Here is a 72,089-nt window from a genome sequence, read left to right as displayed (position 1 = left end):
AATCTTCTAGCGCTGAACAGGCACCTGAGGTTATCCGGGCTTAATAATGCATTGATCATGGGCAGTAGTAGCAGCATTGGTACTAGTAGTAGTAGTAGCAGTAGTAGTAGTAGTAGTAGCAGTAGTAGTAGCAGTAGTAGTAGTAGTAGTAGTAGTAGCAGTAGTAGTAGTAGTAGTAGTAGTAGTAGTAGTAGCAGTAGTAGTAGTAGTAGTAGTAGTAGTAGTAGTAGTAGTAGCAGTAGTAGTAGTAGCAGTGGTAGTAGTAAGGTAGTTAGAGTAGTAGTAGTAGTAGTGAGTAGTAGCAGTGATGGTAGTGATAGTGGTAGTGGCGGCAGTGGTGGTGTAGTGGTGGTAGTGGTAGTAGTAGTGAGTGAGTGGTAGAGGTGGTGAGTGGTAGGAGTAGTGAGTAGTGGTAGTAGAGTAGTGGTAGTGGTAGAGTAGTAGTGGTAGTGAGTGAGTGAGTGGTAGTGGTAGAGTGGTAGAGTGGTAGTGGTGGTGGTGAGTGGTAGTAGTGGTAGTGGTATGAAGTAGTGGTGGCAATAGTGGTGGCAGTGGTGATGTGGTTCTAGCAGAGTAGTAGTAGCCAGTATTGGTGAGTGAGTGGTAGTGGTAGAGTGAGTAGTGGTAGTGGTGGGGAGTAGTAGAGTGAAGTGAGTTGTAGTGGTGAGTGGTGGTGAGTAGTGGTAGAGTGGTAGTGGTAGAGTGGGAGGTAGAGTAGTGGTAGTGGTAGAGTGGTAGTGGTGGTGAGTGGTAGAGTGAGTGGTGGTGGTTAGTAGTAGTGGTGGTGAGTGGTGGGAGTGGTAAGTAGTGTGGTGGTGGTGGTAGTGGTGAGTGGTAGTGGTAGTGAGTAGTGGTAGTAGTGAGTGTGGTAGAGTAGTATGTAGTAGTGGTGGTGGGAGAGTAGTGGTGAGTGAGTAGTAGTGAAGTGAGAAATTAGTGGTGGTAGTGAGTGGTGGTGAGTAGTGAGTGGTGGTGAAGCAATGGTAGTGGCAGTGATTAGTAGTGAGTGTGAGTGATGGTAGGAGAGTGGTAGTGAGTAGTGGCAGTGAGTAGTAGTGGAGTAGAGTAGTAGTTAGTGGTGAGAGTAGTGAGTAGAAATTAGTGGTAGTGGTGATGAGTAGTAGTGGTGGTAGCAGTGAGTAGTGGTAGTGAAGTAGTAGTGGCAGTAGTAGTGAGTGAGTAGAGTAGTGAGTGGTGTGTAGTAGTGAGTAGCCAGTAATTGGCCTAGTGAGTGTGGTAGTGGTAGTGAGTGATGAAGGTAAGTGTAGTGAAGGAGGGAGTAGTAGTGGTAGTAGTGGTAGTAGAAGTAGTGGTAGTGGTAGTGGTAGTAGAGAGTGAGTAGAAGTAGTGATGTAATTGAGCAGAGTAGTGAGTAGTGAATCAGAGTAGTGAGTGGTAGTGGCAGCAGTAGCAGTAGTGAAAATGGTAGGCTGGCAGTGAGTGATTAGTGGCAGTAGTGAGTAGTAGTGAGTAGAGTGGTAGTGAGTAGTAGGAGTGGTAGAGTGAGTAGTGAAATTGAGAAAGTAGTAGTGTTAGTGGTAGTAGTGAAGTGAGAGTGAAGTGGTGAGTGAGTAGAGTGGTGGAGAGTAGTGGTGGTGAGTGGGAGTAGAGTGAGTGGTAGTGGTGGTAGTTAGTGAGAGTGGTAGTGAGGTAGAGTGAAGTGGTAATTAGTGAGTGTGAGTGAGTGAGTGATGGAAGGTGGAGTGATGGGAGTGGTGAGTGATTAGGAAGTAGTGAGTGGTAGTGGTGAGTGGTAGAGTGAGTAGTGGTAGTGAGTAGGTGAGTAGTGATGAGTAGTGGTGAGTGGTGGGAAGTGGTGAGTGAGTGATGTGTGTGTGTAGTGGTGAGAGTGGAGTGTGGTGGTGGTGGAGTAGTGAGTGGTGGAAGTGGGAGTGAGTGGAAGTGAGTGAGAGTAGTGAGTGAGTGGTGGTGGTGTTAGTGGTGGGAGTGAAATTAGTGGTGGTGGTGGTGGTGGTGGTAGTGAGTGATGGTGGTGGGAGGAGAGCAGGGTGAAGGGTGTCGATAGTGTCAATGTGTTCTACGAGTGAAACTGCCATCCGTTATAGTATAGGCGTATCCCACTGTGTTGACATGCTGTAGCTTGCCACCATAGCAACACTGTACACTTTCTATGTTTCGAATGTACTTTAGGCGCCACAGCAAGCCGATACAACGTGATACAGAAGAAGAAAATAGTTTATTAACGTGTCCCGTGGTATACAATTGACTTGTTAAAATCTCATAAAATTCACAATAAAAACATGTAGACCACCCGGCCCTACGGCCTACGAGACACGATAACTACTTAAAATCTACATGAAAATGTGGAACTTGTTATTACAATACTAAAGCATTAAAATATTAATATACATACTAATAATGATTGTTCCCTCATTAGGATGAGAAAGACACAATAACTCAGTCGCCTAGTGGCAGCAAGAGCTGTATACTCCCCAGGGAGTTGAGATTGATAATACGATTGTGCCGTTGAGATTGACATCCAATGATTGATGGAAAAAATACCAGCGCTTTGAGCATGCACTAGTGCGTTGATATGTCCGCTATATAAATATCCTATAATAATATACTTGAAATATTCCCACACCAAGCCGATACGACGTGATATAACTGAAATATTCCCTCACCAAGCCAAGTATTTTATTAAGAAACACAGTTCGTTCTACCTCCATATATAATATTATAAGGTACACTTTTGCCCTGAGTTACATTATACATGTTGACAGAGCGAACAGTATTTCTATTCCACAGTGTTGACATGCTGTAGCTTGCCACCATAGCAACATAGTACACTTTCTATGTTTCGAATGTACTTTAGGAGCCATGTCATGTAAACCCCGATCATCTCATTCCCATACAGCTATTACATGACATAGATAGTGACAGATAGTGACTATCTTCTCGTCCATCACTATATTATCTGATCTGTTTACATATGACCGTCGCAGGGGCACTGTTAGGCGATGGGGCACAAACAAGGCTGGGGCATGCTACGCTTTTCACGAACACCTGGTGTCATCACTGATTGTCAATAATCCAGTTTTGAAGTTTTCACTGTTTTGTGCAATTTAGCCCCATTGGAATGTACTTCTTAAGAAAAGCTAATGTTGCTGGGGAGGTATTTTAAATTAAAATCCCCATTGAGATTTGTTGTATGTCACGGTCATCGACGAAAATACCAGTGGGATGTCCGGATTGTCAAATACAATTCTAAATCCCTCTTATTGCTATTCTTAGCCGCGGCCTCCAAAACAGCAACTAAAAAATCAGATTATACGTAGTGGTTTAGTATATATTGTCTTTTGAACAAGTTATGTATGCAGTCATCTATCAGGTTGATCTCCCCTGAACTTATCCACATAATTTACACGAGCTCACGCCCTTGGGCATAGACATACTTGTTAAACTCTGACCGATCAACCAACCCCATGTGCACACATTAAACACGTGATACTGTGGGGTTGAAAGTACACCGGTCAGTTTGTTTTCAAATAATGTACTACATTGTCCTTGTTGCCATAGCAATGAAGGGCGACTTCAGAAACAATAACTGATTACCATAGTCATTGTTGCAGGGGGTGACAGCAAGAGTGGGCATGTTTTTAGATATGGTGCATCAGTCTGTATTGTGAGTAGGGAAGACCATGTGAGTGTCGGTGAAATGAGTGAGCTGGGTATCAAAGCCCGGGTGTTTCAGTTATATCACGTCGTATCGGTTTGATAGAAGGGTTCATTGAAATACTCCCACATCAAGCCGACACGAAGTGATATAACTGACATATTCCCACACAAAGCCAATACGAGGTGATATATATGAAATCTTCCTACACAAAGCCGATCCGACGTGATATAAATGAAATATTCCCACACCAAGCCAATATGACGTGATATATATTCCCACACAAAGCCGATACGACATGATATAACTGAAATATTCACTCATCAAGCCAATATGATGTGATATAACTTAAATATTCCCTCATCAAGCCGATACGAGGTGATATAACTGAAATATTCCAACACCAAACCAATACGACGTGATATAACTGAAATATCCCCACGCCAAGCCGATACGACGTGATATAACTGAAATATCCCCACGCCAAGCCGATACGACATGATATAACTGAAATAGTCCCTCATCAAGCCGATACGACGTGATATAACTGACATATTCCCTCATCAAGCTGATACGACGTGACATAAATGAAATATTTCCACACCAAGCCGATACGACGTGATATAACTGAAATATCCCCACACCAAGCCGATACGACGTGATATAACTGAAATATTCCCTCATCAAGCCGATACGCCGTGATATAACTGAAATATTCCCTCATCAAGCTGATACGACGTGATATAAATGGAATATTTCCACACCAAAGCCGATACGACGTGATATAACTGAAATATCCCCACACCAAGCCGATACGACGTGATATAACTGAAATATTCCCTCATCAAGCCGATACGCCGTGATATAACTGAAATATTCCCTCATCAAGCTGATACGACGTGATATAAATGGAATATTTCCACACCAAGCCGATACGACGTGATATAACTGAAATATTCCCTCATCAAGCCGATACGCCGTGATATAACTGAAATATTCCCTCATCAAGCCGATACGCCGTGATATAACTGAAATATTCCCTCATCAAGCTGATACGACGTGATATAAATGGAATATTTCCACACCAAGCCGATACGACGTGATATAACTGAAATATCCCCACACCAAGCCGATACGACGTGATATAACTGAAATATTCCCACATCAAGCCGCTACGCCGTGATATAACTGAAATATTCCCTCATCAAGCTGATACGACGTGATATAAATGGAATATTTCCACACCAAGCCGATGCGACTTGATATAACTGAAATATCCCCACACCAAGCCGATACGACGTGATATAACTGAAATATTCCCACATCAAGCCGCTACGCCGTGATATAACTGAAATATTCCCTCATCAAGCTGATACGACGTGATATAAATGGAATATTTCCACACCAAGCCGATACGACGTGATATAACTAAAATATTCCCACACCAAGCCGATACGACATGATATAACTGAAATATTCCATCATCAAGCCGATACGACGTGATATGTCGGAAATACTGCCACATCAACCACATCTGAGGTGATGTAACTGAAATATTAACTCTCCAAGGTTGCATTTTATTAAGAAATACAGTTCGTTCTACCCCAATATATAATGTTATAAGGTACACTTTTGCCTTGAGTTACATTATACATGTTGATGGAACGAACTGGATTTCTTTTCCACGATGCTAAATTGAAATCTTACCGACGATTAATCTAAGGCAGGAAACGTACAGAAAAATGGACGGTGTGGGTGACCTAACGACTAATTGACGTGCTGTTGTATTGACGTATCTGTCGCCCTTCGCTAAGAAGCACGTTACCAAGAAAACAAATGATAAACGGTTTCAAGACGGTTTACCTTCGGGATAAATATGTTCTCTTTATTATTCTAATTAAATGTGAGATTATCGGAAACCATTACGACTTCCAATATAAGTTTAGATCAGTAAATCCAGATGGAAGTTCAACGTAATGTCTCCACAAGTGATAATATCCGACTGACGCAACTGCAAACCAAGTGACGGGGTGCTACGGAGTTAGCTGAAGCGTAGTCGACTGTACCAGGAAATGACAACTGACATACATCGTGACATCGATACGTTTGATTACGAGGGGCATACTAGAATGGCGTAATGACGTTAAGACATTATGACGTAATGATAAAAAGTGTGCCTTTGATCTTTCAGTGAAGCATCTTAGAAGTTATATTATGTGTCGGCTTGACGTGGGAGTATTTCGGTTATATCACATGGTGTCGGCTTGACAAGGGAGTATTTCGATCATGTCCCATGGTGTCGGCTTGACGAGGGAGTATTTCGGTTATATCACATGGTGTCAGCTTGACGTGGAGTATTTCGGTTATGTCACATGGTGTCGGCTTGACAAGGGAGTATTTCGGTTATATCACATGGTGTCGGCTTGACGAGGATGTATTTCGGTTATATCACATGATGTCGGCTTGACGAGGGAGTATTTCATTTATATCACATGGTGTCGGCTTGACAAGGGAGTATTTCGATCATGTCCCATGGTGTCGGCTTGACGAGGGAGTATTTCGGTTATATCACATGGTGTCAGCTTGACGTGGAGTATTTCATTTATATCACATGGTGTCGGCTTGACGAGGGAGTATTTCGGTTATATCACATGGTGTCAGCTTGACGAAGATGTATTTCGGTTATGTCACATGGTGTCAGCTTGACAAGGGAGTATTTCGGTTATATTACATGGTGTCGGCTTAACGAGGAAGTATTTCGGTTATATCACATGGTGTCGGCTTGACGAGGGAGTATTTCGATCATATCACATGGTGTCGGCTTGACAAGGGAGTATTTCGATCATGTCCCATGGTGTCGGCTTGACGAGGGAGTATTTCGGTTATATCACATGGTGTCAGCTTGACGAGGGGGTATTTCATTTATATCACATGGTGTCGGCTTGACAAGGGAGTATTTCGATCATGTCCCATGGTGTCGGCTTGACGAGGGAGTATTTCGGTTATATCACATGGTGTCAGCTTGACGTGGAGTATTTCATTTATATCACATGGTGTCGGCTTGACGAGGGAGTTTTCGGTTATATCACATGGTGTCAGCTTGACGAAGATGTATTTCGGTTATGTCACATGGCGTCAGCTTGACAAGGGAGTATTTCGGTTATATTACATGGTGTCGGCTTGACGAGGAAGTATTTCGGTTATATCACATGGTGTCGGCTTGACAAGGGAGTATTTCGATCATATCACATGGTGTCGGCTTGACGAGGGAGTATTTCGGTTATATCACATGGTGTCGGCTTGACGAGGGGTATTTCATTTATATCACATGGTGTCGGCTTGACGAGGGTGTATTTCGGTTATATCACATGGTGTCGGCTTGACGAGGGAGTATTTCGTTTACATCACATGGTGTCAGCTTGACGATGATGTATTTCGGTTATATCACATGGTGTCGGCTTGCCGAGGCTTTATGTGGGTGTACTTGTTGTTAACATATATTATTTCAGGAAGCGAAAACGGATTCGTAAACACGCCGCTCTGTCTCCTTTAAATACCTTACCGTTAAAATGTATATGAGTAAATAGTATACATAACAAAACACACGACAGCGAGCAGCTTTTGAGCAATGTAGGAGCTTTTAGAATTTGGGAAATCTTTTTGAAGCAACAATAAAATCATGGACTGAAATAAAAACACTCTTTAAAAAATAAAGGCACAGGCGTTTTCAGCAGTTCATTTTGACATATTTTGACAACAATCGTCATTAAGACAATTCCTATGTTTGAATCCCGTTAATCATGTCGTGGTTGTGTATCGCGTGCAAACGCATCCTAAAATGTGTTTGTGAATGTTTGTCGTAAAAAATGAAAAAGTTACATGGAAAGTTTTCCACGTAATGCACAGGCAATGTGTCGGAAACATGAGTAGAGATCTACACATCAACTATGAAAGGTCAAACCAAAGTCATCATTACTTTACGACATTTACGGCGTAAGCAAAGATTGAATGCAACTGACCTAAATAACGCCATTGGACGTTTGGAAACAGGGGAGTCTTCAACGTCCACAACAGCACTATATCTTGATTATGACATCGATATACCCGCTTCAATTTGACCCAAGATCGTCCCAGAAGTGGAAGACCAAGAATGACCACTCCTGCTCACGACCGATTCATCCGGGTGTTTCACCTACGTCAACGTTTTGCTATAGCAACGGACACTGCAGGACAGGTGCCTGGTCTTCGAAGAATTTCCTACCAAACCATCAGCAATCTTCTGAGAGAAGTGGGAATTCGAGCATATCGACCAAACGTTGGACCTGTCCAGACACGACTACACCAACAACTACGTGTCCAATGGTACAACAGGGTACAGGCATGGAACCTGTGGAACTGGCAACGCGTTTGGTTCAGCGAAGAATCGCGTTTTCTCCTGCATCGACGGGATGGGAGACAACGTGTCTATCGACGTCGACGCGAACGTTTTGCACCAAACTGCGCTCGACAGGTGGACGGATTTGGTGGAAGTAGTGTCATGGTGTGGGGGAACATGTCCTACACGTTTAGATCAGAACTAGTGGTGGTTCAAGGCAGTCTTACAGCAAATCGCTACCACGACCAAATCCTGTGACCTCAATGGCTCCCTCTTTTTAACCGCCAGGGGGAGCTGTTTGAACACGACAAGCGAACGCTTTAATCACTAGACTACCCCCACTATGGTGGTAATTAAAATGTGACACTATATAGGATTTATATAGAAATTCTGACGAGTCTTTATTTAAACCTACGAAGACAATGAATTAAAAGACTTCAATATGGAAATTCCAGCTACAGTCTGTTTGTACATGTAGGATAACGCCTAAATGTTTGTGATAATCAGCTTCAGAAATGTCTGTTCCCTGCATCTTTAAGCAAGGTAACGCACATGGATTCGCTTTGCGAGAAAATAATTCTGCTTCAGTTTTCCTAGGGTTGCAATTAACTTGCCAAACTTCTCCTTATTATTATTACAGGCAGTAACTTCAGGGTTATCTTCAAAGATATTCCCTGAAGTATCGTCTGCAAAAGAATGAATATTGTCATCAATGCCATCTACAAAAAGCATTTGATATAAACCAAAAATAATAATGGCTCCAAAAAAGACCCTTGTGGAACCCAGACTTTAACTTCTTGTAAATGAACTGAAATGCAGCTGTCAATAACTATCATCCAATAATTTAGCATCGTGGAAAAGAAATTCAGTTCGTTCTGTCAACATGTATTATGTAACTCAAGGCAAAAGTGTACCTTATTACATTATAAATAAGGGGGTAGAACGAACTGTATTTCTTAATAAAATTCTCCCTTGGTGAGTTAATATATATAGTTACATCACCTCCGGAGTGCTTGATGTGGCAGTATTTCCAACATATCACCTCGTATCGGCTTGGTGTGGGAATATTCATTTATATCACCTCGTATCGGCTTGGTGTGGGAAAATTTCATTAATATCATCTCGTATCGGCTTGGTGTGAGAGTATTTCAGCTACATCACGTCGTACAAGCTTGGTGTAGGAATATTTCAGTTATATCACCTCGTATCGGCTTGGTGTGAGATTATTTCAGTTATATCACCTCGTATCGGCTGGGTGTGAGATTATTTCAGTTATATCACGTCGTTTCGGCTTGGTGTGAGATTATTTCAGACATATCTCCTCGTATCGGCTTGGTGTGAGAATATTTCAGTTATATCACGTCGTATCGGCTTGGTGTGAGAATATTTCAGTTATATCACGTCGTATCGGCTTGGTGTGAGATTATTTCAGTTACATCACCTCTTATCGGCTTGGTGTGAGATTATTTCAGACATATCACCTCGTATCGGCTTGGTGTGAGATCAGTGTGTATCCGCTATGAAATCCCTCTATTCCATACTTTATCTACGGCTTTGCTCATATCACAGAAAACTACATTCACTTCTTTACATTTATGTCAGGCTTCTAGGATAAAGTTGTACAAGCATGTCATATGATCAGTCTAAGTAAACTTAGGCTCAGTATTATTTGTTACACTGACTATACTGAGTCTAACAAACCCTAGTAGAAGGTCGCGTCAGGTAACCATTTCAATTGACCAATCAGAACACAGCTTACCAAATCGCGAAAGTTGACATTCGCAAGTACCTTTTGAACTTTTACCTCGAAAAAGTTTTGTACCCGAACGATTCCGAATGCTACTTTCCGCACGATCGCTTCCGAGTGATGCACATGGAGCACGCCACAACAGTGAGTAAACAGTCTCTGAAAATAGCGTTTTGTCAGTATTCAAGGTTGTCAGCTTTTGTTCATCATACCTCAACTGGTTAGGTCATTGGAAATATATTTCCAGACGGAATATTGCAAAGTACCTTAAGAGAACATGATAACCATGTCAACAGAAACCCAAAAGCGTATATTCTGCAGGTCATATATCTGTGTTTTATGCTGGTTAAGAGAAAATGCACTTTGTAAGTCCCGCCGAACCCTAAATAGTAGCCGTTGTCTGATTGGTTAAATCCGTTCGGCCGCCTCGCGTTTCATTGGACGGTTATAGGTCGCTCAAAGGTTACCTGACGCGACCTTCCACAAGGTTTTGTTAGACTCAGTATAGCAGTGTAAAGAATAAAACTGAGCCTAAGTTTACTTAGACTCGTCGATTGATAAGGTGAGACCACAGTATTACCCCTTTCCTGTATACACTAGCACTTCCATTTCTGAAATACCAGCACCTTTTTCGCATCCGTTAGTCCTTATCTGTATAAACCAGCTATTTGCTGTTCATACTAGCCCCTTTCTATATTCTAAATCTTTCCTAGATGGAAATTCCGTTAAAGTAATCAGTTTATCATACAGAGCAAAGATCTGGCGCCAAACGAGTTCATCAAGTCTATGTGACCATCACCCGAACCCTCTTCTGAACGTGTCCCATAACACCGTAAAAAGGATTTCATTGTGCAAGTCCCATTAAAGTCTCACATTCAGCTGATGTTTTTAACATCTCATGTGTTTGTGTAACAATATCGCCCGCTAACACATCTTTCGTTAGTTCCAGTAGCATTCTCAACACTGGTTGTTACGGAAACACTTTATGTGCGAGAAAACAAGTAATGGGTAGCCCTGTGGATACATCATTCGCTCATCTCAACTATACCCAGGTTTGATTCCTCACATGATTACAAAGTGTACAGTCCATTTCGCAAATATTTCTGATTTCTTTTGTAAACAATGCAGTGTGGTAGACCAGTGGTAACATCGTGTGTTATTCTCGTCTAGACAAGGTTCGATTCCCTACCTTGGTTTAACGTGAGAACCTCAGAGTCCTCTCACAGTGGAATATAGATTTGCCGTAACGAATGAAAATTTCTCGAAAATAAACATTGACCACGGATGCAACAGTACAACCAGGTTTCGACGGTAAGTTAGTAGAAGGTGCCGTCTTATTCTAACAATACCGACAGTATTTTTTTCAATATGCACCTGCGAACCAATGACAAGCTGATCCGAAAATTCTGTTCTTCAGAATAGCGGATGCACGAGGGTTCCCTGGGAGTTGTACCGTATGGATTAATGGGGTTCCCATGAGAGCTGTACCGTCCGGATTAACCCGAGTTCAAGGTCTTGGTCTGTGCTTGTTGTTGGCAGTCAGAGCGGAAAAGAACAACTCATATGCATAAGGTAACATAATTGGGCCCCTGAGGGATGCCTAATTCTTGCCAATATTTCTTTAGCCGAAGATTGATACAGATGTTTCACATCGTTTTCTTAGTTGTATACTGTGACATTTTCTTTCAAGTTGCTGTGAACCTATGAGGACAGTGGTGTAACAATTTATAAGAAGTAGGTCGCTATGATAAACTAACTGATTTATCATTCGACCTCTGTGACAGTGGATGAATGTTGTTCAATGTCACAGCTAGCAAGATTGAAATGATTAAGTATGGACCAGACAAGACAGCAACCAGAAACATGGCACGCCACCAGGAACCACGATGTTACACGACGTCGCACGTCTACGTTGTATGGAGTGGACATTACGAATCAGAATTAAAACTATTGTTGTACATTCCTGTTGTTTCAGCGTTCCCTTTCAATCGTTTTTTTGCGGGATAACAATATTCAATGCATCAAGGCTTCAAAAGTGTAAAAGTGTGTTGTGGTAGATATGTGGTGGGCATTTTCAAATCTGAAGCATCAGCAAAACAATTAATGTCCGATGTAATTCCTTATTTTGAGCAATTCCTTATTTTTTCTCTTATTAAACAATTGGCTGATGACGATGTCCACCAGTGGGGCAGATTATGCTCGCCTTTTCCACACATCCGGTCAACATAAACGCATGATCTCTGTGTAGGTGGAATTGTTCTAAAGACACTGCTTGTAGTAGACTTTTATAAATACAGAAACAGTTTTGTCGATTTCATTTTTATACGACTAAATCATTGTGTGTGTATTGTGTAATTCATACCACTGACAATCGACATCATGCTGCTCATTTTCATGCTAAACATTTAATCCATGTATCCATACCAAACAGCATGCGTAGTGACGCTTCCATTTAACAAGAATGTCATCTGAATTCCAAAAAGTGGCATCTTAGTGTGCCGGTTTGAAGACATCAGGTCATGCTAATTATATTCAAGATGAGGTGACTTAAATAAGCAGTAGCACAAACAACGTTACGACATAATGAAAGTAAAACATTTAATACATTCATGATTTCATTTCCTCCACAAGACATCATTTGGCCATAACTTATAATGATCTATTGGCAGCGTAGTGGTTCCATCCACCCTGAATGGCGCGAAGCCTAAAGATAACAAATAGTCTCTAAGTCGGAGTCCATATTGGCCAGTTTTCTGCCACATCCATTCCATCAGAATTCCCCGAACGTCTATCTGCCGGAAGAACTTAACACCTGATGTTATCACCTGGAACTCATGTTCCTCAACGTCCATCTTGATAAAGGCTTTTTTAAATGGTATATGAGGCACTAAGTCGTCAAGGCGAACTGTGTCTATAAAATTAGGGTCGTACACATTGGTTGTGCTCACATTGGAGGGTGCAGTCTGTATTCGTGTACCTCCAATGTTTCCTATGTCTCGAACGAAGGACACCTTCTTGTAGCTGTCGGAGATTGCGGTGTAAAATATTGTGATGCTATCTGTGAAGTTATTATCCTGGACAGACTTACAGAACCGAATGACGTTCGCAACAAGGGGGTCCACTGCAACTACCTTCTTTCCCATGAGAGCCGCAACGATGGAGAAGGTGCCGACGTGGGAACCGATGTCGATGAAGCCCATTTTGGGGTCACTGCGGAGGTTGTTAATCATGACCTGGACATCTGGCAGATCCCACAGTCCGTGCAGCTTGAGGGACCCTGAGACCCACTTGTCATCTTTGAGGTCATGGATGTAGATGGCCGCATTACCCACAGGGGACTTCAGCATGGTGCGCTTGAGGTTCAGATTACCGGCACAGAAATGGTGAAGCTGGGTCCATCCACTACCGTTCCACCGGAGAATTTTAGTCTCTGGCCCATTCTGAATGGGCCCTTGTTGACTGACTTGGGGTGAAGTAACAAGGGGAATGTTTTGTTGATCACCCATGTTTGGCTGAGGCACGATAGTCATCTGCACATTCTGTTGACCAGTGGCGGGCATGTTTAGTTGACCAGCCAAAGGAATATATTGTTGACCTGCCACATTGTTAGGAACTTGCACACCTGCCATCTGCACATTCTGTTGCCCAGCGGCGGGCATGTTATGTTGACCAGCCAACGGAATATATTGTTGACCAGCCATGGGCATATTTTGTTGACCAGCCAAAGGCATATATTGTTGACCGACCATATGCATATTTTGGGGAGCCGCCATATTGTTAGGAATTTGCATATCAGGCCCTTGGTTGGGTTGATATCCCCAGCACCAGGCACATTGTTTAGAAAACCCTGCTGCATGTTTCTGGCCTGCATGTATTGGTTGAGGAGTGACATTCGTTGAGCAGGATCGATCTGAGGAGCCGCGGGATAATGCTGGCTGGTTTGCTGTTGATTCATATTGGCTCCCTGATACTGCATCAGCTTCTGAGCCAGAGAGCTGATAGCCTGGACATTCACATTGTTGTTGTTCATATTGACCGGAAGCTGTGGTGAGGGTTGGTTTGGCACATTTGGAACTTGGCTTTGCTGCTGAGACTGTTGAATATTAGCCCCTGGTAAAGGCACAATGGGGTTGTTTGCTATCACTGGCGCAGGGCTGTGTGACTTTTGTTGGGCCATTTCAGCAATATTAATATCCAGTTTGGGCGAACTGTACAGGATTCGTTGAGCAGCAAAGGTCAACAAGCCCACAATGATAATAAGGCACAGAAGGCGGTATATCCGTTTGGATGACATAATGGCTAACACCTTGGCGCACAAGGACTGAATCTTGAATCTTCTCACACCAGCTAACGCTGAAATACCTTCAGTTCACAGAGGCACCTTTTCCTAGGCAGTGTCTATCTCACCATTGTCGCGTGTTGTCGTCAGACAGTGTCCTGAAACAGAATGAACAGATATAATACACAGTCTTAATCTTCACGGTGTTATAAAGTCGTGAAAGAGCAGAGCTTTAGTCACAGCAAATGAAAAGGTGGATAGAATGGGTTAGTTCGGTTTAAGCCTTCTTTGGACAGCATTCCAGGTATACCACGTAGTGTCAGTTTAATGTGGCAGAAAGCCGGAACCCGTCACTCATGTCTCATACGTTCAACACTTTGTTTTGACCATGAGGCGGCTCGGATGAAACAAATCTAGAAACAGTCGAGAAGAACCGGGACTCGAAACCTCAATCATAGGTTCCCGGTTTGCCCAAGGGACGTAACCCTGCACAGCAAATTGCGGCGCCGTAGATGGGCCGACCAACCGTTTCCCCACTAAGGGTAAAAATAAGTGAATTAAATATAGTTACTGTTTTCGGTAACCGTTATAGCCAGTCAGCTTATGAAACATAACTCCGAAGATCCGGGTTCGATTCCCCACATGGGTACAATGTGTGAAGCCCATTTCTGGTGTCCCCCGCCGTGCTATTGCTGGAATATCGCTAAAAGCGGCGTAAAACTAAACTCACTTACTGTAACATAACTACAGTTTGGTCCCTATGTTTCCAAACTTCGAGGCGAAAAACATGGAAATATCAACCCAATGCACACAGCGTCTACTCATATACTGTGGACATATACTGTGGATGATACTGTTCCAAGTTAACAAGCACAGGGCACGCAGGAAAACTCGTCAGGATTTGCGGATTTCCAGCTTATGGCAAAAGAGCGTCAATTCTGGACATAATTGGCCTTGTTCTTTGTTTTCACGAATCAGTACCTTGCAGTTTATAACCATTGCGATGATTTGTTAATTAATATCATTCACGTCCTGAAAACTTCCTAACAATCAAAATCATAATCATCATTAGCAGGAACTAAAAAAGAGTTCTTGACAGTTCTTGAAAGGCATTTACAAAAATAGAATAACAAAAAATCATAGCGGCTAAGAAGTCCTTGAAGTAACTGAACAGTGAGCTTCATGCTGCATTGTCGCGTCCCAGGGGTACCTGCAGACTTTACAGTGCAACAAGAGCGGATTGGTCGCCCCTGCTGTATGTAGGGACGCTTCGTAGAGATTCCGGGGTGGAATAAGATCCGGCCAATATGACCAATATGCGTGTGGTAGGAGAAAACTGCTGAAGGTCAGGTCCGGTGACAGGGTTCATCGCCTGCCATTATCAGACTTATCTACAGGCAGTCGTAACAACGCTTGAATATTGGTAAGTGCAGCGTTTGACAACAGTCAAGAAACACACATGCAGATATCCAGATTGTTCGCATTACTGTTTATCATCCACAACTGTGTTCCACAGGAGATATTGCTTGTGTGAGATCATATGATATCTCCTAGGAGATATCGTTTTTTATTACCCACGTGGTCAACGTATGGCTAGTTGCATACTAATCTCGTACGTCACACGAGTGTCGTATCGCGTTGACCTGTGTCGTAACAACTTGACCTGAGATTCTAACGATTTGATTGGATAACCAATGACCTCTCAATTACGTCACATTCTGACGTAACTATGGTTTTCATTCATAACAAACACGTGAATTCATTCATTCTACAACTTAAATGCATTGTGGGAATGTAAACATCGTGAACGTTGCCGTGTCGCTGTTTAATTGTGAGTCGAACTGAGACATTATATCCGTCGAAAAAACATAAACGCAATGTTTCCACCAGTGATGTTAGTCGAATGAAGCAACTGCAAACCAAGAAACGGGGTGCTGCGGAGTAGTTTACTGTAGGATGTTGTACGAGGCGATGACAACTGACATGCATCGTGACGTCGGTTACCAAGGCAGTGACGTCATTACAGTGTGACGTCATGCAAATATTGTACTACAGTACAAAACTCTTCCGCAACCTCTTTATGAAACCGGTTTCGGTTTGAAACCAAAATATGAACAAAAATACGCTATTTTGTCAATTTAATGCATGTAAGACGTGGGTAATAAATAAAATACCACACTCGGTCTCATTACATACGAATTATACGAAACTCGTGACCTTCCTATGTTATCTGACCTCGCTTTCGCTCGGTCAGATACCATAGGAAGGACACTCGTTTCGTATAATTCGTATGACCTCGTGTAGTATTCTCTATGACAGTAGATTTTGTACAATGCCCTGACAATGTTATGACGTCATGAACTTGATGACGTCACAATGCTATGACATCGCTGCACCGCAAGTCTGACGGCGGTACCGTGTTCAGAGATGTACATTTTTCATTGAAAACTAATGAAGAGTGATTTTGGATGATAAATAGAATCTCACCATTGTGTCTTCTGATATCAAATATATCAACACTCGTTGATAAAAGTATAAATATCCTCGGCAAGCCTCGGATATTTGATATCCAAAGACACTCTGGTGAGATTTTCTATTTATTTCTACACCAAATCGCCTAAAATCAAGATCGGGGCCCCATATCAACGATGTCAGAATAATGTTGCATAGCATCTCTTTAGCAGTTTGGAAATAAATTATGGTAACAAAAAGATTCCAGGCATATTTTGACTTTGTACAATTTATATTATATATTTGTTTATATTTATATTATATATTTGTTGTTGTGTTTTTCATTCACAAGCTCTCACCACGTGACTGATATTCAGCATTCGAAGCACTGTAATATTATCACTTAACCAACTCTTAATGTTACCACGGAAAGATATTACACTGTGCGCTTGTCATTGTATGACGTAATGCATAATACTAACAGTTGTTTAATTTTCATAGGACACACATATTGCCTTCATTTATACAAGCGATCAGTCAGGACTGGTTCAACGTCCTAGAAACAGGTGCACTAACGAGCGGTCTCCGATCTGTTCTCCCGCATGGCGGTACGTCACAGTGTCACAGTTGTGGGTCTCGTGCATTTGTCATGCTTGTTTATCGCTTGTCACGTATCGCTTGTCACGGAGAAGGCATGTAACTCCGTCCATATAGTGAGTCTATGAATCAATTTTAACTAGGTATTTGCAAAATAAGATGAGCGCATCCTGCCCCACGGTACAAATACCTGTTTAAAACGGCAAAAACAACAGGTCACCGTATCGGACGCCATTCCTGTCACTGATGGATTAGATTTAGAAATATTTTCCTCTTGTATTATCAAGAAAGGTAAGATACTTTACGGATGACAACTTCTTAATTATATAAGTTGTCATCCATAAAGTATGTTACCTTCTTATTATTCATCAACTTCTAAAATAAAGGCAAGAATTTTATGGATGTGAACTTTTTTATTGTATCTGATGGACACGAAGTATCGGAGTATCTTCCTACTCCTTCATCGAGTGAAACGTTGTGTCCATCACAATCAAGAAGATCACATCCATAAAATTCTTGCCGTTATGTGTATCACTTCTAAATGTCATTCAAAGACTCAACTTCTAAAATGCTAATCAAACAGTCAGGGCTCCAGATAATTTTTCAACATCAGGAGTACGTACTCCATATTTTTTCACTACAGGAGTACTGGAAAACCTTAAGAGTACATTATTGTTTCGTTCCATATACTCATGCCAATAATGGTTGTCAACCCCCTCCCCACCCCAACCCCACACATCCACACCCCCTCTCCAATAAAAAAAATTGAAGGGGGTGACAACCATTATTGGCATGAGTATATATGCACCACAGCATTGATAGTCTTGTGTAAACAGGTCAATAAACAATAAACCAATATTATTTTTTCAGATAAATACGTCTGTAAATGATTCTAAGACCGTACACTATTGCTGTGGTGCGTACCTGCTACGTTTTCTAAATTATTTGCTACCGTATTGTGCATATTTTGTATCCGTACATACGCCGATACGGCCCTTATCTGGAGCCCTGCAAACAGATCGTGTATTACCACCAAACGTTTTGAATGTTCTGTTGATCCCTTGAAGGTTGTAAGGCTGATCAAACACCATGCATTTGCAAGGCAGGATCTGTATCCGAGGTATTTCAAATTTCAACAACAAGACCATTAGACGCACATAAAGACAAGAAATATACAAGGAAAGAGTACAACTGAGTACTATACATTATATGTAGAATCCTAACATAATGGATAAGAAATGATCACAGCAGTAACTTTGGTGGACAATGTGAGACATTGTAGATCCATTCTCTTATCTAGCTCTGAAAAGTCGTTGTTATCCATAAAGCGTGTCATGAATAGATATGGCACACTTTCAATAAAACCATAAAATATATGATCTAAAGAAAACATCATCTTATCTGAATATTTCTCACGGAAAACCAACATATTGTTAGGGCAACTCACGGCTGAGGGAAGAAGACAGGGTCGATCCGATACAAGACTGTCGCTCCTTATATCCACATGTAGACGATCTGTCAAAACAGTGCGATCCAGCCAATCGCCGCCAGGTCACCCTGAACTGACCGGGGATGTGTTAATTGCCTGGGGGCAAGGCATCCATCAACCGTGATATGCTGTCAGTTAAAACAGCGTGGATGGCGTTTTGTTTTACCTGTATAAAACCCGGTAGGAAGTTAACTGTGTCTGAAACTGTGTGATGTATACCTGCCTCGGGGCTGGAGTCATTTATATCCAGGGCACAGGTATGTATTAACTGCTTCAGGGAATCCCCCAGTGGCAGAACATTACATAACACGCGGTTTTAATTGTACCTGAGATCACTGTTCTTTAATAAGATCGTCATGGTTACCTTGATTAATGGTCATTCAAAGATAAGGTCAGGTTTAACCCAAACATAAACTGTACTTAATGTCGGCATTTGTCTGATATGAAAGTAATTTGCACAAAGCTGATAGTTTAGCTGTTTCAATACGAAGTATCTTTCTTACGGTTTTACTTTCAATTTCTCGATGGGTGCTATAAATGAAACCAAGCTTATATATCTCGACGTGTCAGTGTTCCTAGTTAATGACATTGATCGGAAGGACGGTTAATTATATAATTAATCACACAAGGGATACCATCTTAATTCTTATTAATAATAAACATTAATTTAGCTTCATCTATGTCCCGTGTGTAAACTCTGTGAGGTACTTGGGAGGGTATATTGACGATGCGCGGGACTACGAAGCTGAAAGTGAAATACGTCATACTAAGCACATGGTATGACTTCGTCCCACGCCTTAGTAGCTGTCTATATATTTTTAGGAATCAAGTTCTTATTCTAATGTAGCAAAGCATCTTATGGCTTACAAGTCACAAATGTACACAGATATATTTTTTTCAAAATAATGTATACATTTGCATACCCATGCATACGAATGATCGAAATAATTACTACAGTCGGTTTGGCGCAAAAGCGGATCGATGAATTGTAATCTAACTCGAGTAAACATTGATCAAAATCAAGGCATCAGACCAACTCTGTGTTTTTTTTACAGAATTTATGTCCTAATAATAAATAAAGTTGTTTAACAAACTATCATTAAAATATTTACAAAGTTCACTATTTGTTAAGGGGATGAGTGCAAAGAGAGGAGCAGCCAGGTGTACGAGAAGCACGTGCACAAGTGCCGACAAAGTTATTGATTCATTTACCTGTGCTCTTTACTTTCGCGCACACCTGGCTGTTCCTCTCTTTGCACTCCTCCCTCGTAACAAAAAGTGAACTGGGTAAATATTATCATGACAGTTTGTTAAACAATTTTTTTTATTTTTAGGACTTAAGTTGCAAAAAATTCTATAGAGTTGGTCTGATGTTTTAATTATGATCAGCGTTTCGTTTAATATCATATGTTTGTTAGTCTTCGAGTTAGATTGCAATTCATCGGTCCGTTTTTGAGCCAAACGGACTATAAGTAATAAATGAGATAGTTCTAACAAAGAATATATTCTAACGCAGTGGAACTTAGAATCACTTCGTTCATGCATGATATAGAGATTTTCGTTGAGGGATCGTTAAAAACGACTATGTCACTGTATGACATAACTAACTAATTAGGTCAAGTAGGTTCCAGAGGTAGAAACGGTATGTTCTCATTTCGCCTACATCCCATTTCGCCTACAGTCTTAAAACAACATGTCATGGTCTGTTGACTGTTGATTACGCAATGGTGAACTAGTAGAAACAGGGGTTCGCATTGCAAAATTTTAAAGAAACGATCGTAAATTCATCCGGAGTAAAAAGGAAAGACAAGTAATAAATGATTCTGTGGCGGGGATGAGTAAAAGGGCCAATTTCAAGCGTTAGTGACCAACATACGCGTTTGCTAATATACTACAGTATTACCATACAACCTACATGTTTGTCAGTTTACAGAACGTTTTAATTGTCATTCATTAGGTTTACCTATATCATTCCATAAGCTGTGATCCCACCTTGTACCATCACAGGTTAACAGAAAACCCATAATACAACTAGAACAAGGCGAGGCGTCCGTGAGATCGATGTTAACACATGCAATTTGAACAAGGACACGATTGACCCATGCAATGTTGACAACAGCTGACCAATTGTAAATATGGATTGTAATTAAGCGATTTGTAAAAGCTTATCTTAACCAGAAGCGTATAGTTTCTTCCACAGGTTAATGTCCTGGATGAATCTCATTCCAACAACTGAAGGCGGCTCTGAAGATGTGACTAAATGACAACAAACAGCCGCTATAAAAATATGTTTACGTTATTTATTATTTTAATTGCCTTGATTGTTTATTGTAAACGCCAAAGCAATATTCCAGCTATATGGCGGCGGTCTGCAAATAATTGTGTCTGGACCATACAATCCAGTGATCAACAGCATAAGCAACGATCTACGCAATTGGGATATGATGACATGTGTCAACCAAGTCAGCGAGCGGCTGTGGGGTAGCCTAGTGGTTAAAGCGTCCGCTTGTCACGCTGAAGACGGGGTTCGATTCCCCACATGAGAACAATGTGTGAAGCCCACTTCTGGTGTTCCCCGCCATGATATTGCTGGGATATTGCTAAAAGCAGCGTAGAACTCACTCACTCACCTTACCTGGAAGGAATTAAATACAATTCACGTCATATATTCCGTAATGATGAGTTCGTTTTAACTTTGTCATGTTGTGTGCGTGTGATTATTTCTTTGTTGGTTTCTACATGCCTTCTCAGTGACATGGTCAGGTAAACAACAATCACTAGCCATGCATATATTTTCCCGACCTTACAAAATGGACACATTAAGTTACTGGTTTTTATTATTATTTATTAACGAGTGAGTGAGTATGGTTTTACGCCGTTTTTAGCAATATTCCAGCAATATCACAGCGGGGAACACCAGAAATGAGCTTCACACATTGTATCCATGTGGGGAATCGAACCCGGGTCTTCGGCGTGACTAGCCAACGCTTTAACCACTAGGCTACCCCACCGCCCCTATTTATTAAAGAGGAAATGGGGATAAATATTAAATAAAATATCCTACTGTTGACGCATTTAGTAAATAATTTCAAATCTGATCAACTGAAAGAGTTTTTATCATCACTGTTGTATACATCAACCATCAACCATCAACATGTACGTCCTGATGACGTTGACGTGTGTGTTTGACAGGCTCCTTCATGTACTGTCCAGTAAATCAAACTTTGCTGTAAACAGTATCTAAATAAATGGGTAGAAACAATATTAACATAAACTATATGCTTTAAGCAGAAAGGACTTGTGACACGACGAGTTCGCGAAAAGGTGAGAGTACCGTGCCCCGACAGTAGTACCCGCAGCATTCACATGCAACGCCAAGTCGATCATAAACAAGAGAAAACATGAAAACATATGACACAGGTGAACATACTTGGGAATTCTATTGGATATCATTTGTCAAGGACGCGTCAAGGTTGGACTGACTGACTGAGTTTGGTTTTACGCCGCTTTTAGCAATATTCCAGCAACATCACGGCGGGGGGACACCAGAAATGGGCTTCACACATTGTACCCATGTGGGGATTCGAACCCGGGACTTCGGCGTGACGAGCCAACGCTTTAACCACTAGGCTACCCCGCCGCCCCGTCAAGTTTGGAAATGTTCCCTACTTGCCCAGCTGAAAGGTTTTGAAAGCTGTAACAAGACACGTGCAACATCGGTATTATGTCAGCTTACCTCAAATTCCAATCGCACCACACACACGCACGCACACACACACACACACACGCAGACCACCGGAGAGGGTGTGTGTGCCCAAAATCATACAGATACTTCGGTGCTGCATGCATGTGTTTTATCCTTATTTATGATTTTATCTGTGATAAAAGATGTGTTAGTGTCTAATAGGCCACTGGTCTTTGTGTGTGTACATGTGTGTGTGTGACACTTTTTAGAAGTGTATATATCATGTGACACTTAAATACAATATCTTATATGTAGCACCGAGCTGGGATATCTGCAGGCCTTCTTCGCGACAGCAGTACACACTTCGCAATTATTCTAAGCAAACATGGCCAAGATAGCAATGTTCTCTGCGCTTTACAGTTATAATTACACGAGATAAATAAGCGCGAAACAAACGATTCCGTGGACAATTGGTCAGTTTACGTCTCAAGGTGTTCATCTCGTACGTCGGTAGAACCAGAAATTGTTGTATTCAGCGCTACCGGAACAGTGTTTTAACGTGTATGTTTCGGACCCCAGGTCACCCGCACAATATACTTGATTGATATACCTCGTATAGACAGCCGTGACTCAAATATCTGTCTTCCTGTCTGTCAGGAAGGATTTCGCAAAGCACATACTGTGAATAATGTGGTCAAGTTGTGATCCCTCGCTCGGATGCGAGGTGCTTCTCTTGTCACACTTGAACTTGTTGTATTAAGGTTGGATGGGTGGTCAAAGAAAAAAGCCCTGACCTTTGTAGTCAGGGTAACATGAGCAATGGGAGTGAGACTATTAATACAATGTACAATGAAAGACATGCGCTGCCTGGCAACTGCAACCACTATGAATTTACTCGGTTATTAGATCTTCGTATTGTAGGATAAAGAAGGGTAACGCAGTATAACGATATATTCTTATTAAAAGAGGAGACGCTCTGCAAGCTCTATAACATCAGTTGTGTTGAAGACGAGTGCCACATTCTTCTCGTGTTTATTCTATGCTAAGAAAGAAGTGTCCAAAAGAATGTCCTTTCCAGCCTCTTTATTCACCGATTTGTTAACAGCCCTAACATGTTACTGTTACATCAGTTATCTGTGCTTACTTTACGATGCCATGATATACAGGAGAGATTTCCACACAGAACTCTACACCATGTCATCGACAGAAAAAAGAAAACAAATATTCTCAAATGATCAAAAGGCAACAGTTCACAAAATAAACTGCTACTGGCTTGTTTTGTTCAGGTTTCCACGGACGGACATGCTGATCGTCATATTTCCCCGTTATCAAACTGGATAAAAATGGACTGATGCTTTTATCGCCAGTGTTTATTCAGTACAAACAGGCTAGCGTCTACTTTACTGGCATGTTGGTGCCCGGGGGCTTAAGCTGAGGTAAATTACGCGTGTAAATACAAGGACGATACATCTTATAAATGACTGCATAAACAGCTGCTCTTTTAAATGAAATAAAATCCCAGTTTAAAACCGTCTTTACTTTAAGTGGCTGTTATACTGGCCACTTGTGATAATGGTAGTGAGGGGGATTCAGTAGGTATTGTCCCGGTATTCCATATATTGTCGCCGTGTACAGTAAAACCCCGTTAATATATGGATCCCGTGTATGTTTTGAATGTCTACATAATAGTGTTGGGAATTGGTTGAAATTTCACAATTCATGATTGGTTCAATACCAACGACCAATCATCGAAAAAACATTGGTTAGCGTCATTTTTCAGATTTTCCTATTCAGGTTAGTATAAGTATAAAGAAAAAAAACATTTGGTTCTCTGTTGTTTTTAGAAACTGCACAAATTACATTTGCAGATTTCACATCCAGTGTAAAATGATTCAGTTCCAGTGTAACATTAACTTCCCAGATTCTTGAGGAAATATTCAGTCATGACTTTTCAGAAAGTGAAGTGAGTTTTCTTAGAAATAAACACGTTTTCAGGCCCCGACAACGTCCTAGATATGTTCCATCATCACGTATTTCAAACTCTATTACAGTGGTTCCAAAATCGTTTGCGTTCGATTATGAGAAAATGTGATCGATTGCTTGGTCGTTTGGCCACTGCGACCAATCTTCGATTATTTCAATTAATCGGACCACCACTACTACATACAGGTAGCCCAGTGTATCCTGGATTACCTGCCAGCTATGCTTTTCGTTGTACACATCAATTGATTAGCAGTGAGGCTCGGTGACTTCTAAGAATGCTTGTGTCATCGACATAGGTGGTCATAATATCAATCACTAGATTGTGTTACCCCGACTCGATATTGTCAATATACTCTTAATTGACACTGAAGTCAGTAGACTACTCAGTTTTCATTTTGTTTAAGGTTTAAAAATTAGAAACAGATTTATAACAAAAAAAAAACGAGCGTCCAGAAATCCCCGCACTATGAACAAGTACTGTTGAAAGCACCTGTGTACATCACTTCACAAAGCATGTTACATTGTCCGGAACAGTGTCACAAGGACTGACACGTACGCGTACACGTCACACATGTCGATGTTGTACCAGAGTATTCTATGGAATCCTGGAAGGGACATTGTCGCGATGTCGCATTTTCAATAATAATTTTCTATTCCTCCAAAGGGCGACAATGCTACATAGCGACAATTTTCACGTGCAAAATATGTCGCGTTGTCATATTGTCGCCCTTTGGAGGAATAGAAAAATATTATTCAAAACGCCACATGCGACATCGCGACATGGCCGAAATGTCGCATTGTCGCGCTTTATTTAATTTTGCCTCATTTTGCTTGTTTTTGACAGGGCGACAACGCGCCAATGTCCCTTCTCGGATTCCATAGTATTCGCTTCATCTGTCAGTATGAAAATGTGTGTATGGAGATTCAGTGTCACAAAAATAAGACTGTATGCCAAGATGGATGGCTTCAATTTTCCGATTCTTGTCAAGGATTGTGTACGTGTAAGTATCAGTATTGACCACCGTCCACCGTTCCTCCTTTTAGCACATCTCAGACTCTGTTGTCTATAGAGGGTCCGTCTAAAATCCCAGTAGTTGCAGTGTCCGCTTGTCGCGCCATTTCTGGTGTCGTGATTTTGCTTGCTCACTAACTCACTCACTCACTCACTCACTCACTCCTTTTGGCGTTCTTGCTCTCTTGTCCAAACTACACTTACAGTGTATAGTTTGTGTCCATAAATTATGAAACAAATCACCAGAGTTGGTCTGTCGATTTCATGGGACTGTGCAAAATTTGGTTTTGTTGCATTTATTAGATTTTGTGTTAGTGAACAATTCATCGGTCTGAAATGAAATCAAACGGACTATAGTGACAACAGCGTCCACTGATGATGTTGTCCATGAAAGGTAAACCAAACCCATGACTTTAAAGTTGATAACATAACCTTAATGTATTGCTATTACAGACAGTAATTAATCATCATTATCAGATAGAATAGCCTAAAGTCAATCCGACCCCTCACAAGGAGCTCACTCCACGTGAAAGCGAAGCGTGCTGAATGTTTCGGCTTTCCGATATGAAATATGGCGCCAGTCCATTCGCGGCTACAATGAAACACGTGTCAATTTCATGTTTACATCAGCCGGTTTACTACGTGTAACATACTACTTAAACACCATGTATATTTCAGTGCCCAAACCTGCTTTAATACCTTGCAAAGAAGAAAACATATTTTATACGGATAGATTTTATACTGTATATAACTAAATCATTATTTCTTTTTAGTGTTTATAATGCATTAATACATTAGTCTCTCATAACCCTTAAAGGGTGGCTAACTTATATGTTATATTTTATAAGTATATGTACATGCATATATGTATTTTATGTGGGGTGAGACTGAAATTAAATATCTGTCTGTCTGTCTGCGACCACGTGACCACTCAACCGACTTCGTGGAAACAATATCAATCGCTTAAAGCCTCGATAAGAGGTTGAACAAACTCAAGCGTCACTCATTGCGGCAATCCCTCTCTATATAATCTACGGTAGCCCCGCCCAGGTGACGTGACGCATATACGTGGATGGAGTGACAGATGTCGTCATATCATGTGACAAGTGGAGACGCTGAAAACCAGCATACAATTCTACATCAGGGGCATGCGTTGCTCATTGTGTCGTGTTTATTGATGTGTGAGTGAGTGAGTTTAGTTTTACGCCGCTCTCAGCAATATTCCAGCTATATTGCGGCGGTCTGTAAATAATCGAATCTGGACCAGACAATCCAGTGATCAACATCATGAGCATCGTTCTACGCAATTGGCAATATACTAGCAATATCACGGCGAAGAACACCAGAAATAGGCTTCACATATTGTACCCAAGATACGATACGATGGCATGTGTCAACCAAGTCATATTCGTACAGTATATACCTGAGCTGTGCTGAGAATAACTTAAAAACGTCTTACAGCACCTGTCGCAATGTGCAAATGCGAATTGTGTTATGTCCATCCATCTATAGATACATTTTATTCTTTATTAAATTGTGACAATCATGATATGATTCAGAATGTTGCTATGTTTATATATCACGCTATGAAACTTTAAAAAGAATACTCACAGAGCATTGTCTGAACGTCATAATTGTATGTAAACATATTATCAAAATAATATTTAAAACTGCATACAGAAAGTTAAACATCCTGATCTCTGCGACCAGTCTGTACACACAAACACACCGGGAAAACCACTTACATTACTATTCATAAATAACGGAAGACTGAATCTCCCGTGCCTCGTCAAGCCCTCTTGTATAGCATACATGCTGAACCGCAGTACATATAACACCAAAGGCTGTAGTGATCCTGTTACGCTGTCAGGTATAACCTGACTGTCTCAAAGATAATGAAAAGAATAGACAGACAAACAATTAAAAACTATTGTGTATTGGTTAACCACTTACCTCGTTGAAGAGACCACCGTTCCCAGTATGAGAGAAAACTGGTATTACATGACTGCAGCGCTAGTTGTCAGTACGGCTTCTCTCTTCAAACGGAACAGCTATTTACGGTACAGATGCACTTGTCTATTCATGCGCACTAATCAGCTTGTCATTAATTATGTATATCTCACAGCACGTGCGAGAGAGGCATTTAGTCGAGTGTCAAAGGTCACGTTAAACGTCTGTGATATTCCCCAGGGAGTTCAGCTAAGGGAGATGGTTTCGAGGCGCTCTGATGAGCATCTGAACATTCGTTGTAGCGGCTTACCCCGTGGGCGGTTTAAAGGCAAGAAAATTGATTAACAGTTAATGCTCATGTCTTCAAACTGGAACTGTCACCATTTACTTAACATCGAAACGTTTTCTGTTTACTAATTGCATCTCAGTGCATCTGAGTAACAGTAAAATTACGGAGTGTCAAAGTTTAATGACATTTTTCACCCACCCACGACAAGATTTGGTTACAAATGACCATCACAAGCGAGAAACTGCCAGTATAATTACGACAACATAAGTGTTGATGTGCATGAAGAACTGATCATCTGCACTTCAACATCACCCAGTCATAGTCAAACAGTCCAAAGCGTTTTACTGTGAATTATCACAACAGGCGTTTGTGATTTTGGGAAAGTGAAGCACTGGTCTCGTATCTGACGGTGAAGGGCCTCAATAAAACATTCGTCCTTCGTAATACTGATATGTTATTGGCTAATGTTGGGTCTCCGTGAACAACGTCCCTGAAACTACAATAACTGGACTCCAATGTTATTGAAACTGCAATAACTGCCGTATAAAAATGTAACATGTGATATATTTGCGTCACTTATAATACTGTTGTAGTCAGGCGATGTTTTAGATCAAGAGAAGAACGACTTTGACTCTGATCCTGATTAAAGAAATATATATAACTGTTTATCACCCAAGCTTCTGTCACTATTGTTTTCGTCTTCAATTAGAGCTCGCATTACAGTACGAGTGGATGACACGGGAGAGTTCCTCATCAGAAACTGATATTTACAATCATTTGCGTCGAGTTTCAACAACCCATTCTCAGCAGATATCACACATGATATCATATCTAACATCAGCATAAAAACGATACAAATAGGACATTTTAATTAAATTTCCTTAATGTGTACACTTATTGCTTTGATGTAAGTTTGATAGGGCTATAACGTCGCCAATATTAGAACCACTGTTGGTAATATGAAAAGTGCCTTAATTCATAGAGATTCCGGGTCGGGCTTGGTTGCCAGCAATGTAATTGTTATACCAAATTAAAAGTGCATGTACCCACGACTTGAGTCAGTAAATATACTCTTGCAAGAGTGAGGTAGGTAAATGGCAAATATGACATGACATGAATCGAATTCCAGGTAAGATAAACACATATTTACGTTAGGGCTCTACTTCCTGTTTCATTTGTGTTGGCCCTCGCCGCGATATTTCTGGACTAGCGAGAGGCGGCGTACAAATATACTCACTTACACACTATTCCCAGTTTTAAGGGCGAAAGTGACGTTGACCCAGAAGTTGTGATACTGGGCAAATACTGAAAATGGTATCTTGTGTTGACTGACATGGAGCTACGGTGATGAACCAGAAGACGCTAGTTGGTGCAAATAGTTAGCAACATATGAGAGATGTAACGGAACCGACGGTAAAGTGAGCTAAATAAAGTGGAATTGCTAACATGAGAGAAAACAGCATGACACTGATGTTTGCCACCAGAAAATCCAAGATGGCCGCCAATTTCAATTTGCTGCAAAGTGTCTCAATATCCATAAAAACTCTCAGTATAGAAACATAAATAACTAATGGGGCTTCTCTTTCAGTGCTGCCAACCTACACAGAAAAGAAATGTAGTTTTGTATTCAAGCTGTCAACTCACACAGCATGGCATTTATGGCATGGAATAGGTCACTTTCATTCGTTTGGATTCACTTTTGACTCAAACAAACGAAATTCCAATAAATCTGGTCAGTTTCCTGAGTGAGTACAAAATTAATATAGAACGAGGAGACGTTTAAACGTTTAAAGTTGTTTGTTTTGAGATAACCCAACCGCTTGTTTCCTAATGCAGCAGTAAGTTCTAGTGGTATATCAAATCAGAATCATATACAGTCACGTGACCAGTTCCCCTGATCGCTGCTCGCACAGGAAAACCGCGTGTCCCTGACCAGCAGTCAAACGGGTGGGAAGAGAGAATGATGTACGACTCTGACAATGAACTGTTTATTACACAGTCCCAGTCATATTTGTACAGTATATACCTGAGCTGTGCTGAGAAGAACTTAAAAACGTCTTACAGCACCTGTCGCAATGTGCAAGTGAAGACTTGAAGTCTCCTTGATTTACTCGTCTGTGATATAACATGCTGTAAATTATCTTTCGTACTCAATATTACGCCTGTCAGATCAAGTCACCGGACATCCGGCACAATATTTCGAGTCATTCTCATAATGAGTGAGTTTAGTTTTACGCCGCACTCAGCAATATTCCAGCTAAATGGCGGCGATCGGTAAATAATCGAGTCTGGACCAGACAATCCAGTAATCAACATCATGAGCATCTATCTGCGCAATTGGGAACCGATGACATGTGTCAACCAAGTCAGCGAGCCTGACCACCCGATCCCGGTAGTCACCTCTTACGGTCATTCTCATAATAAATTTTGTATGAAATTTCCATTGTTCCAGATTTACACACCCTGGCAGACCAAAAGAGATATGCATAGATTCATCGCACATAAGGGATTGACCTTTTGACACTTTTCTTTTAACCATTTTTCAAGTCCAGCTGAAGAAAATAATCACAAAAGCCTGTGGACGCATGTGATTTTCTATTTAATTTCCATTCCTGTGGTTTTATATCGTTTTTTAATATATTCCAGTTTTGTAATAAGGGAGACACATTACAAACACGTGGGAAATCAAACCCTACCGTCGTGGTGAGACGCCAGCGTTAAATCCTTTGGCTACTACGCCGTCCCTCTGGGCGTAAGACACCTAGGAACGTCATAATAATTTATCCTCGTATTACGTTTTTTTAGAAACATTCGGTGATATCCCGCTAATCACATTACACAAAAGTGAAATATCTCACTTGGTTTTAAACGACAACTTTATGTTACAAACGAGCATTGATCCGATTATTTACAAAGTCACCTCGTTATAACGCGAATGAACGTAATGCAAAGATACGTGTAAAGGTAGACTGACAAAGACGAGAAACCTTCACTGATTTGTAACTGACGACATTTACTAAGCATTTTGGTTAAATTGTCCAGACTGTAAAACGTAGATCTATGTGACAGGAAGATTCACTATTCACATTAACTAGACAGCTTTTTGAGTCAGTGAATTGGGTTTAACGCCGCTTTTAACATATTCCGGTGACATGACAGGATGACAGCCTTGTGCTGGAAGAAATGTCACCGTCACGCAGGCCGTAGAGGTTTACAACTTGGGTGATACCCACGTGTGAAATGAGGCGATTTAGAAGTATTAGAACTATGATTGATTGGTGCTACTGTGTCGTCGTGACAAGCTAAACCATCTAAGTCTATTCTTGGAACAGTTTTAACACTTGAGTTTACAGTATAAATTAACAGAAAGTTGTCCTAGGATGCTACCACAAGACGACATTCTGGAGAATACGAATGGGTTTAGCCTACCATTTCAGACCGCAAAGCCGAGGGTTTTGCATTCTCAAACCACAAACACTATATCTCAGCAAACACCCCCAGAACATCGCCTTTGCTTATCACGATTTGTGATTAATGACAAACTGATAATAGATGATAGCTTTACAACCGTCCTTACGGAATGTCACACAATACAAAACACAAGAAACACAAGTATAATGTGTGTTTGCTGCCGCAATCACCTTGACCTCTTCTTCATGCAGGGCGTGAGAGTGGTCTCCCTTTGCCAGCGTATGTAAGGTAGATCTAACGTAACGAGCACCTTCTTGAGTATATATAACTACATTTCGATGACATACTGATATAAAAAAAAAACGTATATTTCGAGCATATTGACATGCATTTTCTTGCAAACGATACGCACAAAAAGAGATTAGTATATTCTTCGCTGATGTGTAAAATATATTAATTAAATGCGTTTTGAACTGAATAATAAAACGTATCAAAATTCATAATCGTAAGAAATATGAGGATGTGTTAATGAATTCCTAGCAAATGGTGTTGATAACAACCTACATCGGACATTGGACATAACAAACCTGGTTGGTGAACAGTGGACATAGGAAGCAATCGACGACGGACAGCTAGTCTCACCGAAGTGTGCTTATGAGACTTCTGTATATAAGGTCAGTTTGCTTACACATTGATTCAGAAATGACCGATCGTTATAACAAATTGTCGTTTCTGATCTGCAAAGACATATATGCATGTAGCTTTCACTGCCATGAGTGCAGGACTTCCTTGTGAGATCCTATTAAATCACTATCTAGGATTTCACATCTATAAACGGAAAACTTTCTTCCGGGACCAGGAAGACGTGAACTATATCAGTACGGATACGGGTTTAGAACAGAAGATGTCACCTGATACATTAAGCAAACAGTTGTGTACAGTCCGTATGATTTCATTTGAGACCGATGAATTGGTCACTAACACAAAATCAAATAATTGTAACTAAACCAAATTTTGGACAGTCACATAATTTTTCACACCCGAATAAACAATTTGTTTAACAAACGATCATTATTTTGTTGTGACTCTTCGCTTATCCAAAACACACCCAAACTTTAACCACTAGGCTACCCCACCGCCCCATTTGGAGAGACGTCCTGTGGAGGTGCAATCTGAACTTTAGATCTAAACAAAGAGGTATTCGATCGGAGTGTATGTCGTAATTGAAACTTTGCTTAAAGCTGCTAACTGTGATTTCGCACGAAGGGGAGTTCTGTCTGGGTTTCACAGAGCCCTTTAAAATGTGGAAATCATAGTAACACAATATGTTTGTTTTTTCTGTTTTTCCCCTTTTTTGCCTTCTTGGTGTCGTGAGTTTCTTTACAGAAATACGGCTGAGTTGTTACAGTTTTACAGTAAGACCATTTGGTTTGATAAACCCTTTCCGCATCTATAAGAAATATATAATAACAGCAGACTCGATTGTACGGTTGTGACATATGGGTGTGTGTTTGTTGAGCAGTACAACCGCTGTACGACGCGGTCTGTAAACTACCGACTCTATACCAGACAATCAAGTAATTGAATACATCAGATACGATGACAGAGCATGTGTTTATGAACCACTATCAAATAGTGATGATACCAGATGTTGGCGAAAAGGTGTGCGTATCCTGCCTCACCGTTGGCACCCGTCACACACATAGGCTAAGTCTAGTCAACTGTTCTCCTGAAAAAATCGGGAACGTAATGGTACAAGTCAAAATAGGGAATTGCATCAGATGTCACATTCTCTTCCCACAGAGGTTACTCCTGTCATATCTTCCTACATAACCTCTGTTCTAATACGGCCCTTTCATGGTGTGAGCGTTCAAGACTCGTGATTGGAGGCAATCAGATTTAGTTGTGCAATCAGCGACGTTGTTTCAAAAGTGACCATTCGCAAGGCCTCGGTAATTTCCGTATGCTTCGAGAAAACTAAACCTCTTCCCCTGCGCGATGCGCAAACGTTTCTTCTAGACAGAACTCAGTCATGTTATGGCGGATCAGTGGCGTCTCCATCGCCCTCGTTGACAACGGACAAGCTAGCCATTAAACGTCTTGTGTGTAACATCAACACAAGTCCCCGGCAGATGGGGGATATTTGTGGCCCCACATTTGCTTGTGTTAGTCAAGTTGAATCTAAGTCGATGTAACACGTGTTCTGATTGGATAGAAAGAAGGGAGATAATTCGTGTCGCGATCTTTTGCCGCTAGGGGATTTTACGAGAACCGGGAAATATGGCCGTATTAGAACAGAGGTTACGTAGGAAGATATGACAGGAGTAACCTCTGTGGGAAGAGAATGCAGATGTCACTGATGCATCAAATTTCGAAATGTCCTATTATACATGTTTACCCTAAAACGTTTTGAAAGATTTATTACGACATTGCATGTTGTAACCGTGAGCAGGAAACCTCGGAAAAAGAGCATGCTTGAATTGAAAGGCTGAAAAAATCAACCCTTTTGTCATACAGCTTTGTGGAGAGTTTTTGGTCACACTGAATTTTCATGCATAGATCTAAATATGAAACATCTGAGGCGGTCTCACTTGTCTCCTTAATTTCAGATTCAGGTGGTACATCAGTTGTAGGGGATTGGATATTTCATGGTTATTTAAAGATATTAGACATATATATACCTGAAGCTTTAGTGAAACCTCTTGGCTAAAACACAATCCTCTGTATAATGTGTATATCAATGCAAAATATATTGCATTGTTGTACAAAATTATGGAGTTTAAATTGAAAACAAACAGCATCCTATTGTTGAGCAAACATCTTCCGACTCGGGGGTTTGATTCAAACAACATTCCTACCCCGGCTGTCGATTTTAATCCCAGGTTGCTTTGTATAAACCACGTGACATATGTCGGGTATCCGGTAGCTATGCTTGCTTCTATCGATGTATTTGTATAGAGGGCGCTCCTGTGTCCTCGTCACCATACCCAAGTCAAACTGACCTCCTCACAACCGATACATTGTTACCGCCAAGCGCTGCAAAGACAGCTTCCAGAATAGACATAGCTGAGATTAATTTCGGCCTGTACGACTATCATAGAGTTGACAAAGCTTCGTGAAAATGGTTCCAGGTATTGCGGTCTGTAGATTTAGGAAACATGACACACATCCAAATCATTTCTAATATAAAAATTATCTTTTGCTTGCTAAACTCGCGGGCACGTGTGAGGTGAGGTGATGTGATATGGGGTTTGCTTGAGAATATTTCGCTTATATGACGACGTGCATGCGTGTGTATGTGTATGTGCGGCTGCTTGTACTAGCCCAGACTTAAGCTGGTTTTTTTATAGTGCTAACCCACTGAGATACCATGCCCCACTCAGACACATTATACTGACTCCGAGCCGACCAGTCCTTGTTGTACCCATTAATGCCGAGCGCCAGACAGGGACCAACAAGTACCATATTTTAACGTCTTTTGGTATGACGCGGTCGGGGATCGAACCCGCGACCTTCCGCTCTCCGGGCGGATGCTCTAACCACTACACCACGGAGGCGGTCCGGGCACATGTGACTGTGATCAAGTACATCATAGATAACTGCAAAGTAAAATACAGATAGATACAAAAGGGTTGAAGGACGTTCACCAGCTAATGAAGACAGTGACTAAACAAATACACATCGGTAAATATTCAAATTATTTTGTCCTTCTCATGTCAAGACTGACTGTGAAAGTTTTCAGCAATAACCCAATATGTCACGACCTTATGGTGCACGGGACCTGTGCACTTACAGCTATAGAATGCAGTGTTCGACCTTTTATGGTTCTGGGTCCGTAGGACCTGAAGCTTTTGAGGGTTAAGGGCAAACATTGATAGAATGGGATAGTCGATGGCGACTGCAGTATCACTGTTGCTTAAGAAATAAATTATAAGAAGAGCATTAACTCCATCTAGACGCCTCTGCTAGGTAGGACATGCCACACACCGACATAATGTCTGATTTGGTGTGTTTTAAGGGTTTTTTAGAATGAATCCCTTGATTTTGCACTTTTCAGTTCAGCTGGAAGTTCATTCCACAACGCTGAGGCTACAACTGTAAAACACCTTTCCCCCATTTTAGTGGTGGTCCTGGGGATGGCAAGATCATTCAAAGCACTGCTGGATTAGGCGTCTTAGATACTCAGGAACAGTGGGCTCATCCAGGACTGAATATGTAAGAGAAAGCAACTTTTTAGGTGACTCGTTGCTGAAAATAACCCAATAATAATGCCACCATATACTTCACATTATGTCACGTTACACCAGATACATCCTACATGATAAATCACACGATCCTGCCTGTCGCCGGAGGGCTTCAGGTATGAACCCATCCTTCATGACCGTCCCCAACACGGCCAACATGAATGTCAGTGACTGTGATGTCGTCTTGGTGACGTTATAGTTGAATATTACATCTCACATAAGATCTGTTTCGTCCAGCAAACTTACAACAGGTTACTACTAACTCTTGATTTGATTTGGAGATATTAAAAAGGCCTTGTGTATATATAACACTGAGCTAGGTATGAGTATGTACCAAGTTATCAAATGTCTACGAGTTATATCATGCTATAAACTCAGCAAAATGTATATGTCATGCTATCAACTATTATGCTAGTAACTGGACGTAATATTTTGGTATCGACTACGATTGCTATATCATACTATCAACTACATGTAAATGTACTGTATATATCACGCTGTCAATCGGTTTAGTGTAGTAATCGCGCTGTCAACTGGGTATGCTAAATATATATCATTGTAAAAAACATATGATATATTATATTTATATTATCACACAATGAACAAGGTATAATTTAGATATTATGCAAACAACAAGGTATAATGTAGATATCCTGATATCAACTACGACAGACGTATATATCAGGCTATCAGCTAGATATAATATACATATCATTCTATGAATTAGTGTTAATGTATATATAATGCTATCAAGGAGACATAACGTATGTATTGTGCTATCAGCTGGAGATAGCACTAAACATATTCATATATATCATGCTATCAGCTGGAGATAGCACTAAACATATTCATATATATCATGCTATCAAGGAGATATAACGTATGTATTGTGCTTTCAGCTAGAGATAATACAGTAACTAAACATATTCATATATATCATGTTATCAAGGAGATATAACGTATGTATTGTGCTATCAGCTGGAGATAGCACTAAACATATTCGTATATATCATGTTATCAAGGAGATATAACGTATGTATTGTGCTATCAGCTGGAGATAGCACTAAACATATTCATATATATCATGTTATCAAGGAGATATAACGTATGTATTGTGCTATCAGTTGGAGATAGCACTAAACATATTCATATATATCATGTTATCAAGGAGATATAACGTATGTATTGTGCTATCAGTTGGAGATAACAATAAACATATTTATATATATCATGTTATCAAGGAGATATAACGTATGGATTGTGCTATCAGCTGGAGATAACACTACACATATTCATATATATCATGTTATCAAGGAGATATAACGTATGGATTGTGCTATCAGCTGGAGATAGCACTAAACATATTCATATATATCATGTTATCAAGGAGATATAACGTATGTATTGTGCCATCAGCTGGAGATAACAATAAACATATTATTATATATATCATGTTATCAAGGAGATATAACGTATGTATTGTGCTATCAGCTGGAGATAATACAGTAACTAAACATATTTATATATATCATGTTATCAAGGAGTTATAACGTATGTATTGTGCTATCAGCTAGAGATAATACAGTAACTAAACATATTCATATATATAATGCTATCAAGGAGATATAACGTATGTATTGTGCTATCAGCTGGAGATAGCACTAAACATATTCATATATATCATGTTATCAAGGAGATATAACGTAGGTATTGTGCTATCAGCTGGAGATAGCACTAAACATATTCATATATCTCATGCTATCAAGGAGATATAACGTATATATTGTGCTATCAGCTAGAGATAACAACAAACATATTTATATATCATGCTATCAAGGAGATATAACGTATGTATTGTGATATCAGCTGGAGATAACAATAAACATATTTATATATCATGCTATCAAGGAGATATAACGTATGTATTGTGCTATCAGCTGGAGATAATACTAAACATATTCATATATATCATGCTATCAAGGAGATATAACGTATGTATTGTGCTATCAGCTTGAGATAACACTAAACATATTCATATATATCATGCTATCAAGGAGATATAACGTATGTATTGTGCTATCAGCTGGAGATAATACTAATCATATTCATATATATCATGCTATCAAGGAGATATAACGTATGTATTGTGCTATCAGCTGGAGATAATACTAAACATATTCATATATATCATGCTATCAAGGAGATATAACGTATGTATGGTGCTATCAGCTGGAGATAACACTAAACATATTTATATGTCATGCTATCAACTACAGAGCCCTATGACAGTCACACTCGTAAGGCCGTGTAGAGACACAAACACCTTTGGCGATATACATGTATGTTTGTTTGATTGTTTGTTGAACGTCGCCGCACCCAGCAATATTCCAGGTGCATGTTTATGTAAATCAAGTATTGATCAATCTAGTGATTCGTATAGGAACAACGCCCTTCTCAATCGGGGACACACATTCAGCCCAATGTCCTAGCACACCAGGAAAGGTTGCTGGAGAACGCTTCTACACCGGAATCCTTAGTAGTGATTATCGATTGAAGATACTGCCATCCATATAGTCATGCCGGTATTACTATAACACGTTTTCCATCAATTATCTTATGTGCATCAAGGTAAGTTTGTTTCTTTTTAACGCCTCACTCAGCAATATGACGGCAGTTTGTATATAATCGAGTCTGGACCAGACAATCCACTGACTTCAAGAACGTCGATCTACGCAACTGGGACACGGTTACATGAATCAGCCAAACCAGAGAGACTGACCGATCCCGTTAGCCGCCTCTATCAAGGTAACTAAAGTATTGTATGATGAGATACTCTATATGCTTATTGGAATACCTATTTCAACATGATATTGCCGACTATTGACTGGTAATATTGAGCATAAGTTGTAATCAGTATCGTAAGGTAGGGCAGAGAAAACTGGACTCAACACACCAAAGTTGGCACCGAGCCCTGGGTTTCGACATGGGCGACGGCTACCCCATCTGGACATTAACACACAACAGTTAGCAAGGCCAAACATCATACAAAGACGCTGAGGACCCTCGTGACGCGGATTTAGAGACTGCTGTGACGCGAGACAGGTTTTGTCTCAATTGGTTGAGATAAGATTTCTTATCCTCAATATTTTTCATGAAACGATTCTGAGCACTCTGATCAAATGTTGAATCATGCTCATAAGCAAATATCCATGTGATTGAAAAACGACAAGTCTTTTGGTAGAAATATAGACCCGTATGAAGGTGTGGACAAGTCTTTAAAAAAACGTCCATTTACATATTAACAACGAATTACTAACACTGAGGACATGCGTAGTAGCCACAACACTAAAGTAACGCACGTTTTGAGAAAATGATACCCAAAGTGATGTGCCTACCTGGAGAAATAGTCAGGTGTACCTCCGCGTCCGTGAGGCTTCAGGTACTGTGACAACCCGGCCTGTAATCCATTACTGTACCGTGCGGCAGCCTGCCTCGTTATACCGCGACGCTCTGGAGCCGGACACGAGGAACTAATAACGCTCACAAGCGAGGGCGATATGACGCTGTCTTGTGTGTCAACCATCTTTCTGTGTCAGGATTAGACTGACTGACGGACTGAGTTTGGTTTTACGCCGCTTTTAGCAATATTCCAGCAACATCACGGCGGGGAACACCAGAAATGCAGGATTAGAGCGCCTGGTCACCGAAGTGACTGCTTAGATGAAGTAACTACTGGGCTAATTACCCCTTCGATGTGTGTTGAGGAGATTGTTTTTTGTTGTTATGTCTTGTTTGTTGTTGTTTTTTTGTCTTTTGAAGCCTCCACCATTAATATTGCAACTGCAAAGAGACCTGTCAATATGAAGTTAGGGCCAGACAAGCGAGTGACCGATATTATGAGGAGCGTATCACACTGCGATATCACGGTGGAGAACAACGGGCTAAAATACATTGCATGGAATATGACGGCAAGATCGATCTTGTCGGCTCGAATACAACACCATTGTTACCCGAGGTTACGGTCCTCTGTTTGTTGTATAGACCTTAGTCTGTCGTACAGACCCTGAAGCAAATATATCCAAGAAATCCCACACAAGTCTAGAAAATGTGGCAAGTCTAGATTTCCTCAGCTTGAAAATGAAGAAAGTCTCAGGGCTCCTTTTCATTATATATATTTTTTTTTTGCTATGAACATTTTTCAGTAAAATATGTTCATTTCAGAGACTAGTTGTTAGTCTAGGTCAGAGTCAAAGTCGTTCTTTTCTTGATATAAAACATCGCCTGACTACAACAGCAATATAAGTGACGCAAATATAACACATGTTACATTCCTAAAAGTCAGTTATTGCAGTTTCAATAACATTGGAGTCCAGTTATTGTAGTTTCAGGGACGTTGTTCACGGAGACCCAACATTAGCCAATAACATATCAATATTACGAAGGACGAATGTTTGATTAAGGCGCTTCGCCGTCAGATACGAGACCAGTGCTTCACTTCCCCATAATCACAAACGCCTTTTCAGCTTGAAATTGAAGAAAGTCTCAGGGCTCCTTTTCATTATATATTTTTTTTTTTTACTATGAACTTTTTTCAGTAAAATATGTTCATTTCAGAGACTAGTTTTTAGTCTATATAGACCTGTACCGAACGTTATTCCGGTTGTACGACGACGGTCTGTGGGTAATCGAATCTAGGAATAAACGTTTTGTCTATCGATCAATACAACTGAGATTAACTGACCATTATCAACGATGCCACCCGTAACTCACCTCTTACCGACACAAGGCGGTGGGGTAGCCGATGACCCGGATTCGATTCCCCACATTGTGTACAATGTGAGAAACCCATTTCTGGTGTCCCCCGAAGTGATCTTGCTCGAATATTGCTAAAGGCGGCGTAAAACTAAACTTACTCACTCACTTACTGACACACATTGTGACTTAAGGTGTCAAAGGGGACAAGAGGGTCTACACGTCTCTTTTTAAAGGTTGCTCGTTTAAAATCGTTTAAAGTATTGCTAGCAGATAGGACACGCATCCAGTGTTATCTCTCACCTTGCAAGGACAGCGTAGACAGATTTTCATTGGCTGCAGATGTTGCTACCGACGCCGTCCCAACCCCAACAACATCCGACACAGTGCGGGCTGAAAATATTGATAGTGCGTGGTTTTAAAATATTTACGTAACCTTAAACAAACGAAACTAGCTTATGTAAATCTCCCACGGCAACAAAACATTCACTCATTTTGTAGTGCAATCCTCAAGATATTCCATTACTATCGATAACCGAACAAACTGTCAATATCTGGTGTAACGTTCGCCAGCTGCAAGAACAGCGAGCTTGGTTATTGGTACTTGTGTTACATCTTGAAGGATTGCATGCCAGAATCTTGAAACGTCTTGTTAACACTTGTTAACGTCAGTCATGAAGAAATCGACTTTCGTCGACTAGTGGAGCCTTCACCATGACGTAACATTCCAGGGCCTAGATTTTCGAAGCTCTCTTAGCGCTACGATAGTCGTAAGTGCCATACATTAACATTAACTTACGACTATCTTAGCGCTTAGAGAGCTTCGAAAATCTAGGCCCTGGGTCCCGTTCCACAAAGCTATCGTAGCATTAGGATGCCCGTAACTTTCATACTTTAACATAGACTTACGACTGTCGTAGCGCTACGATCGCTTTGAGGAACGGAGCACAGTGACTTTGAGCTTGACACAGCGGACATGTGATAGGTCTTTACTTGGTGGATCTTCAACCATTTCGGACCGGCCTGTTGGACAAACGACGATGTAGAAACCATTCTGGTTTTAACACACCACTTGACATGAACAGGTTACAATGTAAGTCTTGTGATTCTGAGAAGGGTTGTATCCTGCTCAGGAGACATCACTCGTGGTCGACCTGAAAACTCAACGTCCTTAACGTCATTAGTGTGCTGATGTTCTCCTGCCTGAAAGTCGATGGATGACAACCAGCATCTCTTGCAATAGTCCTCAATGACATGCAAGCATTCCAATAACTTGCCATCTTTTAGCAGTTATTAGTTAAGGAGGCCCAATGTTTGCTTAGGGTTAATATGTCGCGTGATGCGATACTTTTCACCATGTGTATATATTGGACAGACTGGTCCAGTTTCGTTAATGTATGGTGTCCAATATCAACGTGTGGCCACAAGCCCGTTTCTGGTGTCCGCCGTCGTGATGTTGCTGGAATATTGCTAAAGGCTGCATGGAACTAAATTCAATCACTCTGAAGCGTGTACCTGTAACAACGCGCAAACAAAAATATACTATCATGCAACATCTATACGTACATCGGAACACTGTTGTGTATACCTGTACCAGTTTAGTGACATGTCTTATGTGTGTACGGGGCGAAACATTACGGACGGACCACCATCCTAAATTCCTACAAAGTTTTATTTTGACTGGGCATAATAAAACTAAACCATTAATGTGGATCTACTACTATGTGCTTTACAGTTGAATGAAAATATAAACAATGACCTTCTGTTCAAAATGACATATACTCAAAACACCATCGACTTTAATTTTTCAGGCGGCTTAATTGCAAAATGACACAAAAATTTCCATTCCCTGTGTATTTATCGTCATGAATTTGATGATCAGTTTAGTAATGTATTACAGTGTTATTACTGGAAGCACCACTCTGTCTGACAAATATTCCTATTTGGCTTATGATTCCAGATCTGATGTGGTGAATATATTATATGTTAAGCGACATGAACATGGCAGCGCAGCAACAGATGGGTGATAACAGGTGTCACAACAAAAGGAAAGATGTTTCAAAAAATTAATATATATAGATAATATGTTGATTGATTGCTCATTGTTATCTAAATAAATCTGTTGAAGAACTGTGGACGTTATAAAGATAGTTGGCGAGTGTGCTTCCACAGCTGACCAATCAGTTGACCCACCTGAATTAGCGTGATCATTTCAGCAGAGAAACGGGGGAATAATACTATGGGACACTCGTATTTATTTTAAAACCAGATTGTTGCAAAGACACGTGACATCGAAAGTTTCTTAGTACAATTGCCGACGTCTAGGATATTGATCCTTTTCATATATACAATCCTCGAACAAGGTAACTGCAAAATAGTATACATGCTACTGCTGTCGGTTATAATTACCATATTTTCATTTCGTTTTCTTTAAACTACGGTTGCGCTGAATAGAACTTTCTAGTTACGTCAGGTTATCGACATCGCTATGACGTTCTCCGATGCTGGGTAAATTCGTGGTTTTCATGACGACATCAGTGACATCACGCGACGAGATAATGCAACACAGGTCTTATTTTGAGCAAATCAGAAACAAGTGTTTGTTTGTTTTGTTTGTGGAGGCATCCACGAATTCAATATTGAATTGCTAGGTTAGCAAATCAAATGCCAGGGAATCACTTGCAGTACGTTTGTAGGCAGTTCAGCTTCTTCCCGGTGGTCTAATTTGGAGATAAGCCTACTGTGTTTCATGTACGTTACCTGTAAAATTATTTGCCAAATTGGGAACGAAAACTCATCACACACAAGCTCAACAAAATATGCTAGGCTCAATTTTGTTCTGATACCCCATCGTCGGGAACAGTATCTGTAGTTACGTCAATGTAGGAATTGTACTCAGTGTATAAATATGGAAGTTAATTTAGTGACACCCATATTTTCTCAGACTAATAAACTTTAATGAACTGGTGCATAAAATGTGTCAAAGATTTCCATACCATATGAATTTTGTATTGACAAAAAAGGGTTGAGGAGAAACATAGCCAACATTACCACCACGGGTGTATTTGAAGATGGTACAGATTTGGAAAAGGACGTCATGTCATGCAAAAACATTACTTAACTGTCCGTAATATGTGAACATCTTGTTCGCGGAATTGAGAAAAATGTCTTGCGAATTCTTACTTTCCTTCAGAATGGTAATAAGGTCCATCTTGCAACCAAAGGAAATAAATCCACATACCATGATTGGTCCTCCCCAAAGGGAACCGTCTCCTGGATACTGCCTTGTACCTTTGTCTCCAGACATATGTATGAGCTCACGAACATCTGACCAACGAAAATCGGGTTCTTTAGGCACAGAAAAGGCGTACTTGACACCAGGAACCAGTTTTGGGCCAACGAACGCACAACAGAAACGAACAGGCATGGGGTCTTAAATATAAATGAAATACCTTTTAAATAGTCCGTCACAGACAGGAATTCCATCTTTCAGGGATTCAAATTTAAATTACATGTCGCAACGGTTAAACTGACTGATGTTACAAACAAGAATACACCCAATCCCTGCAATTCATAAATGAAACTGACGCAGTGTGAAGTTCCACAGCGATCCCCCACGATGTAGCTATAGGGTACCCACGTACATTTGAAGATCGGGTAGGGAGCGACTCTTTTTACTTCATTATACTGGCAAATGGATTAGGAAGAAAATAATACACTAACTATTTCCAACCCTTATTTTAAAGTATTTCGATGAGAAAAATGCCAGGCTTTCAAATTTCAAGATAATTCTATAGTGGCGCTTTGCATACATTCCCCCACAATGTAGGGTACCCATTTACAATTGGAGAAGGGGTAGGGAGCGACTCTTGTTACTTCATGAGATACTAGTAGTCACCTGGATACCAAATGTTCCACCCAGGCTTCTCCAGGCTATTTCTATAGGGACACCACCCAAATCAGTTTTCAGTGTGTCAGTGAGAGTGACAGGAAGCGACTCTTAATATAAATATTTGAGTTTTGAACAGCCACCAACACATACTCGCATACACACATATATACGTTGTATATGAGAATGTATTTGGTCCATTCATTAATCATTAGTTACGGATATGATGATTTTTCCATTCTAAACTACTTCGTTAACTCGTTTCTAACTTGAGACAATGTCGACCTTTAGGCGACAGCTGTCGCCCTAAGGATATATTTCTGTCGCCTAAATATCTGCATGTCACAACTATGCTCATTTTCCTTAATAGCTAGCCCAAAGTGGATGGTTGGATAGAGGGTCGTCTCAGGACCTTCGGGTGTGCTTCGTTTGTATTTTTATAAAAATTCAATGCTGTTATTGAAAAAACAAAAATATCATGTATATAACGTCTGCGACCTTTCGGCGACACGGTGTTTTCTCTAAAATTCTCTAACACCTGGATATATGTTCAGTAATAAACAATGGAGAAATTATTGTCTAGATACATGCTATTAGGTTTTGTACAGTTTTTTCAAATATACACATCGTTAAGTGTTCGCCATAACATCACTGTTTCGCTCGCAGTACCTTTCGGCGATTTGCCTTCATGCTCCTGTGCGTCAAAAACGTGAAAGTTCAAAAGCGGCAACGTCGAAATGAGCACTTAGCTAATAATTCAATAATGTCTGTAGATATTGTGGGACCTGACAGACAAGACCAATATGCCACCAAGAACACGTTTAAATACTTAAAACATTTGATTCTTCAATCAAAATAACAATGTAATAATCTGTAAATAAATTGAATTCATGTTTCACACGAAGGCCCGTTCACGTTTTGTGTCAAATCGGATCCCGTTTGCTACAGTTTTCACGCACTACACGAGGTGACTTGGCAGCACAAAGCTATGGAAAATGCAGGGTATGTATCGTAATCGGAGTATTTTGTTGAAAACAGCAGCATGTACAATTGTATCAAAGGCGATGCCTGTCCCATGACACAATCTATTTCAAGATTTCGCAACTGGAAGAAACTGTTTGCTAGTAACTTGATCGCGATTGTGAGGTCTCGTATCTCATGTTGTTTCTTGATCCTCACCTAGACAATCGCTTAGTCTCTGAATATAATTTTTTTATATCAACAAACAAACGCATTATAAATTGAAAAGGAGACCCGGGGAAACCAGAACCTGAGGAAATCTAGACTTGCTTCATTTGCACACGCAGGGTTTTAGCATTGCAGAAAGGACAAGGCAGTAGGAAAATAATATTGTGGTTCAGGGGACTGTGACACAGACTACAGAGGACTCCTCACAATCACCTGTACAGTGGTTGGCCATAAGTGAGTCATCATTAGTGAAATTTCCATAGACTTACATGTTAATTAACTGTTGCAAGAATAATTTTAATAAATTGAGTAGAAGTTTGCAAACATCTTGGAAATCATCTTCAGCTACAGGTACATAATTTTCTTTCATCTTTCCGTTGATTAGTTATCGAATGGCCACATGGGTTGGTTCTGATTAAGCACCCGTAAATACAACTTAATTTTAATCTATCCCATAGACATGTTAAACCTGATTGGTATGTCTAATATATGTTGTTTAAATAGTTATAGTTTTCTTAATAATCATTGGAAAATTGAAAGGAAATTATGTGTGCGTAGCTGAGATGATTTCCAAGCTGGTAGATATAAGTACTGAAAGCAATTCCACAGAAACTAAATTTATGAAAATTATTCTTGCAAGAGTTAATTAACATGAAAGTCTATGGGAATTTCACTATTGATGACTCACTTATGGTCAACTACTGTAGATCCACACCTGAAAGAGCTAATCACAGCTGTATGATTTTATGTTCACTCAGTGGGTGAAATTGACCTTTTACTTTTAGGCCAGTGTACATTCTTGTACTTAGACGCAGTTCCGGTGCGGCAAAAAAACCCCGAAAACATCTCTCATTCTGACGCCTGATATTCATACTGACTTTTCGCACTGATATATTGTTTTCTTATTTTAGATATATATCTACCGACTAATAGATAAAAAAAACCCCCAAAACAGTCAATAACCATTACTAATTTCAGGAACTAACCAAATCTGTAAGACTTGAATTCAGTAAAATTACTTATAGGCCAAATGTAGAGATAGCATAACACATTACAATCGGTTTTATCACCCACACTGCATATTTTGACCATGGGGGTAATACTCATTGACATGGGTTTGCTCAAATAATGAGCTGATACTGCAGTGTTGAGGAAGACTTGTAGTTATAGTTTCATGATGTTACTCTCCATTGCCGCTCTTTGCTGTTTCCTCTGATAGCTGAACTACACATTTTTATATCAGCTACACATTTCCTAAATTGTCCATGCAAAGGAAATATGCATTTGCTCTCTTGACCATAATATGTTTCAGTTACATTATTTATATCAAGAGTTTCTAACTTTCAAATATAGCTTTTTGTACCCCTGCTTTCAACCCTGTCCCTTTGGGTGTTTATGTGCAGTGTATCTCCTCCAGTGGTCTATCAGAGTGAAAATATCAGTGTATAGTGATGAAATGTACCGGTATATTTTGCACCATTTTCATGCTAATAATAATAATTATCTCCATATGAGTACAAAGATTGTAGCCTACCACCTTATTACCTACAAGAAAAGGCTGTCTGGATCAAACCTTGTTTGTTTTTAGTAACCTGATACATTTTGTGGCTGGTTATGACAAGAATTTCTAATTACCAGATAACACAATAACTGATGCTGAGAGATCCTAAAAGATAAAAACTTTTGTTGCATTTGGCACAGGACTATAACCATGTCTGTCCACATGCCACTGCCACTCAGCCAGCATAATTATGACCAATACATCCTCCTACTCACAGGTGACTCAACTGACAACCATAAATGTTGGTATTTTTCTGCACTTCGTCCAAACTTGATATAGTTTGAAATGCTAGAGATTTTCCACTTCACTGGGGGCGGTGGGGTAGCCTAGTGGTTAAAGCGTTGGCTCGTCACGCCGAAGACCCGGGTTCGATTCCCCACATGGGCACAATGTGTTAAGCCCATTTCTGGTGTCCCCCGCCGTGATATTGCTGGAATATTGCTAAAAGCGGCGTCAAACTAAACTCAGTCAGTCAGTCCACTTCACTGATGCACTTGAATCTGTTAATTCATTATTGTGCATGAATACAGTCAGAATTCCCTTTTTGAGCTTTCATAATTCCATGGCAGCTATATCTTTGTATGTTTAATGCAGGCACATTTCCTCATTTCAAAGTCTAAATCCTGTACATTGTGTAACATAGGAAAGAGGGTAAACACCAGTGGACAGTATAAGATTAACTGAAAAATCAAGGATGAATCTCACTAAACACATTGAGACATGTTATAACTTATTGGTAGGTCAATAGACCAACTGTTTCTATGCAGGGATATGTTATTAGTTTTTTATGGTTTTTAAGTTCCCTTAGCGGTCAAATTGCATAAAAGGGTAAGTTTGTTCAAAGCGGGGGTTTCTTAAACAAACTATTTCTTGTTTTAAAATTGGAGGTGAAGTTTAACATTTCTTTCAATACAAACAGTAAGAATTAAAGCCTCTTCCTGTTGTAAGTTACCTTTACAAAGCCATAACAACAGTTTCAGAAATGCCTCTCTGATGCATCTATTCAGGTAGTGTGCTGTTCATCATTGGTCCATCATCGGCTAATAGTTTGCACTGTCGACTAATATCAACATCTCTGAACAGCACTGGGCAGACAGTATTGATATAAATCATAGAATCGATGATTGTTATTATGAATAGTAACTTTGAACAAAAATTAAAAAGAAACCTGAAAGAAATCAACATTTTGTATTACCGGTGAGTTTTGACATTTATGCATGGATGACTAACAAAATCCTGAACATGATTTAGAGGCAACCCATGAATAAAGACATAACTTTGTATATTGTGTGAGTAAATTGAAACTATGATATTATGGGTATTCTTAAATTCCATTCAAATTGACTTGATGGCACAAGTTTTTTCCTTTGGTCACCCTTCAACTCAAGTTCAAAGTTGACATAGACTGTAAAAAGTCAGAAAAGGTCTAGCCTGTCTCATAGTTCCTGAACTGCATGATTTTTACTTCCGTCTATGCTTTTCTGCAATGATAAAGACCTAATTTAAGCAAGTCTAGATTTACTTAGGTTCAGGAATCTCCCATCTCACTGGAGATCCTTTTCAGCTTAAAAGGAATTATTTGATTCTATCAAAATTATATATATTCAGAGACTCAGAAGTGCTAGTCTCAAATGGTCCTGTGCTAGTCTCAAATGGTCCTGTTAGACGTGGAAATCCTATCCAATCCAGTTTATGCCTGGTAAGTTAATTTTATTTTACAACAGTTTCTGAATATGAAACATTGTAAATTCATAATTTATGTATGGTGTTAGGGTGATAACTAAATCGTGTAGAATTTTAAATACTTTATCAGTTCAGAAGAAAAAATATTATTTCTTAAGCTCAGTTTTGAATTTAAGTTCATAATCATTTTGAGAATAATATTGTTAACATTTTAATGTTACATAATGCAGACCATTATGAACGGGATCAAAGAGCGTTGAGCTTGGCAGAGGAGAAATGTGATCTTCAAATTGCAGAATCAGAGGGGAGTCTCTGAGGCATTCCAAAGTGAGGAAGTAGTCACGATATGGCTGGAAATATTGCCGATGTGACTTTAAATCTTAACTCACTCACTCACTCAAAGTGAGGAAGGGTGCGTTATGTGATCCAGAGATCAATACCTTCATGTTAGTAGGTTTAAATTGTGAATACAGTAGAACACGGATATAACGAACTCCAAGGGACCAAGAAATTTAGTTAAGCTATATCCGGGTGTTCGTTATTCACATTTGACCGCCATCTTGGATTGTAGAGATGTAGAGACATCGTATATGCTGAGGCTACAAATCTTTATTCTTGTACATGTATATTGACATAACATTAAAATTCTGAATTTATCATTCACAGACATTAGCTAGAACATGTTTAACAATCACAACAATCTCAACAATATGTTGATTCAGCGCCAACAAGGTTGATGTATACCGCTAAGTGGCTGAGCTGACACTGAGTGAGTTAAAGCTAATCCGTCGTTAGTTGGGCTTGGGGGTAGTATATCAGTTAAGCTATAGCCGTTAATTAAGCTACTCACGAGTTAAGTTATTACGCGATAATTCTAATGATATCATAAAGGATTGTTGGCGGGACTTTTAAATTTGTTCGCTATATCCGTTTATGCGCTATATCCGTGTTAAGCTATATCCTGTGTTCTACTGTACCATTTTACAACTTTGTTAAATTTATTTCTACCTTAACTAGGGATGTCGCGATACATAATTTTCATGAATCGATACGTATCACGATACTCATGACATGATTCGATATGTATCATGATACCTATTTTCGCTGCATTATTATGTAAATCTAGTTACATTTTGAACATTAAATATTTTATATTTTATAATAGTCCTTGAAAAGATCAACATTTTTCTATTCTCAGAGATTAAAAGTTCTAATTTCCCATCTTTGTGCATGAAAATATAATCATTTATAACTCTCATAACATAAAAACATGATACAATTGCAAAATGTAAACGATACATATTAAAAGCGATATTTAAATCGATACTTTCAAAACTAAATATTGATACAGTTTTGAATGTATCAATGATTGTACCGTCTTAGAAAAAAGTATCGATGTATCATGGCATTCCTAACCTTAACAATGTTCTGGCCTACCTTTAAAATTCAGCACCACAAACTTGCAATACCCAATGAAGTAATGCCTCATGAATCTTTGCAAATTGTTTAAGCCTTCTCAATATTAGTACAGTTACCTTGAATGGTAGTGTGCCGATCGGTACCGAGTGCAGCAATACATGTTTTAGGTATTATCTTAATACATGATCTTTTACTATTTATAAATGTAACAAGAAATTCAAAATGGCCAATAAGAGATCTATTGATAGACATGGAATAGCCTTATATACAGATAGTCTGTTTTGATGACATATATGAAAAATTTAAAGAAAAACTGTATATACTCTCATAACAAGCAGTTCCAGACAAGTATTGTGGTTCTGATCATGGAAAACTTTACAGAAAATGTAGAAATTTTGAAAACTGGCAGAAGTTGCTCTTTTCACATATCAATAGGGTAATTTTCAACATTTTTTAAGCTTTTCTATTGACTTTTGCACTTGATTGATGTCCAAACATTTACAATTCAAAAATTAATCCCTGCAATAATCATGTCTTTTATAGAGATATCATTTTCACTTTTAGGTTACTCTCTACTCATATCTTACCAGTTTCATAGAGAGCTGATGCATGTCATGTTTCGTAGTGCACACAATTCAGACCATACCCATAAAGAGAAAATATTGGCTTTTCTCAATACAGAGTATACAAATTAACATATTGCCTACATTTTGTTGTTTTCTGTAGTCAATAATTCAATCTTCCATCGGATAATCAGGTGTATGAAAGTTCTGACACCATTCTGTTCGTATCACAGGGGTGGCTGTGGGTGGGGATGGGTGGGTTCTCAATTAAATTTGTTTTACATAATTGTATCAGGTGTTTAAATGGGTTGTTATCAAATGATTCATGTAATTGTTAATACATTTGCATTAATGTTTTGGTGTCCTTCATACACAGGAAATTCAGCAAATGAGAACTGAAGACACCTGTATTCCATGTCAGCAGATACATTTTCTTTGTTTATCTTTTCAGGATTCAGATGTAGTATCTGTGAGAAGGTACTAAAATGTAAAGGTGGATATACTGTTCATCAGCAAATGCACTGGAAGTCTAAAGGTACCAACAGTTTTGAGTAGTTTCTTTCTAGATATCAAGATAAGTGAACACCCATAACATATCATATCATGATACAAAGTCAAGAATGTGTTTAGCTTGACCGCTTTATAATATTACTGGCAGGTCATTAGTAAATCAATCAAGCTAAATTCCATTGTATGCAACTAGGATGTGTTGTCTAAAGGTCTGTGTTGATGATGAATAGGATGTATTGTGTTGACCATCGGCAACTTATCATATATATATGTATTAATATTCAGCAGACTCTTGGGCAAGATATGTATATCATTATCATCAGAATGTTGGGTAACACATCCTATCTGTTATAATCACAACCAATTGGGTAACACATCCTATCTGCTATAATCACAGCCCATTGGGCAACACATCCTATCTGTTATTTTTACATACCTTTGGGCAACACATCCTATCTGTTATTTTTACAGACCATTGGGCAACACATATATATTAACATCAGACCTTATCAGAAGACCTTTGAGTAACACATCATATCTGTTATCAGCAGACCTTTGGGCAACACATCTTATATATCACCAGTAGACCTTAGGGCAATACATCTTTTATATCACCGTTAGACCTTAGGGCAACACATCTTATATATTACCAGTAGACGTGTGGGCAACACATCATATATATTACCAGTAGACCTTAGGGCAACACATTATATATATTACCAGTAGACCTTAGGGCAACACATTATACATATTACCAGTAGACCTTAGGGCAACACATTATATATATTACCAGTAGACCTTAGGGCAACACATCTTATATATCACCAGAAGACCTTAGGGCAACACATCATATATATTACCTGTAGACCTTAGGGCAACACATCATATAAATTACCAATAGACCTTAGGGCAACACATCTTATATATCACCAGTAGACCTTAGGGCAACACATTATATATATTACCAGTAGACCTTAGGGCAACACATTATACATATTACCAGTAGACCTTAGGGCAACACATCTTATATATCACCAGTAGACCTTAGGGCAACACATCATATATATTACCTGTAGACCTTTGGGCACCACATCTTATATATTACCAGTAGAGCTTAGGGCAACACATCATATATATTACCTGTAGACCGTAGGGCAACACATCATATATATAACCAGTAGACCTTAGGGCAATACATCTTTTATATCACCAGTAGACCTTAGGGCAACACATCATATATATTACCTGTAGACCTTAGGGCAACACATCTTATATATTGCCAGTAGACCTTAGGGCAACACATCATATATATTACCAGTAGACCTTAGGACAACACATTATATATATTACCAGTAGACCTTAGGGCAACACATCTTATATATTACCAGTAGACCTGTGGGCAACACATTATATATATTACCAGTAGACCTTAGGGCAACACATCTTATATATCACCAGTAGACCTTAGGGCAACACATCATATATATTACCAGTAGACCTTAGGGCAACACATCATATATATTACCAGTAGACCTTAGGGCAACACATCTTATATATCACCAGTAGACCTGTGGGCAACACATCTTATATATCACCAGTAGACCTTAGGGCAACACATATTTTATATCACCAGTAGACCTTAGGGCAACACATCGTATATATTATCAGTAGACCTTAGGCAACACATTATATATATCACCAGTAGACCTGTGGTAAACACATCATATATATTACAAGTAGACCTTAGGGCAACACATCATACAGTCAGTAGACCTGTGGTCAACACATCTTATATATCACCAGTAGACCTTAGGGCAACACATCATATATATCACCAGTAGACCTTAGGGCAACACATCTTATATATCACCAGTAGACCTGTGGTCAACACATCATATATATCACCAGTAGACCTTAGGGCAACGCATCATACAATCAGTAGACCTGTGGTCAACACATCTTATATATCACCAGTAGACCTTGGGCAACACATCATATATATTACCAGTAGACCTGTGGGCAACACATCATATATATTACCAGTAGACCTTAGGGCAACACATCATATATATCACCAGTAGACCTTAGGTCAACACATCATATATATTACCAGTAGACCTTAGGGCAACACATCTTATGTATCATCAGTATACCTGAGGGCAACGCATCTTATATACCTCCAGTAGTCTTTAGGGCAACACATCTTATATATCACCAGTAGAGCTGTGGTCAACACTTCATATATATTACCAGTAGACCTTAGGGCAACACATCATACAATCAGTAGACCTGTGGGCAACACATCATATGTATTATCAGTACACCTTTGGGTTACACATCATATATAGTTTACCGGTATATACCAAACTCTCTCTAGTTCACTTGTCTACAGTTAAATATAATCAAACTTTGTATCCCTAAAGAGGCTATTTCACTAATCAGTTTGTAATCTAGTTCTATCATATGGATAAGTTGAGTTTGGTTGTCACACTGTGCACTGAGGTGTAGTACTGTGCACTGAGCTGTAGTATTAAATCATACATACTAAAGGGTTAAGATTTCTTCCTTGCAGTCTGTATTGACTGATGTCAGTTATGATTCAACACTTCAAATGATATGTGTCACCTAGATAGATAGAAATTACAAAAATGACAGATCATGTTTGTATTCTACAGTGTCAGTACATACTGTATGTTTTTCTAGATTTGTAGGTTTCATTGAGTAGTCAATGCCAAAATTGTTTACATTTCAAACCTCAAGCTAAACTTGTGTGTTCTAAATGTAATTTCTGTTTATCAAATACACAACAAAACTCTCAAATCTGAAAACATACCATGTCTTGTTTTCTAACTAGATAACTAACTTAGCCTTCAGCACTGTTAGAACTTGGCTGACATACTGCTGACATATGTCATCAACTGGTTCCAATTGCATCATGCATGACATCTGGAGAAAAATCACTGAGCCAATTGTTTGCAGAATTTTATGAAGTTTGGTTTAAAAGTTAGCGAATCAGATATGTTCTTTTTTTTATTACATATTTTCAGTTCGGACCATTGTTTTACAAAAACCTAATGCTGCCATTTTTGTCAATCAAAATGTCTCTTTTGTTCAATTACTTTCTTGTTGCTTTGACTATTTTATCATTGCTGCAATAATTTCTCTGAGTATACCAAAACATGTGCATGTTGCTGCATATTAATTACGTCAATGTTTTGTTTCATCATCAATTTCACTTGTTCGATAAACACTACTCAATAAAGTTAACCAGTATCTATCTGGACATCCTCCTACCTTTCCCTTTCTCAGTGGTATTCAGTCTGTATCTACTTAATGAAGCGCTTACTACTAGTAGGGTTGACGGGCGGTGGGGTAGCCTAGTGGTTTAAGCGTTCGCTTGTCATAGCTAAAAGTGGGATAAAACTAATCTCACTCACTACTAGTGTTGACCCTCATTTCTCTCATAGACAGTGGCAGTCACTCCCATTCAATTTTCAGCCATGTTACGAGATTAAAGTTTCCTGAATACTCAAGGCTCCATCTTTATAGAACTATTTCTATTCTACGTTATAGCAAACTTAATTTAAGGACTATATGTTGTTATATTGTATATTGCAGTGATTAGAAACTAACATATACTACTCACACTTTGCTAAGGTTCACAAAAAATCCCAACTTTACTTACACATAGATTTATAATTTGAAATTGCATACATTTAAAACTGGATAAATAATAATATAGTAACCCTTCTTTAGGCAAACAGCTACTTTAATCTAACCTTATGCACTTGATACATGAGTAACCATAAAAATGGTTTAATGGCACCAATCAACCATTTTGCAAATCATGGAACGAGTCATTTACAAATACACAACACCTGTCAATAGCAGGTATGGGATCCACAAGATGCAATGACATACTGAAACCTAGGATCCATACTTACAATAAGCTTAGATATTTAAACCAAATTAGACCCGACATCATAGTTTTCTGTTGAATCAATGATTTAATCCATAGCAAAGTGTGAATAGTATATTTAGGCCACAAGTCCTCATAATAATAACAAATTAGCTAAATCTTAAAATGGCAAATGTTTACTTGTCCTAATAAAACCTTAAGTTGGGGAGTTGGGTAAAGACTATAGGACTAAAAGCTGAGTGATGATACTCACTGTACCTTGATGTTTTAACATAATTTTGAAAACTTTGTTATATTTCAGAAACGGAGACCATTCAGGCATTTCTACAGATTTCCAAGCATGAATGCTCTTATGTTCAGCTGAGAACAAAAATGATGAACAAGCAGAAAATACAGCAGCAAAGGACAAGGAAGAGATGGCACACATTTTAAGAATAAGATTAACTTAAAAAATATTCAGATCATTTCTAAGGGATGTTACATTTGGGAATTCACTTTCCCAGTATACCCGACACTAGTACTTTGCTGGTAGAGGGTGGAGTGAATCCATTGTGTGATTTGAACCCACCCTCTCAGAGTGAAACACCTTATCACAGAAGAACATAGTCAGCAATTTAACCTGACAAATGTTAGTCAAGGTCTGGTTCAGAGAAGTGTAAATGCCACAATTACAATTTTTTGCAAAGTTATGCAAATAAGAATGTCAAAGCTCTTTGGTTTAATAAATAGTAATTATTAAACTTACAATTTTTTCTTGTTCCTATCATTGGTTCGCACTGGGATGGAATGTGGCTCCATTTTCCATGGTGGAGTCTCCGAAGCTGATTTGGAAAAAATAGGGGGGTGGGGTGGTAGCACTTGCGGATCTAGCGCGGTGATGGGCTGTGTTTAGATGGTATTCAGACCAGACATCAGGCAAATATCAGTGTAAGAGCCCAAGTTTCTTCAGGAGTCGTCCCGTATGGCTCAGCAAACCGAAACAAGAGTCTCATTAAGCTATTCAGACATGACCTACTTTTCAGCCGATCCGACTTTTTTCGTGTGAAAGTGAAAATAGACATCACAAACAACTATGGTTACACTGAATTCTAATTCCTTGTTTCATAAGGAAATAGTATTTACAAATGAATTTTAATTTAAAACTTTAATAACATCGTATTTCTATATTTTATGGCAAAGTGTAGGCAGCATGACCTTAACTAAGACGTCACAGACTGCCCCTGTTTGATGAGGTCGTAAAATAATTCACAATGCATCTGACTCACTGGTTACTCCTGTTATGTGTTTTTTGCGCTTACTCGGTGTAGTTCTATAACACACAATGTGATTAATATAATATCAATTCCGTACCAGACCGCCAAACATTTCTAACGGCAAAGCCTCGTTTTGAGATTTCCACAATTTCCAAGTTTCCGTTTGTCAGAGCTCGCTGTACGACAGAGCACGCTGCCATACGTGTTTGCAAGGATTAGAAGAAGCGTAGTGTTGCAATATACAAGTGATTAGATGTATCAAATAATACTGATTAATATTTATGTATCCAGTTAAATGAATTGGTCGCAAAATTCTGGACTGGTTATTGTACTAAGTTGCGCAATAGGACGGAACCCAGTCAACAGGAAACGAGACTGTTGTATAATCAATGTTTTGACTTGTGTATGATAAGAAAACGAGAATAGTCCCGACTGGCTCAAAATGGGCTGTGGTTAGGTGGTATTCAGACCAGAAATCAGGCAAATATCAGTGTCGGAGCCCCAGTTTATTCAGGAGTCGTCTGGTATGCCTCAGTGTATGAAAAGAGAACGAGAATAGTCCCGACTGGCTCAAAATGGGCTGTATTTAGATGGTATTCAGACCAGACATCAGGCACATATCCGTGTCGGAGCCCCAGTTTATTCAGGAGTCGTCTGGTATGCCTCAGTGTATGATAAGAATACGGGAATAGTCCTGAATGGCTCAATATGGGCTGTGGTTAGGTGGTATTCAGACCAGACATCAGGCAAATATCCGTGTCGGAGCCCCAGTTTATTCAGGAGTTGTCTGGTATGCCTCAGTGTAGGATAAGAAAACGGGAATAGTCTCGACTGGCTCAAAATGGGCTGTGGTTTGGTGGTATTCAGACTAGACATCAGGCACATACCCGTGTCGGAGCCCCAGTTTATGCAGGAGTCGTCTGGTATGCCTCAGTGTATGATAAGAATACGGGAATAGTCCTGAATGGCTCAAAATGGGCTGTGGTTAGGTGGTATTCAGACCAGACATCAGGCAAATATCAGTGTCGGAGACCCAGTTTATTCAGGAGTCGTCTAGAATGCCACCTTGTATGATAGGAGAACCGGAATACTCCCGACTGGCTCACAATGGGCTGTGTTTAAATGGTATTCAGACCAGAAATTAGGCAAATATCCGTGTCGGAGCCCCAGTTTATTCAGGAGTTGTCTGGTATGCCTCAGTGTATGGTAAGAGAACGAGAATAACACCGACCGGCTCAAAATGGGCTGTGGTTAGGTGGTATTTAGACCAGAAATCAGGCAAATATCAGTGTCGGAGCCCCAGTTTATTCAGGAGTTGTCTGGTATGCCTCAGTGTATGGTAAGAGAACGAGAATAACACCGACCGGCTCAAAATGGGCTGTGGCTAGGTGGTATTTAGACCAGAAATCAGGCAAATATCAGTGTCGGAGCCCCAGTTTATTCAGGAGTTGTCTGGTATGCCTCAGTGTATGATAAGAGAACGAGAATAGTCCCGACTGACTCAAAATGGGCTGTGTTTAAATGGTATTCAGACCAGACATTTGGCAAATATCCGTGTCGGAGCCCCAGTTTATTCAGGAGTTGTCTGGTATGCCTCAGTGTATGATAAGAATACGAGAATAGTCCCGACTGGCTCAAAATGGGCTGTGTTTAAATGGTATTTAGACCAGAAATTAGGCAAATATCCGTGTCGGAGCCCCCAGTTTATTCAGGAGTCGTCTGGTATGCCTCAGTGTATGATAGGAGAACCGGAATAGTACCGACCGGCTCATAATAGGGCTGTGTTTAAATGGTATTTAGACCAGAAATTAGGCAAATATCCGTGTCGGAGCCCCCAGTTTATTCAGGAGTTGTCTGGTATGCCTCAGTGTATGATAAGAATACGAGAATAGTCCCGACTGGCTCAAAATGGGCTGTGTTTAAATGGTATTTAGACGAGAAATTAGGCAAATATCCGTGTCGGAGCCCCCAGTTTATTCAGGAGTCGTCTGGTATGCCTCAGTGTATGATAGGAGAACCGGAATAGTACCGACTGGCTCAAAATGGGCTGTGGTTAGATGGTATTCAGACTCCATCAACCTTCGCTCATCATTTCATTACGATCAGTCATTAGAAATAGTGTCAACAAATCCATATTTGATGACGAAAGTTAATGATGTTGTTGCTTTATCTCGTTAAAAAACGTTTTTCATATCTGGACTTTGCAATCCAGTTTATTAATTTTACTCAAAAGGTAAAAAAAGAATGTTTATATCAACTGTAGTTATATCCTGTGTCTCCCCGAAATTTTAACTTCGGTCCGCATTAGTCACAACAATCACTATCATTTTACATCTACTCACGCTTCGAATTGAAGTGTATTTGGCAGGAAATGGATACGTATACATATTTGTTTTCGCTAAAAGTAATATTTCTTGCAGTTGGACTATCACATGTCAACGGAGTGTTTTCGCGGTGGAAGAAGCGAGATCGCGCGAAACCTCATCGGTGACAGGTCAAATTGTTCCTTGCATAAAGCCTATCCAGCAAAACACCATAGTACGTGCTCTCGCATAACCTCAGTTATGATTATAGATGTTTTACATTTATAAGGCAAAGCCTACAATTTAAACGAAACAATATATTTCTTATGGAAACACAATAATTTCAGATACTAGATTTTTTTTCGATCACTCCATTAGAATTCATCGCGTGGTAATATTAGATAAATTTTAACTAAATCACCGGTAGATCACGGGGAAAAGTGTGCACAGCTAATTGCCATTTCCGACGGTGTATACGAGGCAAATTCACACGCTAATCCTAATCCCTACAGATAATACAATGCCTAGCAAAAACAAATTAGAGCTAAAGATAACTAAAATTGTCTAATAATGTTTAATTGAAAATTTGACGTCTTTACTCACAAAATCGTCTTCGTTCACGGGAAGCGATACGATGTCGTTTTCTTACCCGCAGAAAGAAAGATTACATATCTGTCTTCATAAGGGTGTTGATTTCCTATAGAGGTTTTCAGTGTTTGAGTATGGGAATATTTGATATTTAGTTGTTTGTTAATCTTAACATATCCTTAAAACTTAATCCTTAGCAAACCATGAATGGTAAACAACGGACACTAATATAAAGCAAGGGCACATCGGCGCTTGAGTGGGAAACAATTGCAAGTTATGCCAAATGATAAATGTCTGTTACAGCATAATATTTTTAGAAATATTACAAGTAATCATAATCTCAGTGTTAATTCTAACTAGCCTGGTTTGTTTGACTGCATCATATTTGAGAAAATTAAGCACAAAACTATGAATGGATTGTTTGTGCGATGTTAAAAATCGGAAACAAGAAAGTCAGTTTCATGCACACAGATATGAAATATAATTTCCTCGGCGCGCAAGACATTGAAACACATAAACAACCAAAGGGCGACATATATCAAATAAGCAGCCATGGAAATGTATACACGTATATAGCAACCATTGGGCGACATATATATATGTATAATACATAAGCGACCATTGGGCGACATATATATACGACCTTTGGGCGACAGTCGCCTAAAGGTCGCATATATACATGTACGCCGTACACTTTACCTTTGGGCGACACGGTATGGGTGACACCAAAAATATATTCTCTATTTGTATATATGTACAAGGTTTTATCCCATTTTAATGTTTAATTATCAAATTAAAGTATATATAACCGAAGCAGAATAATAAATCAATGTATGTTTGTAATATACGGCAATGTCGCCTAAGGGTCGCAGTTTATAGTACTGTCGCTCAAAGGTCGGATTTGCCCTTATATATATATATATATATATATATATATAATATATATAATCCATAAGTTGGCTGACAACAATTGGAGTGTATTTGGAGATGTGGTTTCAGTACTGTCATCATTAGGCTTTGAGGTTGTGACGGGACAAGGCGCGTGATTGAATTACTCTCAGAAGCGAGCGTTTATTGGGTAGCCCAGTGGTTAAAGCGTTCGCTCGTCACGCCGAAGACCCGGGTTCGAATCCTCACATGGGTACAATGTGTGAAGCCCATTTCCGCTGTCCCCCGCCGTCATATTGCTGGAGTATTACTAAAAGCGGCGTAAAACTACACTCACTTACTCACTCTCAGACGTAATGGCTTGGGAATCAATTTCAGTTATTTTGAGTAGATGATCTGCAGGCGTGGGAATATGAAATTGCAATAATTATTGTAATGTTTGTTTCGTGCGTTTTAGTGCGGTATAATTGCCGCTAGGTTTTATGTTGTGGAAAATGTAATATTTCAACTTTCACTAAAGGCTACCGGTTTGTAAAAAACAAATAATAAGTCACCTGTATATATTGTATTGTCTATAAAGCATGGGCAAAATCACTACAAGAACACGATATAGCAGATACACCAACACAATTTATATGGGCAAATGACAAATAACTATTGCTAAAAAACCTATAATATATAGACACTATGTAAAAGCAAATGTTTAATTTATCAATTATTTACTCAAGAGTGACGTTTTTAAAGTTTGATAAATTTACAACTGAATACAACGTAAAGACAAACTTTCAGAACATGCAGGACTTATCAATACAATTACTGCAGGACTTATCAATACAATTACTGCAGGACTTATCAATACAATTACTGCAGGACTTATCAATACAATTACTGCAGGACTTATCAATACAATTACATCGTTCATCCATCGCAAGAAAATAAAACTAAACAAAGAAGAACAACCATTTCTTCCATATAATTTAAACATCTTGTATAAGGGAAAAAGGGAAAAATATTCTATACTACACTATCTAAATTATATATGTCGCAAGGAACATTACGTAACCAAATACAATTAGAACGAGACATAAACGAAATTATACCAGAAGACCAGTGGAAAATATACAACCACATACCTTTAGAGCAACACTTAATACACTTCGATGGTTACAATTAAAAATTATTAAGAGAATTCTGACAACAAATAAAGATCTATTGAACTATAATATTATAATCACATTCATTGTATTCTTTCTGTGATAAGGAATCAGAAAACATTATTCATAAATATTATGTTATATGAGTCCAAACATATCAAAACGTTGCGGAAGCAATTTTAACAAATTGAATAGACATTGTAACTGGCACACATCGAGAACTGAATGTAAAGCACATTTTTTGGGGATATAAAGAAAGAAGAAATGACGTCTTGAATCTAATTGTAATGTCCAGAAAACAATCTGTACAAACAGATGTTCTATCTTCTATGTTCTAAAGCGCCATCAACATGGCGATAAATGTGATAAATTATTCTTCAATCCTTGGATGCCATGTGAAAACCCCTTCACGTTAAGGAAATCACTTATTGGTTTTTTGTTTCATTCGATGTTCGCTCAATGTACAAATGAAAATATTAAATTATGTATTATATACAATATTATATTATATGTACATGTATCTCAAATTATTCACATGGTTGCGTCTATAATCATGTAATACCCTGTACCTTTCAAAAAGAAATAAAGTGATAAAGAATTGTTTTTATTTAGATAACACACAGTGCGGCAAAAAATATATACGCATCAAAAGCATACACTCACAACTATGAAGAAACTGTATGGTGATGCTATTGTGTTTAAATGCAGGTGGATAGATGGTTTAGATAAATATTAAAATGGACAAGGTGATATGTGCTGGAATATACTGACCAAATAACGCAACGTGAGAATACTGACTGACTGACTGAGTTTGGTTTAACGCCGCTTTTAGCAATATTCCAGCAACATCACGACGGGGGACACCAGAAATGGAGTTCACTTATTGTACCCATGTGGGGATTCGAACCCAGGTCTTCGGCGTGACGAGCCAACGCTTTAACCATTAGGCTACCCCACCGCCCCGCAACGTGAGAATAGATAATATATATGTAAATAAGTAAAATACAAGATTAAAATTCGATTTATATACTTTGGGAAGAGCCTGTGTAAGTCTAGGTCTCGGGTTCCATCAGATCAAGGACGGCGTCGACGCAACACAGCTGTTTCTGAAGGGGATATAAACAATAACACTGCTGTGTGTGTCTGTTGACTGCCTCATTGGAGACGCACACTTGCCGTTCATCAGCCTTTCCTTTGTGCCCACCAGCGCTTGCGATATACGTAACCGAGCAGTGCACCGTGCAAGTCACTTCTCCCTTAAAATATTGATGTCTCAATGTATAACATTTCTACGAGATTTCTAGAAAGGAAAGTTGGCTCAGTTATATAGCTTCTAGACTGCTGAATCGGCATAAAATAAAATGACAACTGACTTTCCCCAATGTGTATTTGGTGAGAGTATGGAATCCTAGAAGGGACATCGTCGCATTGTCGACAAATAGTGTCAAAATTAACCAAAGCGCGAAAATGCGACAACACGACATTTTGGTCATTTGTTGCATTGTCCCTGTGTCAATATCTCCACGGGGGCGGTGGGGTAGCCTAGTGGTTAAAGCGTTCGCTCGTCACGCCGAAGACCTGGGTTCGATTCCCCACGTGGGCACAATGTGTGAAGCCCATTTCTGGTGTCACTCACTCATTACCGCCTTTTCAACAATATCCTATATTTCTACAAAAAGGGCACAACGCGACAGTTGTCAAGGTCAAAATGTCGCAATGTGTCCCCATCTAAAATGTGTCCATAAAGCGTGCCAAGACCAACTGTTGAACAGACCAGACTGATCAGATCCGGGCACAATTTAATTGGGTCACGTATCACGTCACTTCCGTCCGCGTGCCTCGCGGATCTACGCTTATCACAGCGAGCAACCTTTTACTGTTGAAGAATGATGTAAACATATCTGTTTCTCGTTCACATGGAATTTGCCTTGCCGACAGGCAGCATTAGTTATGCTAATACCGCTCATCGGAAAACCATTGACAGTAGTAGGTATAAATAGGAGTCAAGCTGCCAAACACGGTCACCCACGGTGATCTGAGCTCAATGCACAGCACCGCGTGCCATCACAGTACAGTTGTTTTGCTCAGTTATCAAACACTGTACAAGCTACATTCCTCTTACAAACATAAATTATTGTTAATCCACTGGCCGCTTTAGTTAGCCGTATGTATCGGCGTAAGCTATCATCCCTGTAAAGTTTCTTTCTTTTTCCTTAGGTCTTTCATATGTGTGATACTCCTTAATGTTTTAATCTTATATTTTATACATTTTATGCACATATTGTCTAGTGTGTCTCATTGGCCATCTGGCCTGGTGTCTGTATTTTTCTATGTCTTTTTTACCGTTGCCATTTTTGACGTGTACATTCACGTGACACATAAATAAACTATTTTGTCTGTCTGTCTGTCTGTCTGTCTGTCAAATAATCCCGTTTCGTAGAGTTGTGTTGACAAGTTGTAAAATAAGAATGAACGCGTACTATTGCTAAGAATAACACGTGACCATAATGATCGACGAGGTTTGTATCTTGTCATCCGTTCGTTTGTATATGGCCATCTGTGCGGCGTGGAGCGATAACAACGTACTACTGCACATGTCATAATGTATAACACAGGGTCGCATGCGACGTTTGCATTTTATAAATACATTGTTGGATGTTTCTCCACAGGAATATACATTTACATTTATCTTGAACACTGACCGAATTGTTCTAACTTATGAAGCTGTGGTATCAAGTAAATATATCTGAACAATGATTATTAATTATAATTCTTCCTTGAATATCACACCCATGATTATTAATCGAAAACATCCGCACCGTCTGGATGAGGCTTTTGTTAGACTTTTATTTCATTCGAATATTGTATGGTATTGTACCATCCCAGGTAAAGCCCATTAACAGCAGGTTCCTTGTACTTGTATGGGAGTGGTCTTTATCTGAATTCTCATAACCTCAAACGTGACACTGGATCATGTGACTCAATCGTGTCATCGTGACCTTAACAGCCATAGCCAGATAACACGTGGGAGTGACCTACTCCCTTGGAATGCACAGTGGCACGTTATCAGGAAAAATGATATTCCCTTCATCACTCCTGTTATATATGTAAGTATGACGTTGTATTCGTGATCTTGATCAATATAAGGTCACCGTGACCTTAACAGCCATCACAAACAGGTACATCGCAATCAAAGAACAGGTACAGTCTAGCTAGTTATTCTTGTCGGTGTTGAGACACACAGTTTATTTAACATGGGATAACACCTTAACCCAGTGATGCCGTTATACATGTGCCTCTGCACGTCAAACAGGAAATGGGTAGTTGTTATGCCTAGATGGTAATGTTAATGTAAATACTTCAATACCGACTGATTGCATACTCCCCAGGGAAGTTGGGAATGTTATTGGGCTGTCAGAAATGACACTCTTTTTATCATTCTTATAATAAGTCTGGAGGTTTTTTTACATGTTTGTTTCCAAAACAGCATCGCCCACTGTGTGTATACAACTAACTATACCTTTTTAATCTTTGCTCAAAGTAGCGTCCATCCTACAATGCTGACTAAACTCAGAGGCCCAGATAAGCTGCGTATCCGGGTAAAATACGCATATAAAATTTTCAATTACGCATTGAAAAATATTTGTTGCGTACCAATTACGCATTTAAAATGTTAGATACGCAAAAAGTTAAAAACAAATGCGTACGGAATATATTTATAGAAATCGCTTGCGTAATGAAAAAGACATCGACTGCTATCAAGTTGTACTCTCAGTATAGGATGAGTGATTTTTTTATGAAATCATTTCCATTAAGTTGGTTTTGATTAGGTATGACATAAGGCAGAACATACCTGCTTAGTAAACTTACTCAGTCACATAATACTTAGGTGAGTAAAATGACTGAAATACGCACATATTTGAAAGCAGTGGGTAACGGAAAATGAAATACCCACTCAACATTCATAATACCCACTCCAAAAAAAAATACAGCGGGTACAGTACCCACATTAGCTAAATCTTATCTGGAGCTCTGCATAAGCCACAAGTATTAAACCTTTAATTGTGAATAAGGCTGAACCACAATCCCAAGTGTACATTCACGATCTGGCGGACAAGTCGTATGGACTTGTGGAAGTCGCGGTGGCTGAGTGCCATTTTAACAACATGGTAAAGGAATATTGAAAAATATTGAAAAATAGACAATATGATCCCCATGTGCGCTCCGTGAAGCTGTGGAAGAAAGCGTTATTTAACTTTCTTCTCACAGCATCAGGTAAGAAAGAAATTGTTCCATAAAAATCATAATCATCACTCGTTGGTATTATATAGTAGTGTTTACGTATCATCAGTAAGTTATAGTGATAGATCTCTGTTTATATTGCTAATGCTCTCAAAGAGTACTTGCTGGTGGCACAAATTTTAAGAATTATAGTAACTGAATATAATTATATTGGTACCCCCTCCAGTATATTTTCATTGCAGTGATTCATCAAGATTGAGCTTTTCTGGTGATTATTCCATATAATTCTTCAATGTTTCTTATGTTTACATTTTAGTTAATGCCTATCAGATGTTCTTGAACACCCATGGTAGGACGACCCCCTGTCTGGGCTTCCACATGTCTCTTCTTCGCGCGCTCGTCGGGAACACTCAGGTGACTAGGAGGACTGGAGGACCGAAGACCAAGCCTCCTTCCCGACGACTGACCGAACACCTCTGTTTAGAGCGATAGAGGACCACAGATGGCTGCGCAGAGAAGATCAGGACTTGAGGTCCTGACGGCTATAGCCCGTGAAAGCCACATTTAACAAAAACAGAGTTGAAATGGTGTATGGTTGAGTGGTCGTGTGAATGTGGCTCTCCCGGCAATGGGCATGGTTGAGTGATCGTGTGAATGTGGCTCTCCCGGCAATGGTCATGGTTGAGTGATCGTGTGAATGTGGCTCTCCCGGCAATGGTCATGGTTGAGTGGTCGTGTGAATGTGGCTCTCCCGGCAATGGGCATGGTTGAGTGGTCGTGTGAATGTGGTTCTCCTGGCAATGGGCATGGTTGAGTGGTCGTGTGAATGTGGCTCTCCCGGCAATGGGCATGGTTGAGTGATCGTGTTAATGTGGCTCTCCCGGCAATGCGCAATGCGCTATTAGCTAAACCATGTTACCGTAAATAATGTGAAATATTCAGTATGTAAAATCTAGAAATCCAGTTGAATTGTTCGTGGAGAAAAGTCCAGATCACGGAAACAAGCTGCCTCACATAGGCATTCAAACACCTTTTACGAAATATTCATGATTATACAACTAATTATTTCTTTGAAGCATTTTAGCTTATGGGAGGGTCAATTCAATGTTGTATCCTTTTGTGATAACTGTTTGAGATAAGAACTATTGTTGACTCAGTTATTATGTTTACATTCATGCTAAAAAATATTTTAAAAAACAATTTAGAAGAATGACCATTTATTGCAAATTGTACTTATAAACATTAAACAGACACATATGTGAGGTCTAACTCTTTCCATTTCATAGTTGTTTTCAGCAACATTTATGACTAGATTTTGCAAAATCAGTATTTTTGCATTATATGTTAACTAAATAAACAAAGGACAAGTCACTAAAACAATTTTAATCCAGTGTGATCAATGGGTGACGCTTATTTGAAAAAAAAAACGGTGTTGATTACCTTACTCATTGTGGCTTTCGAGGCGATTCGCCGTACCGAGGTTTGTACTTGAATTGTGGCTTTTGCGGCATTGGTATTTTTCAAACGTGGCTTTCCCGGGCGGACACCGTCCTGACAGCCTTGTGGGCCTCTGTGGCCGACTTTCCCGGGCGGACACCGTCCTGACAGCCTTGTGGGCCTTTGTGCCCGCTTTTCCGGGCGGACACCGTCCTGACAGTCTTGTGGACCTCTGTGCCCGACTTTCCCTGGCGGACACCGTCCTGACAGCCTTGTGGGCCTTTGTGCCCGCTTTCCCGGGCGGACACCGTCCTGACAGCCTTGTGGGCCTCTGTGCCCAACTTTCCCGGGCGGACACCGTCCTGACAGCCTCGTGGGCTTCTGTGCCCGCCTTCCCTGGCGGACACCGTCCTGACAGCCTTGTGGGCCTTTGTGCCCGCTTTTCCGGGCGGACACCGTCCTGACAGTCTTGTGGGCCTTTGTGCCCCTTCCGGGCGGACACCGGACCGTCCTGACAGTCTTGTGGGCCTCTGTGCCCAACTTTCCGGGCGGACACCGTCCTGACAGCCTTAATGGGCCTCTGTGCCCGCTTTCCCGGGCGGACACCGTCCTGACAGCCTCGTGGGCTTCTGTGCCCGCCTTCCCTGGCGGACACCGTCCTGACAGCCTTGTGGGCCTTTGTGCCCGCTTTTCCGGGCGGACACCGTCCTGACAGCCTTGTGGGCCTCTGTGCCCGCTTTCCCGGGCAGACACCGTCCTGACAGCCTTGTGAGCCTCCGTGCCCGCTTTCCCGGGCAGACACCGTCCTGACAGCCTTGTGGGCCTCTGTGCCCGCTTTCCCGGGCAGACACCGTCCTGACAGCAGAGGCAAGGAGCCCTAATGAGAGATTTCTGTTCACTGTCTCATATACTAGTATCTGATAAGAACTACAGTAACAAGTTGTGAGAACTGTACTTTTGAACGAAACAGAAAACGCGTGTCACAACTGTTAATAGACGCATTTTAATATCAACCATTATTGGAAAATAATTATTGTAACAGATAATTTGTGACACTATGTGCAACCTAAGTCTTTTTTAAAGAACATATTTTGAAAATTGTACCTCATTTTGTTAACTTCTTAAATATACCGGACATTAAATACACTAGAAAGTTCTATTTACATTTGGATAGCAACTTCATGCAAAGTCTCAACTTGCCCTCAACGGGATAAGAGTCCAGAGGACCCTTAATTACTAATTATAAGGGTCTTTACTTGAAACATTCGGGTCTTGTTCAGTAATGACATGTTGTCAAATGCTAAATTGTAACAATTAAATAAAGTAAAAACAAGTCAATGATATCAGTTTATTACCCATATGGGAAGAAGGACACAGGGTAGTATTTTTCCTGTAAGTCCCAAGGGAGGTTACACCTCTTGGTGAACGTTGATTGGCTGTTTCAGAAAAAAACAGCCTATCACACTCGGTGGGATTCCCCACATCGCGGGTTTCCTTATAGAAAAATTGCTGTTTCATTTTAGCGTTGTTTAGATCGAAATCTGATATGGGTAATAAAAACAATAACCAACTCATGACGGGAATGACAGATCACCCTTCCCTCGTTTTATTAATTACGTAATTCTCTCGACAAGGTTCAAGGGCAGCCCCCCCGAGATAATTTTACAGATTATGTTTCCTTATTAAATTATTGATGTAACACTCTTCTAACCTGGATAGTGCCCCAGGCGGTTCAGGGCTCCATTTCGACTACATTTTCACCATTCCCAGAATAATAATCACATATAAATCCAACTGACTGCATAAATGTTAGGTAATATATACATTTGCATTGGGATTCTTACCGCATGATAGCAACACAAAGTGACGAGCATTGAACTTTAGGAAACATGACCGGGCCATAACGTCTAGAATGTTTGAGCCCAATTGAGGTCAGTGTATCGTCTACAAATTAAGACACTGTGGCAGATTCCATGGCCATGCGTTAATCAGCCAAATCCGCCACATTTAGCCGACGATTACGACATAAGATTCTGGTACATACCTTCTCGGTTGCTGTCGAACAGAACGAGTCAGTTCTCTCAATGTCGCACAGGCTCCCATGTTCCGTACACGTTGATTTGTCCACAATAGCTTATTTTGTTTTCGTGGCATCGCCGGATCTTTGTCCCTGGAAATGTGGTAATTCCCTGCTCTATTTTTAGCTATCGTGTATTTCCCTTGCGTGATATGATTGGTTATCGCTTTGTGCGTAATAGCGACTCCCTCCCTTTCTTGCCGGGTTGAGGTCAGGGTCACAATCCGAGAACCTCCGTACGTGGCAGATCAAAGCGGGAAATTTGAAATACAGTAACGGTACGGAAACCCGAAATAATGTATTTGAGCTGACCAAAATTAGGTATTAGCTCATATTGTCCACGTTGTCATTTATCCGTCTTCAGGTCATTAACTGTTATCACTCCTCTACGGACGCGGCGGGGTAGCCTAGTGGTTAAAGCGTTCGCACGTCACGTTGAAGACCGGGATTCGATTCCCCATGTTTGTACAATGGTGTGAAGCCCATTGATATTCCTGGAATATTGCTAAAAGAGGCGTAAACCCAAACTAACTCACTCCTCTACTAACATTAATTAAAGTGAAATGCACATACAGTAACTGTACAAAATCTATGAAGAATCCAAGAACGTTATAACAACAAATACATAAATGCAGGGGGTGCACATCACATCGATCATGTCCAAATGGAAAATTTGTGTTCAGGGGAGAAGTGTGTGTGGGTTGTTTTGGTTGTTTTGTTTTGGTTTTTTAGCAGTGACCGTAAAAAAATCTAGCTTTGAGTTTAGCTTTTATTTTGAGTTGCTTCGTTTTGATGTTTTCGTTTTGTTTATTACATATGTGGAGTTTGAACATTATGATTAACACTGTTGCTATCTGACGTATTTTTAGACGATTGTATGCAGTTTTCGCAACGTCTCTCGGCACAGCGACAACACACAGGTTATTTCTATGGGTGTAGACATGACGCACACGTCGATGTTATAGCCGTGGAATAGTTAGCGCACTTGAGTCTGTGACTCTTGGACACAACACTTTCAGTTATCTGCTAGTTAACCCCCGGATGCCACATGTGCCTTTCCTCTCCAACACTCACTTTGAAGTCGAATAACATTCACAATATAGAACGGTTCTTTGTTAGTTTCACCCACTGCTTCATACGATACATGCATACGATACAACAAAACAGGAGTTAGGGCTGAAGAGGTACTACAGATAGGTACCCAAGGCACGTTTCTGAATATAGAAATGTACCCCCAGACAAAGTAAAAATACAGACACGTACCCGGCATCCTAAAGAGCGTACTAGTCGATATTCCGCAATCCAAAACCGAAACCGTATGTTGTTGTTCCCGTTCAACTGATGACGAGTGGTATTAGGCACCGCGAAATATTCATTACTGTGCATGCTCGTTTCTTATATGCGCACTCAAATGTTTCTAATACAACAGTATGACAGTTCCGATCAAGAACACGACACGGTGCGGAATGGAATCGTCATAGTGTACGTTTCTGTATTCTAATTTTTTACTAGGGTATGTTTCTGTATACAGAAACGTACCTGGGGTACACAACTGTTGTATTCAAGTTCAAGATCTGCACTCTTGTTTTCCGCTGCAGACACGGCCTAGCTCCTCCATATCTCTCTGAAATGTTGTCAACATGTATGCCTGCCCGTTCTCTCCGCTCCCGAAATCACGATCTTCTCACAATTCCCCAAGTTCATCTCAATCACTTTGACCATAGATCTTTAAAATTTGCAGAACCACCTCTGTGGAACAGAGTTCCTTCTCACATCAAACATGCTTCATCCTCAGAAGCATTCAAATCGGGATCTCAAAACCTTCGTCTTAACAAAATTCGACAATCTATAACTGCCAAATATTCTGACAGTCCTTTTGACGAACTGTCATATCTTCCTCATGAACTCTAGTGAATCTTTTATATACTCATGCCAATAATGGTTGTCACCCCCTTCAATTGTTTTAATTGGAGAGGGGTTGGGGGTGTGAGGTGTGTTTGGGGTTGGGATGGGGAGGGGGGTGACAACCATTATTGGCATGAGTATATGTAGAGCTTTGAGCATGCTCCGGGTGGACTATGGGCACACAAGAAATATCCATTTGGTAGTAGTAGTAGTAGTAGTAGTAGTAGTAGTAGTAGTAGTAGTAGTAGTAACGTGCCGATTCCGACGGTCATCTCGTAATTCATTATTGCAATGCATGGATGGTCATCCATGATCTAAGAATCACAGAAGAAATACTGCAGGACATAACACAATATCATCATATCAGGAAAAAGGTGTACTGTCCATGCACCAACGCGCACGTTTTCGATGAAATTGAAGGCTATACTGGTGAATTGTCTCGTGTAATAGTAAGATGTACAGCTCGCGTCGCGCATACGACATGCGCTGTCTGTTTTAGGTTGGGCCTAGCGCACCTAAAGGGTTAGTGAAGGGAAGATAATTATAAAAAGATCGCCCATAACAGTAAACAAAATCACCCTATATATACTGCCGATTACACTTTCAGTATTTTGTGCATCGGTAAGATATTTTTTTCATGAAACCCAATTCAGTATCAACATTCAGCCTTCTTCAGTATCATATCATACATGAGTGTTGGCTGGACGGGTTTGTTTCAATTTTGTGTTTGTTTGAATGCATAAAGAGTGACACATTTAGTGTAGTAAGTATATTTCAAACCTTTACACAAGTGTTCGAAAATGAGGTGAGGTGAGGTGAAATTGGGTTTAACGTCGTGCTTGAGAATATTTCGCTCATATGACGATGTGCATGCGTGTGTATGTGTATGTGCGGCTGCTTGTACTAGCCCAGACTTAAGCTGGTTTTATAGTGCTAGCCCACTGAGATACCACGCCGCAGTGAAGCATGAATACCCCACTCAGACACATTATACTGACTCCGAGCCGACCAGTCCTTGTTGTACCCATTAATGCCGAGCGCCAGGCAGGGACCAACAAATACCATATTTTAACGTCTTTGGTATGACGCGGTCGGGAATCGAACCTGCGACCTTCCGCTCTCCGGGCGGACGCTCTAACCATTACACCACGGAGGCGGTTGTTCAAAAATGAAACAAAGGCATAACTGCAACATGTACTTTAGTGTGCAATATTCAATAATGAGGCCAATAATGCAGTTTCATATGAACAGGTAAATGGACAGCGATTTGGTTTAATCTTAAAAATAATACTGACAATTTTATAAAAAATATTGATTTATTTTATGATATTGGCTTGTTCATTGAATTTGTTTATGTTGTTTTATAGACAAAACAATGATGCATACTGATTGGCCAGTATCTAAATGGAAAAATCAGTCATTTTATGTTTCTTGAAATTCTGGCAGAGAAACCGAGATATTTTATACAATTAATGGACATGAGGTGAGATATATAGTTATCAACATGCAATGTTGTTTTTCTCCGACGTTCTTAAATACACAAGACAAGTCGTGACGTCAACTACAATGTTGTAATAGCGTATACACTTGAACATATGGCTAGTACTCT

The 72,089-nt window shown here is 39.9% G+C and overlaps 1 protein-coding gene and 2 long non-coding RNA genes across 6 annotated transcripts; 2 read left to right on the top strand and 1 right to left on the bottom strand.

The window, feature by feature from the left end:
- Positions 1-12,343: 12,343 nt before the first annotated feature.
- LOC124271489 lies at positions 12,344-68,662 on the bottom strand. Of its 4 annotated transcripts, XM_046706642.1 has the most exons (3): positions 68,543-68,662; positions 40,205-40,294; positions 12,344-14,196 (listed from the first exon to the last, which is right to left on the bottom strand). In XM_046706642.1, exon 3 carries the CDS (start codon positions 13,548-13,550, stop codon positions 12,375-12,377), a length of 1,176 nt encoding a protein of 391 aa, XP_046562598.1. In that variant the 5' UTR covers positions 13,551-14,196; positions 40,205-40,294; positions 68,543-68,662; the 3' UTR covers positions 12,344-12,374. The 4 variants fall into 4 exon arrangements, with proteins under 4 accessions (XP_046562598.1, XP_046562601.1, XP_046562599.1 ...); XM_046706645.1 differs by lacking the exon at positions 40,205-40,294 and having other exon boundaries at positions 68,543-68,661; XM_046706643.1 differs by lacking the exons at positions 40,205-40,294; positions 68,543-68,662 and adding an exon at positions 38,545-38,643.
- On the top strand, positions 50,553-55,377 carry LOC124271492. The gene is made up of 2 exons (XR_006897053.1): positions 50,553-50,739; positions 54,935-55,377. It is a non-coding gene; the product is annotated as an uncharacterized LOC124271492 (long non-coding RNA).
- On the top strand, positions 63,792-66,102 carry LOC124271491. Its single transcript, XR_006897052.1, has 2 exons — positions 63,792-63,926; positions 65,378-66,102. It is a non-coding gene; the product is annotated as an uncharacterized LOC124271491 (long non-coding RNA).
- Positions 68,663-72,089: the final 3,427 nt, after the last annotated feature.

This window comes from Haliotis rubra, unplaced genomic scaffold, assembly GCF_003918875.1.
Source record: "Haliotis rubra isolate DU_JTF1 unplaced genomic scaffold, ASM391887v1 Scf1604, whole genome shotgun sequence".
Classification (NCBI taxonomy): Eukaryota; Metazoa; Mollusca; class Gastropoda; order Lepetellida; family Haliotidae; genus Haliotis; species Haliotis rubra.
This window is presented reverse-complemented; position numbering and strand designations above follow the sequence as displayed.

What these genes read in the sequence shown, in the direction of transcription:
- LOC124271489 (XM_046706642.1), bottom strand. Translation starts at nt 13,550, where the DNA reads ATGCAAATTCCTAACAATATGGCGGCTCCCCAAAATATGCATATGGTC.